The following is a 65,414-nucleotide window of genomic DNA, read 5'->3' on the forward strand; positions in this document are numbered from 1 at the left end:
TAACACTCCTGGAATAACAGCATGTATATTATGGGAAACTGCAAAGACTCATGAGAGGAAAAATAATATCATACTGCACATACAAAAAGAAAGTAGAAATTGTAAAAGAACATAACCTACAAAAAGAGGTGAAGAGATTGGACCTTCTGGCCTTTCATGCGCCTACCAATTCAGTAATGAAGGACCTTGTGAAAACCAAACATGAACTAAACAACATACTGAACAAGAAAAACGAAAGTATTCTCCTCAAACTCCGACAGCAACATTTTGAATTTGGAAATAAAACAGGTAAACTTATCAAATCAGCTAAAGCAACAAACAGAGAAATCTATCATTACCTCAATCATAGACTCATCTGGAAATATAACTCAAAACCCCTCAAAATCTTTACACTCCAGGCCAGTACACCTCTCCTAAAGAAGCTGAAATATTTCTGAGGAATGTCTCCCTAACTAAACTAACTCAAACCCAATCAGAAAATCCTCTCACCCTAGAAGAAATCACCAGAGCACTCCATCTCATACCCAACAATAAATCACCTGGACCAGATGGTTACCCAGCAAAATTTTATAAACAATTTTGGCCTCTATTTTCACCTCTGTTTTTTAAAGTGATGTCTGAAATTCACCTAAATACCCCATCATATGAACACTGCCTATATTACACTCATCCCAAAACCAAATAAGGACCCCACTCAATGCTCAAACTATCACCCCATATCATTAATTAACACAGACACAAAAATTAGTCAGACTGGAATCTGTAATTTCGTCATTAATACACATAGATCAACCCGGCTTCATTAAGGGGAAGCGTTCCTCAGAAAACACACGAAGATAATTTATCCTGATCAATTTCTATAAAAATAGCACCTCCCCAAACAATCCTCCATTCATCATAGCAACCCTTGATGCCGAAAAGGCGTTTGACAGGGTAGATTGGTCCTTTCTCTTCACCTCCCTTAATCGCTTTCGATTCCGGCCATATTTCACCAATTGGATTAAAACACTATACAATTCACCCACTGCACGTTATAACCAATGGACTTATATCAAAATCATTTCAATTATAAAGAGCTACCCGACAAGGATGCCCATTATCCCCACTACTGTTTGCACTTTTCATTGACCCCCTGGCTGCTTCCATTAGGCAATGTGACCATATCTCAGGCATTCAAAGTCACACCACCATAAAATCAGTCTGTATGCCGATGACATCCTGTTATACATTACAAACCCCTCATCTTCACTTCCATCAGTCCATAATTTGATCAGTAATTATAGTAGGGTGTCTGGCTACTCCATCAACTGGACAAAATCCGAGATTCTGCCTAAGTAAACTCAACTGGGATCCTGAGGCTAGGGACCCCCTCCTCAAACGAACAGCAAAATCTATTACATATCTTGGAATCCACATCTCTCCAAATTTAAATGAATTATTCAAACTCAACTCTACCCCCTACTACAAGAAATAAAAGACAATCTGGAAAGATGGAATAAATTACCTCCTTGCAATGACCCCTGTCACCCCACCCTCAGGCTGGTTCTCCTCTCGTAATAGTGCAGTCACTGGATTCTACTGGAAAAACCAAAAACCACAAATTAAACTCTCGACCCCCCAAAAGCTTAAACAAAATGGAGGACTCGGGGCCCCAAATTTCTTCCACTATTTCCCCTCGCACCAATTACTGTACATCTGCCACTGGACAAATAGCACCAATCCACCTTGGCTAGAAATCGAAAATAGTTTAGTTCAAGAATTGGGCATCAAAAATCTCCCATTTCTAGATAAATCCATAAAAACTCATACCTATTACAAAAACAACAACGCTATCAACACCAGTCTAACCGCTTGGTGGAAGTCAAATGAAATTCTCCATCACAGCCTCACACCATCTATCCATACTCCATTATGGCATAACCCCAGGTTTTTAATCAATAACAAACCCTTTCTTTTCCCAACCTGGATTGGGAGAGGAGTAACCAGCCTGGGACAGTTACTTAATGGTGGCTTGCTCATGACCTTCGACTACATCCAAAAAAAAATATAACATACTGTTTATTTATTTTTTCTTTTTTTCTTTCTACTCTAACAAACCTACAAGAGAACACAATGTGTCGTTTGCCCCATCAGCCTGGTTTGTCTGGCCTTGTCTGTCTGTCTGTCCCATCACGTCTTGTCTGTCTTGTTATGTCTTGTTCCTCATCCTTTATATGTAAATATGTATATATAAAGAATGATGTATTTTTTTTGTTACTGTGATGCATTGTTGTACTGTACTTATTGTGTAATTCTGTATTCATACAAAAATTTTCAAAAAATTAAAAATACTGTATGTGTAGACACAAAGGCATTCCATTCCATATTCCATGCTCCATTTTTGCTACACTGCCTGTCTTAAGGCATACCACACTGGAGTAAGAGCCTCATTATTGCACCCTATGATCGCTATATAGGCCTTACCTATCTTAAACTACTCAAGTAAAGTCATGGAAATGGGGTAAAACATTATGGAAAAGTTTTGAAAATTCATTGGTAAAAATGTGTGGGAAGCCTGGAAAATAAAGTAGATATCCTAATTGACTTAACATAGGAAATGTATCGTAATATGAAATTTGTGGAGTGAAAATGTGTGAAAAATTGAGTTTGGATGTCTGACCAATTTGGTGCCCTAGGCAAGATTTCAGCTGGTGCCCCTTGCATCGCAGCCAATTCACATATACATATAAGACTAAGCAATAATGAAAATGCAAAGGCTTACAACTATTAATTACAAAAGGGTATGGAAAAGGAAAAGCATTTTAATTGACTATTACAAGCAGGGCTAACGTTGGCTAACTAGACTTATGCAATGGCTTGGCTGAATACTCGATTCTGATTGGTCCAATGGTGGGCATTATTTCTCAGTAAATTTCGCAATAGATGGCAACGTTGAATCACGGTTCTAGTTACTGGCTTCATTTAGGAATGCCAACCATACTAAAAAATACGGAATCGTCCCTTATTTAGACAGTAGAATAGGCGTTCCGTATTTAACTCATGGCTACGGGACGCATTTTCATCCATATCTTTGAACGATTCCGTTTGTAGTAACCGCTGTTTGAATACAATTCAATAGTTAGCTAGCTAGCTAGCCAGGATAACAAGCATGCTGTGAGACCATTCTGACCTAAAACCCAGAATTTTAATATTGGCTAGGTGACAAGTGATGGCGAACTGGTATTCAAACCTGGTTTCAGAGTGTCTTGGAAAAACGCAATGTCTACACTGGGAGATCGCAACATTTTAAAAAGCAAGACAGAGCTCGGGAGATTAATTTGAGTTAGTTTCATGTAGTTTTCTTAAATTATGTAATGACAAAAATGACCAAAATTGGTGCTAATTGTATGGTATAAAACAAGAAGGAACTATTTTTTCTTGATAGAATCGTTGGTTTCATAGAATTGACAACCAGAGGTTTTTGCTTAACAATGATGCAAATAGAACTACCAACCACAGTTTTGGTTTGTGCAGCACACTTAAAAGAAAAAGTGTATTTCTCAAAATTATGTTGTAGGTTATTCCCCAAACACCTGAATAGTCTTTCCAACTTTCCCTAATGCATTTAAGGTGGGAGTAACCAGAGGTGGGTAGTAACGCGTTACATTTACTTAAGTAACTTTTTGAATAAATTGTACTTGTAAGAGTAGTTTTAATGCAACATACTTTTCACTTTTACTCGAGTATATTTGTGAAGAAAAAATGTTACTTTTACTCCGTTATATTTGGCTACATTCCACTCGTTACTTTTATTTTTTATTCAATGCACGTTCTGTTCGTTTCATTCTCTCAGAGAGACTTCAGCCAAAGAGGCTGACTGGTATTTGCTTTGGCTCTGTCATAGCCCCACATGACTCCGTTTCACCAATCAAACGTAGCCAGTCACAGCACACAGAAGGATGAGTGGGCGACAACAATAGCTGAAACAACGGCGGGTGATTCGTAGGAGGCAGAACACCCCTGGCCTCACGTTCAAACTACGTTTTACTTACAGACTACCAAAAACAGTAGTTACATTATGCGCTGCCTTCTTTGTCTGCCTAGAAATGTGGACATTTCAGCCTACAAGAACTCAACTTCGAACTTGAGAAAATATGTGGTGATGTGAAACCTGGTGTGAAAAATGCACTGCCTGTATTTAAGATGCGTCTTAAGTTAAAAAAATAAATAAATAAATAAAATGGTGTCAGGTGTGAGACTTTTATTTGCAATGAATAAAATCACATTCATAAATGTTACCTGTCTTTTAAAAGGTAGTATGGTTTTCATAGTATTTTCTACTGGGAATTGGATGCTACCTTAAATACCTGCCCAGCAGAAATACTGCAATCTCAGCATCACTTTTGAAGCCCTACAAGTCACTTAGCTGTCACTTAGCTTTTTTTTATCAGTATATCACAGAAGACTGTGGGAAAAAAAAAAACAGTCCGCTTCACATACTTTGTATTGTTTCCAGATGGCTGACATTATGGGAAATACATAGCAGCAGTATTCCAATGCAGCTTGTGCATGGACTCTGCTCACATTTCTTACATCATAAAACCAGGATACAGATCAGCCAAAATAAAAATAAACCTGCTGGTCACTGATAGCATGTTGTGGAGCGAAAACCTGCCGGTTCCGATCCACAGCCAATTGATCGGTGCACCTCTATTTCGCACCATTGGTGGTTGGCCCCTAAATATAGCTGCAAGCAGCTATGAAGGTGGCAAGTACTACAGCGCCTCATACGACTAATTCTATTGATTGTTCAGTTTGGGTCCATTACTTGGGTCCAGTACTTTTCCAAAGTCCCCGAATTTGTGGCTAGTTTCTGGAATTCCCCGAATTCCCCAGCTGGTCGTTAATCCTACTATTAGTTTATCTTCGAAACTATTTAGCAAAACTCGTCAGTTACCTAAACCTTATCGCTTAGGGGACTCCAACTCTAAGGTTTGCACCCTAAACTTAGGGGACTCCAACCCTCTAAGGTCCATAACCTAAGTTTAGGGGACTCCAACCCCAAGGTCCGCAACCTAAGTTTAGGGGACTCCAACCCCAAGGTCCGCAACCTAAGTCTAGGGGACTCCAACCCCAAGGTCCGCAACCTAAGAATGAATATTATGTTCTCACCCTTTTCTTTTGTTCAGATCGCGTATTGATCACCTCCACCAGACAGCCCTTGGTCTTGGGTGTTCGTTTCTGTTCCAGTCCTTTTACTTACAGGTCGCAGAGAGTCGAACTTCCAAGATTTCCAAAATCCCGGCTGTGCACAGTTTCCCTTTTCCAAGCATCTGAAAAAGGAAATAGAGTTAGCGATCCTGTCGACTACGCCAAATAACTGTGGTGGAAATACTCTAGATCTCCAAGTTCGGTGAGAAGAGTCAAATAGACTTTCACACAATATTCAGTTCAAACGTTTATTTGCCCAAATAGGAGGGTTCACACAGAGAAAAAAAAAGTTTCTGCATGAAGGCTCTCTGAACACTAGAGAGCCTTCTCATTTATAAGCTTTTAACACTTCATAGGCGTGTTTTGCATAAAGTGTAATCTTCTCCCCCTCCCTTACATCCTTCGGTTCAGCACAACACATCTTTTAAGGGAGGGGTGAGAGGTACATTTGTAATTTTCCATTTACTGTTTCTTATTGCTGAGGCTAAGCATAATTTTTCTATCACACTGTTTGCCGAATCTGGTGTCAAACTGATGCTGTAGCTGACAGCAGGCTGAGAGTCTAATCCCTCCACAAATGACCGATTGTCCAATCCTAGTTTAGCTGAACTCAGTTGGGCTTAGAGACCCAACTGAGGCCCACATTTTGACAGGACCAACGGGACAGTTTCAAACGATTTTTTACGAACACTAAATGAAAACTCCAGTGAAAACGAAACGTGTATCAGTTTAATGTTATGGGCATTTCTCAAAGGTACAACACCACTTCTCACGAAACTCCCCAATTCTGTTTGGATTTTTAACGTTCGAAAGCCGACTTGACTTTGCAACTGTAAATCAATGCGGGCGGGGCATCCTCTGATAGGATAGCTACTGTTCTGTCATGCTACACAGTGCACGCGGGCATTGGAAACGTGTTTGATGGATGCAAACAAAAGTGTGACCATGCTTTGACCCATTTCATTAAAAAAAAAATTCTTTAACCGCGGTTCAACAAAAACCGCGATCACATCAAAAAAATGCGGTTAGACAATTATGAAAATAGGCCTAGGCCCACCTTTGTGAAAACGTGTCAAATTTGTCCCACTACAAACATTTATCTTGGTTTTGTATATATCCTGTGTTATGATGGGGAAAAATAAATTTGGTTTTTTCCAGTATCAGAAGTGCATGTTATCACTACATAATAAAGAACATACAAAACTATTTTTGGATTTCTTTGTTGTTTTTCAGAATATGCCCTGTATGCTTACTGTTGAGACTCCTGTATGATCAGGATATTTGGTCATTTTGGTAAAAATGTGCTCTTTATTTCAAGCTTTGAACCATGTCTGTACTGTATATAGTTTTGGAGATAATGGCTGTTTATTTAAGCCCTGGGTTTTAACTGGGTTTCAAGGGGTTAACCATTTAATTTTGGTCTTCCTAGAGATGTAAATCCAGGGATCAGAAATTAAAAGTCTTGCCACGTGCTTCGTCCACCCATGAACTCAACCAGCTGATGTAACTATAGGCTACCTCCTGGGTAATGTCGGAATCAGCATACTTGCCTTTTATTGAGTATACAGGCTGTATACAACTGATATTCACTCAGTCATTGCCCATCTTCTGCCCTGGTGATAAAACTCATCTCTTCAGACTATACTTGGACTAATTAACTAGCACTCCCAATCTGGGATCATTTTTATGACTTCAATCCCTCTACTTTGTTCCTATAGCACGTTTAATGTTACACATGTACCTCCAAACTCCCTTTTTCATTTCATAATGACACTTTTCAAAATGGCAAGACCTCCTTTCAATCAACATGAGCAGGGCGTGATCACTCACGGCCATTGGTTGCTCACGCATTCAGGCAAAAGCAGCAGCACTGCAAATATCGGTCTGCATGTTAAAATTATGCACAGTAAGCCGTAGTGCTACAGCTATTGTAATGTACTAGTTGTTTCACGAACATCCATTCCCAACATAGGGTGCAAATCAATAAACAATGCATCCACACATTTATTGAATGAGTGCAAATCCTTTATTGGAATGAAAGCAAGTCGCAAAAACACAAAACTAAAATTATGAAATTGTGTGAAACAACTATTTTCTTTATATGCATCATTCAAATTATATTAGACTTCTAAAATATATAATTTATTTTAAAAATACATTTGTCCCAAAGATTTTGGTCACCGGTGTTTTCGGGACTCTTATATTACATTTTAACACATTAGTTCCTGCACAATTAAACTGCTTCCTGTGTGAAAGGTCATTGGAGGAGGACCATCTCAGGGTCTGACAAGGTGAGTCTACACATGCTCTCTGTATTTCATAAATGCATTGATGATTTTGTATATCAGGCTGCACATAACTTCTCTACGTCAATGGTGTTGTGTGCTTTAAAGGCTGAATTGATATTTTGTTAAACAAATGCCATAGAGTTCTAGTATCATTTAAATATTTGAACAAGGTCATCTTTCCCCGCAAGTGTCAGCAATTTTAGAAAAAAAACCTCTAGGCTTCTCATACAGACGATGGAAGTGTGGAGATGTGGAAAGTGAAGAATTATCCAGGGCAATAAATGAAGCTTCTCAGATGAAGAAGAAAGCTGTGAAGATGTTTTTTCTACATGATGATGTCAGCAGGATCACCACTGTCAGAACACAATTACCCTAAGGAAGACACCCTTCTAAATCTGCACAAGAGGTTTTTGGCAGAAAACCATGAAGCAGTGTGCTATCCCTTCTTTTGCAGACAAAGACCCTTTTGGGTCATAGCTCCAACCGAAGCTGACAGGGACACGTGTCAGTGCAAAACCCATGAAAACCTACAGTACTTGGTGAAAAGTCTTCACAATCGAGGCCTGCTACAATCAACACGTCTGGACAAGATGGCAGATGCTAAAGTTTGTGACACAAAGAGTATAATGTGTGCATATTGTAAGGCCCATGGGAACAGGCATAGAGTGGAATTTCCTCTCTGACTGTCATAAAGCAATTCGCCAGGTGCAGAGTCTGATGCTGTCGGGACAGAGTGGCCCGTAAAACCTTGGCATCTGGTTTTGCGACAGTTAACAGTTGACACCTCTTTTCTATGGGAAAGCAATTCTGAAATTACCCCAACGTCCTGGAGGTTTCAGATTGCGGGTAGTAGAATAATATGACAGAAATGGGGCAAATTGCTCAGGACAGTTTAGGGACAGCCACAGTGCCCTCACCTGGTGTCACTGGGTAACTTGTCTCTCTACCTTCAAAAGGAGAGAAATTTACTCAAGCACACTTTTTGCTAGGAAATAATTACAGATTTGGGTTGAACACATTGCTACACTACACTATGCAATCTTGATACACTGTGGAAAGACATTGAGCTTTGGCAGTTGGTTCATGTAAGAGATTGTGCAGTTATTTCATGTTTTTCAGAGTTTTCATGACAAACACAAAAACAGATATTCATATTTGGTATGGTTTTTATGGTCTCTGGTTTAGGTTTGAAAACCAGCAAACCTATAGAAAATCTATTTTTAATAACTTTGGAGTAAACTGTATTTTTGTGACACTCCTCCTAGTAAATCCATCTGTCTGACCCTCAGGAAGGAACCAAATTCCAATCTTGCCCCTCCAAGTAAATTTATGATTTTATGAGCCTTTTGTGGCGACATCACCGCCTGCGCTGGGTTCTTATAGGAGAGGAACAGGGCCCTCTGGGAAGCTGCAATCAGACTTCCCACACAAGACTCTTTCTGTGTGTAGACTGCTGTCAGGTATGCTCATCTTTATCTTTGATACTTTGTACTTTTATTGTTTAAGTACTTTCTAAATTCTGTAACTATAATTGACTATTTTAAGTGTATAACCTACCTGACATTAAATTGTTAATGACTTAATTTGTCTGGTCTTGGTCAATGTTTCGTTCTTGTAACAGCCCTCTAAGTCGGTTTCCCCCAATTATGACTAGGGAACTGCCCGTTGGACTTGTTTTATCACCAAGTTTTCAGTTAAGGCGGGACTGTCAGCAGAACCAAGTTGATCCTGGGATGACCAATATTGGCCCTTTCAGAGTCCCTGAACCCTAATTAGGTTATACTCCCCATGAGGGAAATCTCACAACCGCTGCGTCGTCTGCAAACAGCTAGTTAAATTGTCGTTACGGGCGCATCCGCGGTGCGTACCGGGTGAAACTGCGTTGACCCTCAGTGTAGAACTTCAGACGAACTGAGTTACATTCTAAATCAAGCCTAAATTCTAATTTGGAACATAACTTTTAATTTGGAGTCAGATAAAACGTGTAAGATCAGAGGGGATAGTAGAACATAGATACAGTATTCACAGGCTGCTTAAAAAATAACCTTTTTCCAACAGCAACAGAGGAAGACATTCTGCATAAACCTTCGCTCCGAACTATTTCCCTCCTTGGTGTAGTTCCGAGAGCCTACAATATTCTGAGTGTCCAGAATGCCGTGTGACCACTTACCAGATGATGAAGCCTCCATCAAATGGCAATATCTCTTTATCACAGTGGATACTGGAAAAAAGTGGGGATGCTGGCCATGAGGACCAAGAAAAGAGGAGACCCACAATTACAGTAAAAAGGGGGGTGGTCACAACAGAGGAGGCATGTTAACTAGACAATGCTAGCTAGGAACATCGCTGATTAAGATCCAAGATGTTTGGTAGCTAGCCACCCCAATCACAGTTCCTGGCCAGAAGGGCTTTCTCCTTTATTACTGTCTCTTTAAATGCTAACAGAAGCAAGAAAGCTAGTTTTAACTAGCTACTTAGCACATGTCAGTGCAGTTATTTTGATCCAGTGTTTACTTAACTACTCTTTATTTATTATTCAGCTGGCATTAGCCAGTTAAGAACAACTCCGATGATGAACTAATTGCTTACTACCTAACTAGCAAGCCAGCAGAGCAAATGCCACTGTAGCCACCCCACTCGCAGGTCCTGCCAGCAGGACTATCTCAGCACTAACTGAAGCTAGAAAGCTAGTTTTGTGTCATGTACAGAAAACGTCTGCATCATACAGTTAGTAGATGCATTACCTTGCTCCTCCTGTCCAAACATAGCATTACAGCATTGAAACTAGCATAGTCAGCAAACTAACTACCAGCCCATAGATTTCACCATAGAGCCAACATAGGAACCTGCGCTACTCAGAACAAGACGTGGGCTGCGTCCGAATAGTCAAAAGAATTACGTCCTATGTCTTTTCCTAACCACTCTTCCTTGACCTCGATGGAAAATGTCATGAGGTTAAGGAAAGATGTGAAGGAGAATTCATAAGGACTTAGGAAAAGACAACCACTGTGCTAAGAGAATCCGACTGCACTTACACTAGGCTACGTAATTATGCGATGGCGGATGTTATTGACGTGGGTCTGCCGTGGTGAAACTACAATGTTCCGAAGGTGGACTACTAAAAGCGCATCTAAGATACTTCGCCCTGTGCGTTCTTACCGTGTTGTTTCATGCAGGCTATATAAATGTGGACAACCTGGTGAAAAATATTACTTCATTACCAAGGTTGGACTTGAAATAAAAAAAGGAATATAGGCTACCAGTCACAAAAGTGAAAAGAAATAGTTATCACATTGAGAATGGTTGCTTGCGCTCACCCTCCTGTCCACTTGTATGTATCGACATGAATCCCAATTAGTATGATTGTATGAAAATAATTGTAAAATTTATGCAAGATAGGAATAACACGTTAGGCCTACAAACTACTACTGTACGTATCATTGAATTAAAAACATCTGGCTAAAAACATCTCATATCCCTTTTTCTTGAAAGACAGACTTCTGTGTTATGGTTAATATGCTGATTTTGATCTGATTATAAGCCTATGCATATAATAGAACCCCCACACAACTCAGTAAACACCTTGAAATCTTGACTTGATTGTGCTTTGAAGTTGTTATGGCTGATACAGGCTATGGATGTGTAATGTGACAAAATAGTTGATTCCCCAAAGATATTACTATCAGATAATCAAGGGCCCAACACTACTGCACTCAATGAATGGCTAATAACCCATCTACCCAGCTGAGTAGTATATATCCTGATGAGCCTATATCTTCATTAGTGGCCTATAAAAGGGCAGCTGGGGAGTATCACAGTTATAGAGCAAAATGGGAGATATGGAGCTTGCTGCTGCTGTGTGGCTCACCTTACAGTGAAACCAAAGAGACATTCATAGGAGGAGGGTACGACTGCAGAGGCTCATGGCACAGATCACAGAGCATGCTTAAATTGAACATACCATCAAAGCATAACTGAAATTGTTCCTGCATATCTAATGTGTTCCTATGTAGAATATAGCTGTTATGTTTTGCCTTACACGAGGATAATGCATGGCTGGGTGCAATAAATGGAGGTCCTCTTGGTGGTCTACTGGCCGGCACATGGGTTGTCTTACACCGTTGTCTTCCGGGTCTTCGATGTGCCAAAGTCAACAGTGTTTGACATTGTACATCGGATGTGTTGTACATCCTGTCTCTCCTGGACAAAGTGGTCCACTTCCCCACACTGGCGCAGTGTGCTGAAGTTGCCCATGGCTTCCAACACCTTGCCAACAGCCCAGCCTTCAGCCACTGTGTGGGAGCCATTGATGGATGCCACATCCGCATCAAGGCTCCCCATGGTCCACATGCACAAGATTACCTGAACAGGAAACTCTTCCACTCTGTCCAGCTTCAGGCAATCTGTGACAGCACTGGTAAATGTGTGTACATATTTTTTGGTTACCCTGGTTCAGTCCACGACACCAGGGTGCTCAGAAATAGTCCAGTGTTTGTCAGGGGCCGTTACCCACCAGCTGGTTACTTCATCGTGGGGGATGGGGGATACCATGTCTGACTGCATCTCATTATCCCATATCGGGAACCAGTGAGGGGAAGAGTGGAGGCGCGCTTCAACGCTCACCATGCCAGAGCCCGATCCATTATAGAGAGGGCCTTTGGCATGATGAAGGCACGGTGGCGAGGGATCTTCTTCAAAGCCCTGGAAGTGGATCACACCTTTGCTCCTAATGTCATCGCAGTGTGTGCAGTGCTCCATAACATCTGCATCACTGCTGGGGACATCCTGGAGTCGGCTGAGGAAGAGGATCCAGTGCCACCACCACCACCTGTGCAAGCGGATGAACATGGAGGTCGGCATTACAAGGACACACTGGCAGCACAAGTGTCAGCCCCAAACCAGTGTCCCTCACCTCTGCAAGATGATGACTATTTCATTTTGTAAAGTGAATAAATGGCTTTTCTGTTACATTTTGGTTTCAGTCAATAATTCAACTTTTCTTCTACATTTTTGTTTGCACCTTAATAAATCAAGAACTTGCCTTTTCTTTCACACAGTGTGTGTCATATTTATTACAGTGGATCATTCTGTGAGAGATGCAAAGACCATGGGCTGCCTAAAAACAGTAAAATCATTAACTCTCTGTAAAACCAGTAGAAAGGGGCTTCCAACTAGTCAAACTATTCTAAATAATAAATGTAGAGTGTCTGAATGTAAATGGAAGTATTTAGTAAATAGGACAAATAGGACAGAATTAGTGGCGTCACTAGGGTTACTGTCGGTCGACAGGGGGGGGGGGGGAGGAGGAGTGGTGTTGGGTCTTGTTGGGGGGGGGGGGTGCTGTTGGATGTTGTCGATCGGGGGGGGAAGCATTTATACACAGAGCATTTTCCTACAGAATATTTAATAGCCAAAGAACCAAACACTTTCTTTCCCTATTTTTCATAAAATGTTTTAGTTTAGATTTTATTCCACACAATTTAGTTTGAAAGAATGTGTTTCATGTGGGCATTTCATTTCACTACATTTCCCTAAAACAATTGGGTTGTTTTAGCCCTAGATGCGGATTTCTTTACCGTGACTTCTTCTAATGGCTGCTTGAAATAGAAAGTGCTGATATACGTTGGCTAAGTAGATCACGTTTTCTCATAAAATGTAGTCGATAAAAAAGTAGCCTTGGCTAGCCTACTTTGAAACATGTTAAAAAAAGTCTTGTTAGTTCATTGAAAATAAACAGCACACTTGACAGTGATGTTCGATTATTATCCATTATTCCATACCGTTCCCACTCTTCCCCAGAGACTCCTCACTCCTTTCATTCGCTACAGCAAGAGGAACGAACGAACTAGTGTAGTTTGCGACCGATTCGGGCAAGTGTACTGTTGTGTCATTCGCGAACGATTCGGGCAAGTGTACTGTTGTGTAGTTCGCGAACGATTCGGGCAAGTGTACTGTTGTGTCGTTCGCGAACGATTCGGGCAAGTGTACTGTTGTGTCGTTCGCGAACGATTCGGGCAAGTGTACTGTTGTGTTGTTTGCGAACGATTCGGGTGTAGTATGTTCAGTGAGTCTGCGTTCGTTCATCCAAAAGATTTGTTCTTTTGAACGAATCCGTCTCAAAAGATAACACTATTAGGCAGTGGTGAGAGCAGTGGTCGGGGACAGCTCTGACAGGTGGGCTAGGTTTTTGTTTGTGGCTTGAAGCAATGTGTTGCTCAATACTATTCCATTCATTCAGCAAATGAAGAGCTTTGTATTTGACTTCTTTCAATTAACACAACAGGACTCCATATAAGTTTCTTATTTATTTTTTAACTAGTTTAGCAAAAAGAGCAAGGAATCGCTCATTTTGGTTGTATAGAGCAGCATCCCTTGCTTCCTCCTTTTCGGCCTGATTTTTGAGGAAGGCCAACATGCCCCCACCCCTCTTTGGCCTTTTAGTGGGTGGCTCGGAGCAGGTGGAAGGCATGGACTCCTCCTCACTGTCTGTGCCAGGCAGGAGGGACATTTGTGAAGATTCTTCACATCCAGAGGATGAGGCTTCAGCAGCAGTCTGGCCATGGTTTGGCACCGAGCATGAGCCAATGAGTAGGAGGCTGACGGACGGCCTTTCCCCAAGTGCTTCATGCATGGCATCAAACCACGGCCAAGTAGCTGCTGTTGCCTCACCACTGTCCATGCCTGTGCTGGTCGGGGGGTTCTTCAACTCCAATTGGTAAATGGTAAATGGACTGCATTTATATAGCGCTTTTATCCAAAGCGCTTTACAATTGATGCCTCTCATTCGCCAGAGCAGTTAGGGGTTAGGTGTCTTGCTCAAGGACACTTCGACATGCCCAGGGCGGGGTTTGAACCGGAAACCCTCCGACTGCCAGACAATCGGTCTTACCTCCTGAGCTATGTCACCCCGTTTTAACACCATGGATAACAGAATGTTACTGAAAGGGCAGTTGGGGCAGAATGCACAGTGACTAATAATGTAGGAGTCTAACTGTTACAAGCCATTCAACTTTGTAGCTACTCATAATTGCTTTAGCCTCAAATGTTGAAAAATGTGTAGATAACTAATTAATAGGCACATTACATTTCCATATAGAAGGTTGGGGTAGCCAATGTAAGCCTGTTTTAATTGTACAACATAATATCCACAAACACTAGCCCACCACAGTGCCCAGCCATATGATTTGCTTTACCTTGTATTTGTATTTTTTTAAGTTGTCCCTCTTTTTGGAGGCCTGTGTGGCAGTCACCTGCCCCTCTAGCCCCATTTCCTTCACCACCTGCCTGTAGGTCCGAATTAGCTTAATTCTCCATACCCATTTATAATAACAACTTTTAAATCCACAAATATACTTACTCCCAGCCGGATTTGGCTGCATTTCTCTTCCCGCTGAAGAGATGATCCAGTTTTGGCAAGGGTTTCAGCATCTGTGACTGAAGTAAAATTACTTAATGATCTTCCTAAAGGCTGGCAATACAACAACGCTCAAAATTAAGAAATAACTAATGCAAACTGAGCATGGTTACGCTACAACGTTAACTTCACTTTGATCATTTTACAACAGTAGCGTAACGTTTATAGTTCGCCTAAGGGTTTAACATATTGTTGAAAGTTCAAAACATATAGGGAGCATATTAGGAAGTTATGGCATAAGATGGAAAATGCTTAATAAGCAACGGTAACTTACATGATGATATACGTCCCTTGTCGGTCATGTTGATCGTTTCTTTTCATGAACGGCCGAATGGTGTGTCGCTTTAAATGTTGCTGACGCAAGGAATTGTGGGACGCCATTATCTCCTGTCTTTTCGTAAAGGATGGTCCAGTGTCGCCTATGCTAAAGGAGATAAGAAAGGAAGCATTGAAGCACCTTTCCTTGGCATTTAGATAATTCAAACAGCTCTCACCATGGCTGCCACTTAGATACTTTCGGGTCATTTCACTCAGTTAGGAATCTTCCTTAGCAAAAAAGACTATTCGGACAAAGCCCTGGGCCCTTCACTGGGTTGTCCACATTTATATAGCCTGCATGAAATAACACGGTAAGAATGCATGGGGCGAAGTATCTAAGATGTGCTTTTAGTAGTCCATCTTCGGAACATTGTAGTTTCACCACGGCAGACCCACGTCAATAACATCCGCCGTCGCATAATTACGTAGCCTAGTGTAAGTGCAGTCGGATTCACATCGGGAACTGGGAATTTCCCAGCTCCAACTAGGAAGAATGCACTGGAACGCCCTTCCAACTCGGAAATTCCAAGTCGGGAACTGGGGAAAATTTTAAGCCCCGAGATTCTGATATACCATCATTTGACGTCACATCCAACATGGCTGCCTACACAGTAAATGTAAATAAAATAACTGTAACATGTTTTGAAGCTTTTGAGAACTGTTTTAAGTTGCTTTTCTGCAGGGAATGTATTTAAAATAATTAGGCATCTGGTGTTGGATTAAACTCATAAAATTACTAGTTAGCAACTTGCTTTTTTAAAGCACATAACAGCTTCGAAAATCACCCATGGTGGAAGAAACTGTCGGGTTGGCTTACAAAAATACGTCATCTACGAAGTAACCACTGGAACGCTCCGAGCTCGTAAATCCGACCTCCCAAGTCGGAGCTATGAGTTTCCGAGTTCGTCTGGAACGCAGCATAAGTCCTTATGAATTCTCCTTCACATCTTTCCTTGACCTCATGACGTTTTCCACTGAGGTCAAGGAAAAGTGGTTAGGAAAAGACATAGGATGTAATTCTTTTGACTATTCGGACGCAGCCCAAGTAATCAATTACAAAAGATTACATTACATTACATTACAGGCATTTAGCAGACGCTCTTATCCAGAGCGACGTACAACAAGTGCAACAGTTCAAGGTGCAGAGGTGCAAAAGAAACACACTAGAGTGAAGTAAAGATCGTAGTGCCAGAAGTGACCACACAGATCAGGAATCCAACCGTGTAGGGTAACCTGTTCAGCAAACAAACAAACAATCCTGCCAAGTACAAACTAGCACTGAAATCACATTTGCCTAATCAGTGGGTAGGTCCAGCCCCGCTCGTGTTGAGAGGGCTCACCATTTTGAAAAGTGTCATTATAAAATGAAAAAAGCCATTCGGAAATACAACATGAAATAATGAAATAGCCATGAGGTGGGAATTATTTAATTATACTGACATAAATGAATCATTAAATAAATAAATACTTAATTTTATTTCCACATTTATTTATTTCATTATTTATTTAATTTTGGCACATTTAGTCCTCCATATCCTCCTGTGCCACTTGCATGTCATGCGTGCCTACATCCATCACTTATATTGTACTTTGTATCATTATCTTGATGTTGTAGCTTGTCATGCCTCTAGTTTCACTTAGCATAGGTTAGGTCAGAGAGTATTGTTCGTTGTGTGAACTGGACTTAATGTTTTCATGGGTAGGGTATGAATAACTGTTACAAAATTAGTATTGTACCTTATCGGACCTGTTTTGTAGTTGTTCCAATGACCTTCAATATGCACTTATTGTACGTCACATTGGATAAAAGTGTCTGACTAATAAATATAAGGTAATGTTGTATACTAAATGATAGGCAAGTGCAGTGATTTCAGACACATCCCTGGCTGGAGAATTGTGTTCATTAGAAAATAGGATTGGAAAAAATTCCTGCGGATGACTTTTGCTTTCTGATCTTTATTTTTCAATCTCTGAGTCTTGCCCTGTTAAATAATGAAAACATGTTATATTTAAAATTCGTGTGCTTTTATTTTGAAATTACATCTCGTGGGTTACACAGGAAGTTAAATTCATTGATTAGCCACCGATTGACCTTCTTGCTTCAGGTAGCCGCAAAGAATGCCGCCCTATGTTCCATTTTTTCTCGCATTCGTACAGTCTGATTGGATAAAAACCGTGAAGGACAAGTTAATTCGTTCATCACTCTCATCTCCCGGAAAAAAATCCACCTTTCACGAAAAATTTGGAACAGGCGCGGCCCGATGTAGACCGGTGATTGTGGAGGGCTTTCATTGCTCTTTTCCCTGTGTGTTTTGAACATGGAACGAGACGCTAAGGGGATGTGTCCCTTTGTGGAAGATAGTTTCAGCCGCTTCTCGTCACAGAGTAACATATACGGGTTGTGCCAGGCCGATGACCAGGACCTGCTCGCGGCAACACTTAAAGGCAAAGTTGTATGTTTCAAGTATCAAGATTTCCGACAAAAAATACGTCCAGTTGCCAAAGAAGTACAGTTCACCTATATCCCAGGTTTGATCAAACACCTTTTAAACTTAACAAAAAAACCCTAAACGTAATCCTAGTAAGAATTCTGCGTGGCCACTAACGTTGTGTGAATGTGATGTTCAGTTTGCCGCAATACAGTTGTAGGCATTAATAAAAATAAACTAAATTGACCACTGATTTTATTAACTTAGCATGTCGTTTGATTCTCAACTAAAACGGTAGATAGGTTACGCTGACGGGTTTGATTGCTGTGGCAAAAATACATTCAGGTCCAAGGTATGTGGTTCTGTGGTTCATTTGCGTTCGCGTACGTACCGGTTACGTAGTCATAAAATTTTTCCCGACAGTGAAAACTGCCTGACTTGTTTACGTTTTTGGACAGATGTGCCTCCTGAGTAAATATATCGTTGTCTCCGTCGCAGCACTTTCGACACAAGCAATATCGGAAAAATCCTGAAATTTCTTCTTAGCGTGAAGAGTGCCTGCCCCGCAACCGCAGAAATGTGTTAACACGGCGGAACAGTTATATCGAGAAATGCCACCGAAGAAATAGCAAAGCGAAGTTTGCAAAGAAACAGATGTTGTAACTTTACATTTTATTCATATTCATGATGGTATAGTTTATGTGAATATAATGTTAGTAAACTTGGTTCGTGTGTGTGTAGTTGGCAAGCCCACAGCCAGCTTTGAACTAGTAATAGTGGTGTGAGTACAATACATTTTGAAATGGGGACAACAGAACAAAAAGTGTCCCAATTGTTTTAAAAATCCCTGTGCACTTGGGTGCTGGCACATGATATTGCAAATTCATGTTGTAATATGTCTGGGAAGTGTTTAAAGGCTTCAATATCTCATGCCCTTTTAACATTTAATGACCGGCCCGGGTTCACCGTACAGATATCTGTAATTCATTTATGACTAATCAAAACGCTAATTTAAGATATCTCTAATTCCATTTGCATTAGTAAGACTGAAGTCACTTTCACCATTCTCAGTTGTATGGAACCTCCAATTAAAGTTATCTATAATTCAGTTTTGATTATCTAAAACATGGTTTTAGTACGCTACTAAAATTCTTTGTGAAATAGCCTACTTTTAGACCAAATACTACAGCATCTGAGTCCCTAAAGGACTGACACGCACAATATTTTTTAAGAGTTTCTCCTAAATTGGCAGGTTAGTAGCCACTTTTAGCCTTAAGATATTTCATGGCCCCAGGACCTTTGCCACTAGGCTATTTCTATATATTTGTGATATTATATACGTATGGTATATTTCTTTTGTGTTGTGGCGAAAAGATGATTACTGATGGAGAGATAACCATGGACCAAATGTACACAGCTCATTTACTGCATAGTTGAAAACTATATTGTGCAGTTTTAGAATAGAGTACAGACATTCTACTAGCCTAAATAATTACAAATGCCGAAGTAACCTCTGTCAAATTATCAATATGGAACAACAGGGGTATACCAAAACAATTGTATTGATAATAACTACCAAAGGTTTTAGGCAATTTTTCCCCAATTCTTACAGAAATGTTATCTCATGAAATAACATGAGAAATGTATACAATATGTAGTCTTAATTCATTTAGCAAGTGTCACACTATTAACCTCTTAAACCAATGCTTCCAGCAGCTGTCACATACTTTTGTGTGTATGTGTTAGAGGCATTATTCTGATGACATGATCACCATTGCATTGCCATTATGTGCATTAAGTTGCTGGACCTAGTTTTAGTTACACAAATTTGGTAGCCTACACATTTAGCAGTTTTTTATCACTCCAGAATTGGCGTGCATCGCCAATGTGAAGTCATTAATGCCATCTTTGTAGTCAGCCCAGTTGGCAGCATACAGGCACAGAAACATTGTAATTGTGTTTATCAAACTCTCAACAAATGTGTGGTCTTCCATGTAATTTATTGTAAGGTTAGATTGATTTGTTGATGATTTTACACTTTGCCAAAAGTAATTACAGGTTATGAGAATGTAATAGACCTAATATTGTTATGACCACTGAGCCAGCACTGGAGTCAAAGTTAACTACAATTTAAGTCTCAGTGATGTGCAGAACAATGGTAGCGACAAACAACTAGCGCGTAACCGTCCAGACCCACGGCGCAACTCACTTCCGCAGACACATTCTAGCTGGCACCATCTGCACATACGTCCCACAAAACGTCCCTCAAAGGTCGTCCGTGAGTGAGTGAGTGAATGAGTGACCACAATTTGCCATGCATAGCCCACGGCGGTAGTACCTGCGCGCTGTGGGAAAAATCATCCGTCACTCAGTATTAACTTTAAGTCGTAGGGGCCAACCATTAGCCTAAATGTGATAATCGCTGGTGGCAACCAGAGACTGTAAAAAATATGGACAAAGCTACTGTGACGTCACCCATTGACTCTGTGGGTCTCTAAAACACGTTTTGAAGCTCAATGGCGGGCGTGGCCATGTTGTCAATTTGGAGCCAAAACCATAGAGTTAAGTGGTTCTGTGATTTTTACAATGTGATTGACAGTCCGGTGCGGAAAAGCCAAGCGGCCAAAACCAGACTTCATTTTGAAGCTCATTTCCTGGTCTTTTTGTTCCTGGTTGCTCACTAGCACCACTACGGTTGGCTCCAGTATAGGTGTTTTCATATCCAGTTTCCATGTCTACGGTACAAATGCGGTCAAAATACAAAGTCAATAATTTTTTCTCATGAGAACAAATAGTCACAATATGTGTATTTTATTCGTCTTATGACTGTCCATGGGTCGATTTCATGATTTGTGTCATTTGGGCACTGTTGTAATATTTGTTGTGGACCAATGAGGTCCTGATTACTGATCACTGATCCTGATCACTTCCTGATTACTGCGGAGGACTAAGCTACAGTAAGGGCTACAGTCTATGGTCACTGGGGTGGGAGGTGGCGCCTCTTGGCCTTGACATTGCGGCTCCGACCACGGTCCACCTGTGCGAAGTCAGAAAATGCAGGCATCCCATTTTGTAGTGATTTCATTATGGCGTGTACTATTTACAGCTGCACTAGACGACCATAAAAGAATCCTCCTCTTAGGTTTTTCGGTAGCAAAGTCATTTTTACTATTTCCTTTAGCCTACTTAACCAAATGATTAGTTGGCAGAAAGAGTAATCGGCTTGCTATATTTGGTAGTCCAGTAGCCTATGCTAAAACAGTTCGCAACTTCGGCTACCAAGCCATGTGACTAGCTAGCTAACCCTAAGCTGCAAATATTCAATCTGTCAAACGCGTTTGACGGCTTGTCAGTCGTGTACATTCCGTAAATGTCTACCTGGGCCATGCTTCACGCATGTGACAAAGCTACTATAATCCCGATTTTGGGATAAACACTGCAAAATTTTCAGTTTCACGAAGCGAATCAAGAGTATTAAGGTTTATTTGCTGAATAGCATACAACACACGATGAAATCACACACACAGAATTTAACGAAATTAACCATCTTTGTAAGACTGGCATTTAGAAAGGAACATGTTTTTAGCATTTAAGAGACCGACAAGAGCATAGATCAGAATCGGTCCTGGGGGCTCCTTGCGTATATTGGCTTTTCTCCATTGGTTTTGATTTACAAGAAAAAAAATTATAGTCTAATAATAATTAGAAATTCAATGTACATTATTTTTGTCTTCATGCACCAGGTGGAAAACTTGCTGTACAAATTGCGTTGTCATATTTACACGCCTGCAGATCAGTTATTAAAATACTTGGTAGATTTGTTAATCACCGCTGACAGTGTTAATTTTTATTCGGTAGAAAGTGACTTGCGAATGATCGGTCAGCTAGCGTCACCCAGCAAGTGAACACCACAAACAGCGATGGCGTAGCTAGTAGCAGTTACTGGCTCATTAACTGACTGTGGCGAAAACCTACGACGATAACTTGCTCGGTTAACAGCAGGTCTACCAGACTACAATACGAAAATGAGCCTAGTCAAATCACCAGTAGCCTACACATCTCTGATTGACCGACCATCAGTGTAGTCGATGTTCTTCCCCTGTGGTTCATATTGCTAATGTGTGAGCTAACCACGGATAGCCTACCTAGCTCACTTATAAGCTGATATGCTAGCTAAGCATATTCGTTTTGCTGAGAAACAGAAAGTGAAGATAACTGAACATAATTGTATTATTACTGTCATACATATAACATACCATAATGAAATCACTACAAAATGGGATGCCTGCATTTTCTGACTTCGCACAGGTGGACCGTGGTCGGAGCCGCAATATCAAGGCCAAGAGGCGCCACCTCCCACCCCAGTGACTATAGACTGTAGCCCCTACTGTAGCTTAGTCCTCCGCAGTAATCAGGAAGTGACGCAAACTGTACCTCATTGGTCCACAACAAATATTATAACAGTGCCCAAATGACACAATAAATCATGAAATCAACCCATGGACAGTCATAAGACGAATAAAATACACATATTGTGACTATTTGTTCTCATGAGAAAAAATTATTGACTTTGTATTTTGACCGCATTTGTACCGTAGACATGGAAACTGGATATGAAGACACCTATACTGGAGCCAACCGTAGTGGCGCTAGTGAGCAACCAGGAACAACAAGACCAGGAAATGAGCTTCAAAACGAAGTCTGGTTTTGGCCGCTTGGTGGCAACGATCATACATCACCAAACTGTAAACCGGCCTTTCTTCACCTTCTTCTGATGTTTGAAAAGTTGCAAGCATTTTGCAGACCATATAAGAAGTTGTGTAGCAAGTCTTTATGGGTGGCCATGTTGACCATAAGTCACAGCGTTTTTCAGCACAATCCTGAATTGTATATGTACTGTGATTAGTTGAAGTAATGTGGGTGTCAGCGAAAGGATGTCTTAAATTCTGATTGGCTGGACTTAAAAACCTATTTGTGGATTTTTTAAAATCATGCCGCTTTTGTCTCAAAAATCCAGGAATAAATGCAAGTGACAGGCAATGCACAATTTTGAACCAGCTGCATTTCATGGATCTGTTGCATTTATTTGTGGATCCGCTGAATTAATTTGTGGATAAGCTGCACTTATTTGTGGATCCACTGCATTTATTTGTTGATCAGCTTCATGTATTTGTGGGTCAGCTACATTTATTTGTGGATCAGCTCTATTTCTTTGTGGATGAGCTGCACTTATTTGTGGATCCGCTGCATTTATTTGTGGACAAGCTATATTTCTTTGTGGATGAGCTGCACTTATTTGTGGATCCGCTGCATTTATTTATGGATAAGCTGCACTTATTTGTGGATATGCTGCATTTATTTGTGGATCAGCTGCATTTATTTGTAAATCGGCTGCATATCTTTGTGGATCAGTTACATTTATTAATTTTTTGAGACGATAATACCCCTCATAGTATTGGCACTGGGGCTGTCTGCTTGTAAGGTGCACCAGTTACAAGGTCATTTTAAGTAGCTAATGTGAGCTTTGGTAATGTTAGGGCTTTATTATTATAAAATGTTAGCATGTACTCAGTCCAGACAAGTAGCACCTTAGTTACAACATTTTCATTAATTATATTTCATTATTGGTGCTTGTCTTATTGAAAATACTAATTTCACATCAGATATAGTACTACTCTGCATGAAATGGGAGCCAATATGAAAAAAAAAAGATTGAAAAGGATTTTGTCTGCAGTATTGTTTACTCTGTATGTGTCTACAGCTGCATAGCAGCATTTATAATGGCTGTATTTCTCCCACTGCATTGCACAGTTGATGCAGAGATCGTGTCTATTGACTCATTCAACAAGTCCCCGCCCAACAGAGGCCTGGTTGTTGGGATCACATTTATCAAGGTTTGCCTCTTGCTCCTCCTATTTCTGCTGTTTTGTCATATCTGCCACTTACTGCTCCTTTTGTTTTGTAAGTCCGTTTCAGTCACCTTCAGAGCTCTATTTTTGTCCCTTTATGGTTGTCATTTTTGATGCTCCCATTTGGTGTTATTAACATTAATATTGTGTCTTTGCATGGCTATGCTAATATTACATAGCATTATGCCAGAGTTAATCCTGGGGAAAGCTTTTCAGCTGGTGTTCTTACCAAACACGTGTCTGATTAAAAAAGGACAAAATGTTCTTCAGCTGATCAAAAACAAAATGTGTATTTCTAAATATTCAGTTGGGTTTTAGATAAGCAAAATACTGTGAGACCATTTTTATCACGGATGGCTGGCTAACTATTTAATTATATTCAAAACATTTTATTTATATTCAACTGTAATTGGGTGGGGAGAACTACGCATCGGCCTCCATCGTTGTAGTATTATGTCCACCACAAGGTGTAGACAAATCCATTATAGCCTAGAACTGTCCATCACACAAGTTAACTCAGTCTCGGTTAGACACACATCTAATAGGTGCTGTTTTCAGTTCCAGTGGTAGGTTAGACGTAGCAGGTACTGTAAGTCATTTAAAAAAAAAAAAAACAATCGTACTTATAGACGCTTTCAACGGTAACAACATAAACAGACGTTACTGCGCATGTGCGTTGTTCTGGCCCTAACTTAACTTCCGGCAGACATCCGCAAACAATCAATAACAACAAGTCCCTCTAGACTATTTCTGATAACAAGCAAAATAAATAACAAGTAAATTACATTAGCTAGCTAGTTAAAACCATGTCTAGCCAGTATTATTTGGGTTTACATTCCTGTGTAAAAAGTGCACTATTTCTATGACATTGCTTAAAAATGATAGCTAACGTTAGCTAGCTAGGTAGTTTGCTTTCATAAGGCAATGTTATCGATAACGTTAGCTAGCTAGTCTGCTTTTATGAGGACGTTATAGTTGTGCTTTTATCTTAACTTGGCTAGCTAGATTTTATATTATAATTGGATATAAGTCAACGTCCTTACCTTAGCTATCTGTCGATACTTGATATACTACTAAGCTAGCTAGCTTAAAATTCAGTCTCCCAAAAAGAGCGCGTATCATGGGGGTAGCTATGGTAACGGGGCACGGTCTGTCAATCATAACTAACTGACAGTTCTCATTACCACGCCCAGACGGTTCGGGTGAACTTTTATAGTGGGAAATTTAGGCTTAGAAAAATACGTTTTAAAGTACATTGAAATTACTGAATAATAAAAAAAATTATGCACATTTGTTTTGTTGTTGCCTAAAGACAACTGGGAAGTGTCACGTTCAACCACCATTTTACTCCTTTAACAGTAATATCCCTGGCTTTTTGGAATATTCAGCTGTCTTTTTGTTTTTTCATACTTTGATCTTAGTTTTGTATGGGACTATTTTAGGAGAAAGCTGTGGTTTGATATTTTCTTTCATTCATTTCTTGTGTGACTGACTGTCCATGTCAGTAGCATTTGTTTTTTTTTTTGTTTTTTTTAAGGTAGTTGAACCTTGTTTTTAGATTAGACGTGAATATTTGTTGTGACTTAATACATTTCTTAATTTTAATCTGTTAGTAAATTGTACATTTGATAAAAGTTGATCCAATATGTTGCTCTGCATTTGGTGATTGAATTAATTAGTATCAAAGATATATATTATTAACAAATTAAATAGACTAAATGTATTTTACATGTTGGATAAGTAAGGGGTTTTAACTGTTGATGTACTTGTGTTCCGTATTCAGAGTGCTGGACATCAAAAAAGGATGTTAACCAGTTAAAACTGCTGGATTCAGAAATTAAGCATATTTCACATAATCCTCACTTCCCCAACAAAGCACACTCCAAGGTGAACGGAGGGAGAAATATGCTGAACTTGAGAACTTAAGAAATTACTCTTAAAAAATATTCTGATATGTCTTTTACTAGTTTCTCCATTTTGTGTTTTGTCATGCACAGCTTATCAGTGTTTCTGTAATATTCCTCAATACATTTTCTCTTAGCCTATATTTAAAAAAATCACTAGACAGTAATTTATAAATTCAAACACTGAAATTGATTCAGTTGTGCCCTTCATTTCAAGAAAATAGTTTTGAATATATGGTTTTGTAATTTTTATGAAATTCAGTCGTTGCTGGTGCAGAAATCAGTGCTTTTGCCTAATGCTGGATATGTCTGATGGTTGTCAGCATGGTGGTAGTAGGTAGTAAAAAGTGCTGCCTTAAAACATCACAGACACAGGCTGTTGGCTAATGACACACCCAGCACTGGCTCATGTGGCTTTAAAATATCTGACCTGCTCCCCAATGAGAGTTTCCTCCAAGCCACTTTTCACTATAGCAGGGGATGTTGTGTCTCCCCATCGCTCTAGACTGCTCCCAGCTCATGTGCATATTGTCTTCACAAAATACAACTTGGGAAGTTTGAGTAAAAGCATAATAGCCGAAGATGTATTCCTTGATGAAGTTGAAATTATGAAAAATTATAATCATGTTATGCAGTTACACAGCATGTTATACAGCTTCCAGGTTAAACTCCACTCACTTCCGTGTTACGCCACACCCACTTTCGGTTTTTATTCAAATACAAATACAGATAATTTTGTTGAACAAATATATAGTGGCATCTCCCTCCGTCCCTAGTTACTTCGCCACTCAGATTCTTCCACTGTTTGGTGTTTTGGAAGGGTTTTTTTTTTTACAGTTGGTGACTTTGACACTGTTTGGTGTATCTGAGGGCTTTCTTACACTTTCCAGCTGTGTTTACACCCTTCTGATCTTTACGACTCCACTGGTGTGCAAGCATTAAAATAAGTCTATAGACTGATAAAATTGCACCACACACTGAATAAAACTAAAGTACAATATAATCAGAAGGCTATGACCAAAACTAAATCAAAATCTGTTGTCAAAATGAACACTATCACAGTCCGTCTTAGTTTGTATTTTTACCAGTTCTTGCCTGATTGGACATTGATATTAAAGATCAGTGCAATGGAAGTGAACCCACACTGTCTTTTGTCATTTTCAGGACTCTGGTGATAAGGCTAGCCCATTCCTCAACATCTACTGTGACTATGAACCGGGGTCAGAATTCAACCTGGAGTCCATTGCACGTGAGCTAGGAGCCACACACACACACAAAAATGGACATTACATTCATTTATAAGACACATTATCTAGAATTCTCCTGCTTAATTTGAGAAATAGTGACAGACCTGGCCAACAGTGTTACCAGACCAGCAAGTTACACCTGTAACACAGAAAGATCTAGCAAGGTGTATGGCTTGTTCGGTTATGCCAATGGCACGACCACCCTGCAGACAGTTTTCGGTGAAATGGGGCTCCTTGAAAACTCTGATTGTTCCTCCCTCACAAAGACTGCGCCTGCATTGTACAGTAAACTTTAAAATAAGTCATTCTTTCTCCCTCCTGAAAGCTTTTTTTTGTTTCCTGCAGAAAGCTGTTTGAACCTGGAGCTACAGTTTACCCCCTTCCAACTCTATCACACTGAGTGAGTGCATGTAGAGGCCTGTTCTTGAGTAGGAGAAGGTGGTAAATACACCGGGTACCCTGAAATGTGAGTGTGTTTGTTTTCTCTGCACAGGATACAGTGTGCTGATGGCTGCTTTGAAACTGTATTTCTGCTGAGTGGGCATGACCAGCGCATACACCTATACAAAGAGGTGAGATCAGTTTCACAGAACCCCACGAAGTGGTGAGTGTGTTTATTGTGCATTTTTAATGGGTGTCTCTCTCACTCTCTGGCTCGCTCTCTCTCTCTGTCACTCTTACTCTTTTTCTGTAGAATGCCTCACTGCACCAATTTGAGGAACACCCAGTGGAGAGACTCTTCCCAGAGCTGCAGGAACTGCCCAGCAAGTCAGTGCATGTATGCGTGTCTGTGTGCTAGTGTAAGCATGTGTGTGATTTGTATAATTTTGCATGTACGTCTGTGTATGTGTATGTGTGAAGGAATGTGTTTATCAGCCCCTGTCTCTCTACAGTGTGCTGTGGCTGGATGTGTTGGGTATACCTGGTGGTCGGCGGCTCTCTGCATTTGGCTGTCAGAACGGCTGTGTGGGGCTTGCCCTGGTGGAGCAGACTGGACTTGGTGAGACACATGTACACACACGGCTGGCTTACAGTTACTGCACATTTTACAAATGTGTCCTTATTACGGTTTTTTATAAATATTAGCACCCAAAGTGGGGTGTCACCTGGCATGCAAGGCTAAAGAGGGAGCCCACACACAGATTATGGGGAAAATATCAATTTTTTAAAAGTGTACAAAAATAATAAAAACAATGTCTGTATGTGCAGGGATGAGTGACCATTATCATGGGATATGTACTAAAATGTGACTGCTCAAATAAACCAATATACCAGGAGAAATCGCAAGCAAAAAAAAACAAGCCACCTTTGAACAGGAGAAAAAATTAATCAGGGACATCACACAATTAAAGACGTCTCGTCCCAGCTCCACCCACCATCCTTCAGGAACCCAAGAGCATCTTACAAAACCAGGCAAGCAGAGCATGAAAGCTGTCATCGGGGTTGAACATGCCTAATTCCCGCCCTAATTTGGAATGTTGAATTAGCTATTTGCAACGGCAGCCATATCCATGCACGATACCCACTGCCAGGTTTTGGGAGTCCACAATATTCCTCCAAAACACTTGGTGTCGTTGTAGCCCACAGCCAAGCTCATATAGCTTCATATGCGGCTGATCAACCAGCGGGGGTTGCTAGAGGGCAATGAAACACTGACCCCTAACCGACTGAATGCTCAAATGCCCTGGGAAACGGGATCTCCAATTGCGTGCCACCCTATGGAGCTACCGCCACAGTTGGGCCATGGTGGGTTATCCGTGACTCACAGCGTACTGTCTGGACCAAATTAACTATCAAAAGTTAAAAAATACAAAACACTTCACAAATTTGCATGTCTCCAATAGGGATGTTACATTACTGCCAAGTTAATTCTGAATTGCTGAAAATGTAACATACTAGTTTTTCTACAGTATCAGTGGTACAGAGTCCAAATTGGTACCACAGTCCTGTGTGACTGACAACTAACAGAGAAAGACGTCTAGAAATCTTTAGGACGCCTACCAACACAAGAATAGTGAAAATGGCCAACAACAGTACGCCTGCAGCAATAGCTCTGCCAAACATTTTCTTATTGGCTAAAAAATGTTCTCTTCCTCTCCACCTTAGCTACTGTGTGGTGCTACACATTGGTGGTGGGTGAGGTGAGTTCCCACTCATCACTGTAAAAGCAGTAAGCCTTTTGGAAAGTGCTATATATATATATGCAATGATTCATTAATTCATTAATTCATTCAAACATAACACAAGACAACCAAAAAATAAAATTCTGGAAATCAACATAAATATTGTGATTAAATAAACCATAAGTAAATGTATTATGGACCAAAATTGTCCTTACATGGAATTTTTGTGTAATCATATTTTCCCAAACATTCCTTCAATAATAAGAGTAGGACCCTAACGACAGTAAAAACCAACAGATTTCACTGAGCATTCCATTGTTCACATTTATCGGGTTCCGGAATACTGGTCCGAATACTTCTGACTTAATTTACAAAGCAATTGTATGCTCTGATTGCTTGGCCTCATTGACAGCAGCCAAGCCAATTCATAAAATATATAGCAGGCCTATTCAACTAGCGGCCCGCGGGCCAGATACGGCCCTTTTGAATTTTTCTATGGCTCGCAAGAGGCTGCCTGCAAATTAGGCAGGCATGTGTGTGATATGATAAATAAAACTAAGGTACATATCTCTGAGCTACTTTGAGACATCTGAACCATAGACTGTATGATCTGAACCAATATGGTATTGGTTACATCTTTTTAAAGCACCTATGTGCTGTGATTGGCTGCAACAGGATTACACCCACTGCGCACCTGTCATTCGCTCAGTCAAGCCTCACGTTGCATTCTGGGCTGGCGGGCTACAGAGAAACTCACGTTAGCTAAGCTATAGGGCTGTCAAAAAATATTCGAAGTTCGAAAACTATTAGAAAATCTTTTTTTATTATTTTTTAAGTTCGAACCTAAATATGAGCATTCGAATATTAGTTTGGATCCCGCGTTTTGTAATTAAAATAAATATACAGGCTTTAATTTCATGCGGCGAATCATGTTCATGCACGCAAAGTTAATTTCCTGTGCTAACGTTACTGGTCAGCTAACAATTTAGGCTAAATAATGTTCTCATGGCAGGCTATGTTTCCTTTCTGTTCTGAAGATTTTGATAAAATTGGATGATGAAAAAAGTTAAACAAACTAAACAGAGTAAGTAATTTATGTTGTTTTAGGCTACAGGTATTAGCCGTTTGAATAGTTTTTGTGTTAAGAAATAAACAGGATTTCCTATAAACAATCATTTCCCTATTATTGTGATTAATAAATGCCGAGTTGTGGCAAATTACATCCACGAGAAAGTGCTTTATTCATTTGCGCATTAGGCTATAGAAACTGCAGGGGGATTATTTATAAAATGTAATTTACGTAAAGTGAAGACCTGACGTAGAGCCACAACCGTTTCCACGGTCAAATCGATTCATGTTGAAATTTTATAAATCACTACTTTGACGTGATTTTCTACGTACACGCCACACAGTTGATCTAAAATACGTTTTATAAATGAGGCCCCAGATGTAGTAACCTCGTATGAAAGTTCACTGATGTCCTCTATTCTACTGCCCGCTTGTGGAAAATAACGCGCAGGCCAGTTTAGATGGAGCGTCAGGTGCATATTGCGCCCGACAATAAACAGCTTATTTTTTGTGAATTATAGGCAAATGATATTCGAATATATTTGAACGCTAACTAATTACAAAAGCTAATATTCAAACTCAATTTCATGGCACTTTTGACAGCCTTATTAAGCTAACAACGAGCTTCAAAATGTCTCTCTCGAAGCCAAAGAGACCAGAGCAAATGGACTGACAAGTATTTATTTACTTTGCCAGCCGTAACCATAGCTTTGCTACTTTTTTATATGGCCTGGCGGCTGTCTGGAATTGATTATAATGATATCATTAAAGTGAAAGAAAAGGGATGCAAGTGACTAGTTTATTCCATGTAGTAATATATCTATTAACATTATACTGTTAGAGTTATTTGTAGCCATTAATTGACAAAGTATTCTGTGTGGCCCACGAACCCCCAGTGATTTTCCTATTTGGCCCACTTGCTGTTGAAGTTGAATAGCCCTGATATATAGCTTTAAAGATTTAATTCCTTCTTCTTTTAGGACTTTATTGATAAAATGATAGATATTTTAAGGTTCGCTTGAACAAGTAACGTTAAAAATCAATTTTTATGGTTAAGTGCCGTTGGCTTGTGCTAGCTACATCATGCTAGCCTTATAAGATGATTAACAAAGGCTAACTACTAGTTAGGCTAAACACATTAGTACTTATTGTACGTTTTATCACCACTGCAGTGAAGTAAAAAAGTAAACAAACTATGTTTTCTGCTCACGTGCACGCACTACCATTAATATCGTGAATGCAAGCACAATATTGTTTACATGAAGAATGGTTAACCCCTTTGCAGAGTCACATTTGGCCAATCCTTGCCCAGTTAGGTGGTGTTTTGTTTAAGGTTTTATAACTCCATATGTAAGCATCACAGAGAGTTGGAAAAGGGCTTACATGAAGCAAGACACTTGTACCATTTACAATACTAACTTAGAGTAGTTTATATTTATAATTTAGAAATAAATTGCCATAAATGCAATTATCTAGGCAAAAATGCAAAGATGAAATTGTTCTCCTTCAGTTTGAAATGATATGCTAAGAGATTGCATATGTGCTTTTTGTTCATTATAAAGCATATAGATTAGGCGGCATGGTGGTGCAGTGGGTAGCACTGTCACCTCACAGTAAGAAGGCTGTGGGTTCGAATCTCGGCTTGGCGCCTTTCTGTATGGAGTTTGCATGTTCTCCCTGTGTCCATGTGGGTTTCCTCTGGGTACTTTGGTTTCCTCCCACACTCCAAAGACATGCAGGTAGGCTAATTGGAGACTCTAAATTGCCCATAGGTATGAGTGTGTGAGTGAATGGTGTGTAGATTGGTCGTCTGTCCAGGGTGTATTCCTGCCTCTCGCCAAATGCACTCTGGGATAGGCACCCTCCGCGACCCTGCTCAGGATAAAAGGGGGTATAGATAATGGATGGATGGACCTTGAAAAATAATGCAAAAACATTAACACACTGTGGTACATATCTAAATATGTACTGTAATCATTCACTCTTCTGTTTTTTATTGGCAAAGGCTAACAGTTGTCTCTTACAACCAATGCAAATGTAACTATAAAAAATGTGACTGAGTGATGAAGTTACACCATTGGTCGGCCGAGTTATGAAGTTACATCATTGGTCGCCGGATCATGTGTGTTAGGTCCAGCGATATACTAGGTTTTAACCTGGTCTTGTTCCTGTAAAATCAGTTGTAAGATTGTATATTTATTCTATTTCAGTCACTGATATTTATAGTAGAATGACATGGTATAATTACACAAGAATTCCTCTCCTTTATTTTCTTATTCAGTGAGCAGCATTTTCCACCACTGTATTGGCATACTAGCAGGCAATTGTTGGCTTTATTTTGTTGCTATGATGGAATACATTTGGAATTTTTGGTTGTAAATGAGTATTTTCACAAACTCCCAAATAGATACTGTTGTCCAGTGTGTCATACTTGGGGGGGGTACATTTGTGGATGAGACTAAGTGGAATACTGTCCACTAGGGGGCTTATGCGAAGGTATTAAGTACTTTGAAGGAGATACTCTAAGGCCTCATACACACTAGTGGTTTTAATTTAGAAACATTTCGTAAATGTTTTAGACCTTGAATATACTAGTATTAAAACTCATTTCAAAAACCACTTCAGCTCTTTAAAACTGTTAAATGGAAAATGATTCTACTGGTAGGTTTCGGCAACTGATCTTATAGGTTGCTGAAAGCTACCTGTACAATCATTTTTATTGCATCATAAATAAATTGTGGTGTTTCATTGGTGGTACTTGCAAATTCCACAATTTCAACATCTTCACAGTATTTTTATTTTATTATGGCTGTCAATCGCAGTTCAAGTTAAACGGAGGAAAATCATTGCGAACACTTCAAATCGATCCATGTTCGTTGTTTTTTCAACTTAATTTTGCTATCGTTACCAGGAAACGCAAAAGTTACTCAAATGTCTAGGAAATGTACTGTGTGGAGGGCATTCTAGGTTTTGATAATCACCAAATGCATTTGAGTCATAATGAACTTCAATGAAACACACAGGCAAAAAGTGGGGACAAAATGAGGCAAAAAGTCACAGAAAAACCACCACACAAAAACCACCACAGTCCTTTAAACCTGCTAACACCCAAAACCATCCTTTCTCCCTGGTGGACAGCACTACAATTTTCCTAAAAATCTCTAGTCTCTGTTACTGTGTTTGTGGTCCAGGAAAAAAAAAATTTTCTGTGAAAACAATTGTACTGTTTGCCGGGTTTGATTTGCATTGAGAATGACCTTGGTTGGTTTGTGTCTTTCTGTCTGTTTATGTGTGTGGTTTGCGTGCACATGTATGTATGTGTGTGACTGGGTGGATCAGAGGTTCTGCAGAGCTGGCGACTGCAGCAGGATAGTCCAATCTCCACTGTGCTGCTCTTTCCACTCCGCTCTCGACCGGAACCAGAACCAAACCCCGACACGGATAGAAAAAGCAGTGAGTCTGACCCTGCACCCCCATATGCCTTTACCTTATCTCCATGTACTCCTATTCCTCTGTCCCCAATATCCCCATGCCCCAATCATAAAATCTTCCAATACCCCTATACCCTCGCACTCCTACACACCCATACCCCTGTTCCAGGACAAAGCAGTGTTTAACACTGGGATCCGCAGAATGAGCTAGCAGCATGTTGAAATGAGTCAGTCAGAATCATGACTGTGGAACCGGCTGTATAAACAGCCGCAGCTGTTCTCTGAGTACAGTGCATGTATATTAATTATTTGGCCACCTAATCATGGGTTTTAGTTGTAACTATTCGGGAGCTTTAAACATTCACACATGGAACCCTAAAATGTTTTTGTGTAACATAATAGGTCATATTATTTGTTGATGTAGATTTCGTATTACATTTGATGACAATGTAACGTTACTAAATTACATAGCGTAGCTATTTGCACAGCTAACGCTAGCTACCGGACCATGTCAAGAAAGGCAACATTAGTTTAGACAACGTTGCGCACAGTAGCCATCTCTCATGTCAGGTAAAGTTGCGTTAGCTGGCTAGCTAATGTAATTAACACAATCTAATGTCAGTTAACAATTTTAAAAAACACTCGCAAACCGACCTCGCAAAACGTCTCTCGAATGCAATGCTACCTTGTTGCAACGTTGCAATGGAGCAAACTAAAGGTCAGTTCAGATCAATGATTCGCAACGAGACTGGATGCAACTTGCAAAATTCCAAGATGTCTGATTGTAAATGTTCTAAAACTGCACTTGGCGATTTGACAAGGTGGGTCTTTTGAGACCCCAGGCAACGGCTTCAGACGCTGTGCAACTACCAGTTCACACCGCTGCAATTTTCTCTGCAACATTCTAAAACTGTTTCGTCTCGTTGCGAATCATTGATCTGAACTGGCTTTAACGTTACCGTTATTTACATTGCCATCAAGTTCATCAATATATTCTAATGATCAGAATAAAGCCGTCTTTACACAGAGCATTAACCCGGGGTATAGGTGGAGCAGAGCTGGTTCTGATTTCTGTGTAAAAATATCAAGCCGGAGAAAACTAAATAAAAGAATAGGGCAGTATGAATTAGCATTGTTATTATTTTATTACGCTTCCTCATGTTCCTTCAGCCTTGATGCCCTTTTTTTTGATGAAATCTTCTTTGTTTTTGTTTTATTATTCTTGTTCTGATTGCTAATTTAACACCCAGGTCAGCTTTATTCTCGAACAGTTTAGCTAGCAGAACCAGAAACACCAGGGGTAACATTTTGCAAGGCAGTTGTTTCAGAAATATCATACAACAATCATTCACGAGAAAGACTGTTTATTGTGCACAAGATACATAATTGCACGAGCCACAGTGAATCCCACGGATTCTTCTCTGCAGAGTAAAGATGTTCATACCGGGCAAAAGGTGGATAAAGAACGTCTGTGGAAATTGATCATCACTAATTCTACCCCAGGTCTGCTACAGCATTTTAACCCAGCTCGGCCAGGGTTAAAGTGTATTGCAAGCCTGGCGGCCCGCCGGGCCTACATTGACCCCCCGCCGGGCCTAAGGATTGGGGATTTTTAAAAAAATTAAAAATTAAAATGTATTTTTAAGATGTTTTTTAAACTACAGTTACAGTGGGGCGGCTCAGTTGGAAAGCTCATCAGCGACATCTGCTGGTTAAAACGTGAACGCACTATAGGAAAACAGCAGGTCTGTTCTTTACCCTCATTGTGCATAGAGTGACGTTCAACACTTGATGCTTCCAACTATCACAAGCTAACAGTACCTAGCAAGGCACAATTTCTTTAGTAGGCTAACTAACCTTGTTACAAACTATGTTATCACTTCATCTTGTCGGTAAGTACATTCTTTTTATATTATTATAACTTAAGCAGTGTGGAGGTAACGTTAAACTAGTAGCATGGATGTAATATTCGATACATTGTAACATTACATGACTTATTAATCGCCATCGAAATAACAACTTCACTTGTTCATTAATAACGTTAGCTTGATGACATTGATGTGCACGACAACGTGGTCATTTAGCTAACTTAGCTAGCTAGCCAAACAGTCAGTAACACAGATACATAGATATTTTGTTGTTGTTGAAATGTGCCCAGCAAAGAGAGCAAACTTTTTTTTTGTCAGTGACATTCTGACATCTACGACGGCAATCGCAAACACGACATTTATTTTGCCTTTTTGTAGGCTATAGCTATTTCCATGGATAAAATTGCATATTATTATTATTATTATTATTATTTATTGGTAAAAACATTTACTTCATATCCAGGGAGATAGCCAACTACTTGCACGTTACATGACGTGTAGCCATTTAGTAATACGATCGAATTACAGGCTAAAAAATAACCCGTTAATCCAGAGAAATTGTCTCGAGTTGTCTTAGAATCTTTATCGCAACAGAATGTATCAAGGCTGGCAGCCCGGATCAAATTTGTTTTGCAATGCACAGCTGTCCTAAAAACATGCTGGCTTCGATAAGTGGAATCGATAAGCTTGGAGCCATACGATTCCAATGAATAGGACAACTTGGAACCGGTTCGCGATTGCGATCCCTATTTAAATGCGCCCAGCATTCCAAGGCTTGTTGTAAGATTCAGTAGCCAATCAGAACTTTTTTCAAGTTTCATGTAGAGTGCAAAAACTTTGATATTATTTATTTTAATTTAATTTAATTTCTTTTGTTGTTATTGAAAACACAGCATTCCCGGTCTGTACATTGTTGTCAGATTCTTTGTAAGACTCTGCTATGCTGTAAATAGTTGTTGATTTTTTAAAATGTGTGTTGAATAAATGACATAACATTCACATTACGTAGTGATATTTTCAAATCTCCAGTCAGCTTTTAGCGCTGACTTAATGTAGGGCCCTATGGAATCTGTGTTATGGCTTTTTTAAATTCTCAATTCCGCGATTCCGTCCATGATTCTGTTATCACAGAAACTATAGGGCCCTACCTTAATGCTGCCATCAGTCTGTCGCTGGCCCGTGCCGGGCCCCCATCAAAAAAGACACTTGGCCACCAGGCCTAACAACTGTTCTGGGGGAAACCCTGTCGGCAGTGTAAAGACAGCTTAAGTCAGCCTAATGTTAGACAATGAATGAGTATGTACATAACGTTACTTTTATAACAACCATTTTTTATTCAGTAAATAGTAAGTGTTATAGTTAGCGTGGCCCAGGTGCCAACGAAACGGAAATCTTCGAGATTGTAACTTTAAGCTTTTATGTACTATATCAGATTTTCAGTGGGTCAAAACTTTACATAGACTTTGTTAGTATTTGGTGACATTGCCTTTTAATTGCTTAACTTGAATCAAACGCTTGGGGTAGCCTTCCACAAGCTTTTCACAATACTTTGCTGGAATTTTTGCCCATTCTTCCTGACAGAACTGGTGTAACTCAGTCAGGTTTGTGGGCCTCCTTGCTTGGACACGCTTTTGCAGTTCAGTCCACAAATTTTCTATGGGATTTGAGTCAGGGCTTTGTGATGGTCACTCAAATACTTTCACTTTGTTGTCTTTAAGCTATTTTATTACAACTTTGGAAGTATGTTTAGGATCATTGTCTTGCTGGAAGACCCAGTTGTGACCAAGTTTTAACATTCTAGCTGATGTCTTGAGGTGTTGCTTCGGTATTTCTAGATAATCCTCCTTCCTCATGATGCCATCCATTTTCTGAAGTGTACCAGTCCATTTTCCAGCAAAACACCCCCACAACATGATGCTGCTTCACAGTTGGAATTGTGTTCTTTGTATTAAAAGCCTTACCCTTTTTCCTCCATACGTAGCGCTGATTATTTTCTCCAAACAGTTACATTTTTGTTTCATCTGACCAGAGAACACTCCTCCAAAAGGCTAGGTCTTCATCCTGGTGATCACCTGCAAACTTCATTCTGGCTTTTTTATGCCAGTCTTGGAGTAGGAACAGCCTTTCAGATCATGGTGATGTAGGACTATCTTAATGGTGGGTGTAGATACTTTGGTACCTGATGCCTCCAACTCCTTCACCAGTTCCTTTGTTGTTGTCTTGGGATTCAGTTGAACTTTTCGGACCAAAGTTTGTTCAGCCCTGGGAGTTAATTTGTGCCTCCTTCCTGAACGATGCAGTGTCTGTGAGCTCCCAAGATTTTTATATTTACATACAATGGTTTGTACAGATGCTGATGGCGCCTTCAGTTGTTTGGAAATTGCTCCTAAAAAGGAATCAGACATCAATTTGTAGGTCCACAATGTGTAGGTCCACAACTTTTTTTTCTGAGGTCTTGACTGAGTTTCTTCGATTTTCCCATGGTATGAAGGGCAAAAAGGCAGTGACTCTAAAGGTAGGCGCTTAAATACAGCCACAGGTGGCAATTCATTCCCAGTTAACTCCTAATTGTGACAATTGGCCAATCAGAAGCCTCTAAAAAGTCATTACATCAATTTCTGGAATCTTCCAGACTGTTTAACCTCTTAGCGCAAAGCCCCTAGTGGTCGACACGCCAGTGTGCCGAGATTACTGAACTCAGACATTCAGTGCTACTGCAACCAAAGTATGAGTTAAAAACAGAAATGCTTTGTTTTAGTTTCATTAGTAGACTATACGCGACAACTATGCCAAATAGGGAGTTTCACAGTGCTACTATTGTCGCTCTGGTCGTTCATTTAACAAGCATCCCCTCCCTGCAGTCTCAGCTGCAATTACACCCCCCACCCTTGACATAATGGACAATATCGTCTATCTGGGCATTCATAAAAATATTCTTTCACCACTCAAAAATCGTATTTCATCATAGCAACAAGGTAAACCCAACAATAGCCCTACGATATGCCAATACAGCAGTGAAAACGCTGCTCACTGAATAACAAAATAAACGAGACAAGGTTTTAAAAAATGATTACATGTCATTCTACAGTCCAGTCAATATCTGGGACTAAATATTGAACAAATATACAACCTTACCATTGATTTTATGCGTAGAGATGTTGCTTTTGAGGCTGAGTGGTCATATATTGTCTTGGACATTCCGTTTGTGAAATATACATGCATTTGTGACCATTATCTTCAAAAGCTGTGCTAATCCACACGTGATTGTTAAGGCGTTGTACTTTTAGTACAGTCTGGCTTGATTGACATTCATATTCAGTATGGGTAAGTTTTGAATCGTGATACACTGTCTATTTTGCTTTTGGAATAGCGTTTTATAGGTCAGTGTAACCGGAAGTTTTCTTAGACGCTGCACTTAACGAAACGTTGTCAACGATTTTTCGTAATTTCTTGGAAAATACTATTATTATTTTGGACTTCTGGGCTTAGCTAAGCCATATGTTTGCTGATGGACCTAGCTGACTTTGTTTTCTGGAGGAAGACAGAAGCGGATAGAACTGTATCATTGATTTTACTGTCTCTGTCTATATATTCGAAATATTCTCAAAATATTTTGTTATTAAATATAAGTTATTTTTGAAATTGAGTGTCTTTAAATAGGTTAGTGGTATTTTATTATGAGGATATTTCACACTGTAATGTAGGCGTTTGTTGTTGTATAGTAGTTTTTGTGATTCATGCAACAGTGATGAGGTGTGAGTTGGAGCATTGCCAAAATGTGGTTGACGGTTGAAAATTGTTTTCATGTCATCCCATCCCAATACAAGAAAACATACGAGAGAACAGAGTATAGAAATACATACAAGAGTTAATTATTATACATTTAGGTACTGTACAGCATTGTGTGACAATATTTTGCATTATTTTAAAATCTGATATCAATGTTTCATCTTAAACCTTCATAAGGGGCTCATTTATATGCTTTACAATGGACAAAAAGCATTATATTCCTTTTTGGAGAGATTGTGGATATGTTTCTGGACCCCTAGCTATTTTAGACCACTGTACTGACAGAAAGCTTGTAATTCCCACTTGAAAATGATGCAACAGTGAGTTGATTTGTAGTGAAATACATAAAAATGTTGTGATTTACAGCCATGCATAATTTAGACATTTTGGGTACATTTGGAGATGCTGGGTACACTGCTTATTTTTTGCTTCATAAATCTTTAGTAGTTGTACATATCCACCCTTAGATTTTATGAACTTGTGGTAAAGAAGTTTTTGATCCAGGACATGTATACTTTAACCTGCTGTATATATGCATTTTAGATTTGTGCATAGACAATTGCATTTGTGGCACTTATTTCTTCAAAATGTATGAAAATAAACTAATCTAAGTTAGTATTGTAAATGGTACAAATATATTGCTTCATTAAATCCATTTTTCAAGTCTCTGTGGTGTTCACATCTGGAGTTATAAAGCTTTAAATAGGGTACCCCCTAAATGGGCAAGGATCGGCCAGTTTTGGCATGTGCACTAAGGGGTTAAAGAGACTCAACTTGCTGTATGTAAACTTTTGACCCACTGGAATTCTAATATAGTGAATTAAAGCTAAATCTGTCTCTCTATTGAATTGTTTTAAAATGACCTCTAATGTGAACAAAGTAGATGCCCTGATTGACTTGCCAAAATAAATGTATGTTAACATGAAATGTGCGGAGTTGTGAAAAACTCTTTAGCCAAGGTGTATGTAAACTTTTGGCCTCAACTGTAAATAGGGCTACAAAATACACTACTTCAACCACACCCATTGCTAACAGGTGCATAATATCAAGCATACAGCCATGCAATCTCCATAGGTAAACATTGGTAGTAGAGTGAGGTGTGCTGAAGAGCTCAACGTGGCAGTGTTATAGGATGCCACCTTTCCGATAAGTCAGTTCATCAAATGTTTGCCCTGCTAGAGCTGCCTTGGTCACCTGCAAGTGCTGTTATTATGAAGTGGAAACGTCTAGGAGCAACAGCAGTTCAGCTGCAAAACAGGAGACCACACAAGCTCACAGAATGGGACTGCTGTGTGATGAAGCTTGTAGCATGTAAAAATCATCCGTCCTCAGTTGCAACACCCACTACAGAGTTCCAGACTGCCTCTGGCAGCAAGGTCAGCACAATGAAAGGTCAATTTGTCAAGAGCTTCATGATATCGATTTCCATGGCCAAGCAGCCGCATAGAAGCCTCAGATCACCATGTGCAATGCCAGGCATTGGCTGGAATAGTGTAAAGCACACCATCTTTGTTACTACCCCAGTCGTAAGTTTGTTTTTACATTTGTTACCTGTGCATGTATTTCTTTGTTGCGGTTGTCATTGGTTCTAATTGGTCATTTCCGTATCCAGTTACTTGGCTTGAAAAAGCAGTCGTTTGCCGCCTATCAGCTAACTGTCCAAAGTTCAGCGTTCAAAGCCTGCCCCATGCCCAGTAACCTTTGAAGACTTGCCAACAACCACTTAGATTTAAACAGGCAGATGGGGGCCGGAGTTACTGATTAGTTGGCAGTACCTTTCCCTACCCGTTTCCCTTATCATTTACCCTGTTACGGTCTGACCCTAGACCAGGTCGTAACACATCCTCTGGAATGATGAATCACGGTCCACTATCTGACGAACGAATCTGGTTTGGAAAATGCGTGGAGAACACTACCTGCCTGAATGCCAACTGTAACTTTTGGTGGAGGAGGAATAATATCCCGGGGCTGTTTTTCATGGTGTGGGCTGTTGGTGTGGAAGACTGGTCTGCACATAGCTCTGACCTCAACCCCATCGAACCTTTGGGATGAATTGGAATGCTGACTGCGAGACAGGCCTTATCACCCAACATCAGTGCCAGACCTCACTAATGCTCTTGGGGCTGAATGGAAGCTAATCCCCACAGCCATGTTACAAAATCTAGTGGAAAGCCTTCACAGAAGAGTGGAGGCTGCTGTAACAGCAAAGGCAGCTTCATATAAATATCTATGGTTTTAGAATGCGATGTTCAACAAGCACATATGGGTGTGCTGTTTGGGTGTCCGCATACTTTTGGTCATGTAGTGTAAGACAACAATTACCTTGTGTATTTGAAAAAAAGAAAACAAAGTAAAGCAAATAGACAGTGCGATGTATTACCCAGGGTTTCCCCCAGAAAAGTTGTTAGGCCCGGTGGCAAGTATCTTTTGACAGGGCCCAGCGGCCCGGCGGCCAAGTGTCTTTTTTGATCGGGCCAGCGACAGACTGATGGCAGCATTAAGGTAGGGCCCTATAGTTTCTGTGATAACAGAATCACGGACGGCCCTACATTAAGTCAGTGCTAAAAGCTGACTGGACATTTGAAAATATGACTACGTAATGTGAATGTTGTTATAAATAAGTCATTTATTCAACACACATTTAAAAAAATCAACAACTACAGCAGTCTTACAAAGAATCTGACAACAATGTACAGTCTTGGAATGCTGTGGTTTCAGCAACAACAAAATAAATTAAATTAAATTTAAATAAATAATATCAAAGTTTTTGCACTCTACAAAAAACTGTATTCAAGTCCTGATTGGCTGCTGAATCTTACAACAAGCCTTGGAATGCTGGGCACATTTAAACATTTAAAAAAACTGTCTAAGGTTTTTTGGCTTTCACAGTAAGCTACCTTTCCTCCTTGACATTATCCCTAAATGGCACAAAGTAAGTATCTGTCTTACTGACTGTTTGGCTAGCTTGCTAAGTTAGCTACATGACCACGTTGTCATAAATTTTTTCCCAATCGTGAAAACTGCCTGACTTCTTTACATTTTGGACAGATGTGGCTCCTGAGTAAATATTTTGTTGTTTCCATCACAGCACTTTAGACACAAGCAATATAGAAAAAATCCTGAAATTACGGTTGGGTATAAAGACATTTATACGCAACCGTATAAATGTGTTAACACAGTGGCAAAATTAGGCTATATCTAGAAATACCATCTTTGGGGAAAAACGCTACGGTTAAGGGTCAGGCACTCTTCACCATAAGAAGAAATTTAAAGATTTTTCCGATATTACTTGTGTCGAAAGTGCTGCGATGGAAACAATGGATTTTCTCTTTAGCCACATCTGTCCAAAATGTAAACAAGTCAGGCAGTTTTCACGGTCATCAATGTCATCAAGCTAACGTTATTAATAAACAAGTGAAGTTGTTATTTCGATGGCGATTAATAAGTCATGTAATGTTACAATATATCGAACTTTACATTTATGCTACTATTTTAATGTTACCTACACACTGCTTAAGTTAATATAAAAAGAATGTACTTACCGATGAGGTGAAGTGATAACGCAGTTTGTATCACTTCACCTCATTTTTTCAAATCACAGTTTGAGGTTAGTTAGCCTACTAAATAAGAAATGGTGGCTTGCTATGTAACGTTAGCTTGTGATAGTTGGAAGCGTCTGGTGTTTAATGTCACTCTACTCACAATGAGGGTGAAGAACACTGATTTCAGACCTGCTTTTCTACAGTGCATTCACGTTTTAACCAACAGATGTCGCTGGTGAGCTTTTCAACCGAGCCGCCCCACTGTAACTGTAGTTTAAAAAACATCTTAAAAATACATTAATTCTTTAAAAAAAAATTTTTGTTTAATTCTCCGATGCTTAGGCCCGGCGGGGGGTCAACTTAGGCCCGGCGGGCCGCCGGGCTTGCAATACACTGGTGGAAACCCTGATTACCTTCATCAGTAATCAATGGCAGCTGGCGAGCTGAATTTAGACGGTGCGATGATTACTATCTATATCGTCAATGATTACTACGCAATATGCTTGCAGTCTAATTTGCAGTTTTGCTATGCAACTGTTAGCGTGACCTGAAATGAAGGCCTGCCCGCAACATTAATGCTCTGTACAGGTTTTTTTTTGTGTGTTTGTGTGTGTGTTCCCAGCACCAACTTTTTAAATGCTGTAATTAATCAGTGATACGGATACATACATTGCTGTGCAAAAGCATTTCCTGATTTTCTCTATTATTGCATATTTATCACACTGAATGGTTTCAGATCTTTAGACAAGATGTAATATTAGTCAAAGGAAAACTGAACAAACACAAAATGTTTTTTAAATAACCTTTTTATATAACCTTTTTAAATAAATGAAATAATTATCAAACACCCATATTACCCATGTGAAAAAGGAATTGCCCCCTTAGTTACTCAGTCAACCAGTTAACCTAATTTAATTGATAATTAGATTCAGCAGATTGAATACACCTGTTGAATCTAATCCTCACTCATATTGAACCTTACCATCAGACTGAATTAGTGACTACAGAGTTTCTACAAGCGCACAATGCCAAATTCAAAGGAAATTCCAGAAGAGTGAGAGTTGTTGAAATATATCTGTAAGGGGTTACAAAGTAATTTCTAAGGCCCCGGGACACTGTACCACAGTGAGAGCCATTATTTACAAATGGAGAACACTTGGAACAGTGGTGAATCTTCCCAGGAGTAGCCAGCCTGCCAGAATTTCTCTGTGAGTGCAGTGAAAACTCATTCAGAAGTCACAAAAGATTCCAGAAGAACATCCAATGAAATGCAGACCTCTCTAGCCTTGGCTAACATCACTTTTCATGATTCCACAAGAAGAATGAGACTGGACAAAAATGGTATTCATGAGAGAGTAGCAAGGTGGAACCACTGCTGCTCACATTTGCAAAAAAAGCACCTGGATGATCCTCAAGCCTTTTGGGATAGTTTTCTATAGACAGATGACATGAGTCCCATTATTAAAGCAACCATGAATCCTGCTCTCTATCTGGAAATTCTTAAGGCGAGTGTCCGGCCATCTGTCCATGAGATAAAGCTGAAGAATAATTTGGTTATGCAGCAGGATGATGATCCCAAATGCAAAAGAAAGTCTACATATGAACGGCTGAAAAGAAACAAAATTAAAATTTTGGAGTTTCCAAGTCAAAGTCCTGACTTGAACCCAATAGAGATTCTGTTGAAGGACCTGAAGAAAACAGTTCATGCTCAAAAACCAAACAATTTGTCTGAATTAAAGCAGTTGATATATTAATATCAAAATTACCCCAAGTTACAAGAAATCTGGTGCATAAGGATGACATGAAGTATAATATGTAATAAGGGTGATATGAGTAGGGTCGCAAAACCCACTGGGAATTAAACTTGCTTTACAATCAATATTCTTGTGGGATCTGCAAAGGCACTGGATTAGCAGAATCGCCCGACTAATCATTCCATTAATGGTTAATAAATGCAATTTGTTTCCCAAACACATCAAGAGGAGGGGAAGTAAACATGGACGGAATGTAAAACAGTGCACCAGTGTCCACCTGGTATATTCTACAGTTTGAAATGTATCCATACATGCACACAATAGATAAATTAAAAGAAAAAAAAACTGATCTTGTTTGGAGACTAACAATCTGACAGCAGAGCTCAAGAGATCTTTGACTGGAGGATATCTAATTTGACTGATGAATTTTTGAGTGTAAAATTTCCTCTAGAAAAACTGGATAATCTCTGAGTACCTGCATTTCTCAATAAGCATGTAATCAATGGCGGGGCCATCCTCTCTGAAAAATAGCTTAGAAGTCTGGCTGCCGATGCACATGAAGAAAATATAAAGGAGCTAGTCAAGTCCGCTAACTGCATGTCTGGTCACAGATGAGCCAACAGACTGTTTTTTTTCTTCACATTTTATTATAATAATAGTAGTAGTAGTAGTAATAATATTTTTATAATTATAATACCAATAATATTTCTGTCCAACTCTCAATGTATATCCTATGAACAATTATTGTCCATCTTGCGAACACAGATATACCGGAAATCATAGAAGTCCATTGTTGTCCAAGACAGTATTAAAACTGTCAAAGAAACATAGCCCACTATGTACTTTTTTCTGAAACAACCTTATAAAGTGACAACAATAGCTTTTTTGGCACCAAAATACCTAAAATAGTCCTCATCAAAATGAACAGTTTGATAATAGGTTGCATTTTCTGAAAATGAAAATGTCTTTCTGCGTTGTAGGAATGACTTCAATGTACAACTGAAATGAATGACTTGCCTGGTTGAAGTGGGGTCAGAAAATGTCAAAAAGTACTGACAGTTGGACAAGAAAAATTTTCAGTTTTGATATTGATACTGAAAAAATGAAAATTACCGGCGTTATAATTTAACCAACATTTAGAATGGTATCACTTTGAAGTTGAGACACTCAACAAAAGACACCATCCTTAAGGAAAGTGAAGAAAGCACATTTAGAATTACCTCTGAACATAACTCTCCCACTTCAGATAATTTTCGCCCCATCTTGAATGAACAAACAAGTGAATAAATCAGCTAGCTGCATGCAGCTCGGCTAGTTGTGTGAAATGTTGCCAGGTGTCTGGATGATTTCCCCCATACAAAATGTATCACAATTTGTGCCCCATGCCTGCTTTTAAAATCTAAAACCAGTCATGGACTCCCATTAATTCTTTTGGTAATTTTTTTTGGTAAAACCCCTATTAAGAAATAATAATAATAATTCCTTTACTATTTAGGTAAAATCCGCTAGTCTGGCAACATGGCTGTGTGCTATCTGAAGCAAACAATATTTTTGGGAAATCTTATGAGAAAAGGCTGATTAACCATAGTTTCCCTGTGGGTCGTACCAAGTACATAATAATAATTATGATAATAATAATAATAATATAATAATAATAATGATAACCAATTTTCATAATGTGTGGGATAGGCTAATAAGTGGACGTTAGATGACGTAGGTTACTGTAACCACAGGATGGAATCTTTGCTCATATAATAGAATTTTTTAGATCTCATCACACAATGTGACAGCAATGAAAGACATGATATTATCGGGGCTACATCTAACGTAACAAATGCAAAAGACAGCTGGTGTCGCACAGTGTATACCCAGCCTTAGCCATGTGATGTGAGGGAAATACATTTTCCAGCCAAAGCTTCCAGCCACACTTTCTCCAAAGCTGAGGTATTTACAGAATGCATCTTATGTCTGTATGGCGAGTAAAAACGAAAAACAATGATATTGTCATTGTTTTAGACATTGTTTCTTAAAAAGAACTTGTCCTCTGCCCTAACCAAGACTGCAAAGTTATCAACCTTATTTGGATGAATGTTAGCACTATGACGAGTAAAAATAAAAAATTAGATCTTGTTTTAGAGGCTTCTATATTCAGAACCTTAACTTAATTGACAATCAGCTACCTGGGCACAAAACGGATGGATAAATGGTTTTTTGATAGTTACGAATGTCTCACGCTGACGGATGAATTACCAGAGAGAAAGGTGCTTTGGAAGAAATTGTGACCCTACATGTGGAGCATAAGGGCAATATGAAGGTTATGAAGTCTCGGATTGAATCCAGACTGTGTTAGTGCTGACTATGGCTAGTAGCTTTGAAGTGCAACGTGATATTAGCGATTTTGTTGCCCAGGGAACGGTAGAGCTCAGTCGGTTAGGGGTCCAGGTTTCTGTGCTGTCAAACAACCCCCACTGGTCGATCAGGCGCCGTGGACTGCATTCCAAAGCCACATATGGTAGGACTTACAACTCCATTTTATGCAAACATCAGTGGTCTGTGGTGTGAAAACAAGCAGGCTGATGACACCATGCATCTCGATTGGGCAGTAGAGACCACTGAACGCGCCTGCTGTTGCTGCAAGTTGGACATTCCAAATTCAGGTGGAATTGGGCATGTATGGCCCCATGAGTGCCAATATTTAAAATGAATACATTTGTGCACAAGTTATATCTCTGATATTATCTTCTCTGACTCATTTACAGACAGTGAGAGCTACAATCTGCTGGTGACCAGCACTCTGGAGGTAGCTGTGGTATACAGGTGAGTAGTGTGGAGGTGGTTGTGTGTGTTTAATTCTGATAGAGTGCATGCATACAGTGCCTTCGGAAAGTATTCAGACCCCTTCACTTTTTCCACATTTTGTGACATTACAGCCTTATTATAAAATTTATTAAATTCAATTCAAAATGTGAAATATCACATTTACATAAGTATTCAGACCCTATACTCAGTACTTTGTTGCGGCACCTTTGGCAGCGATTACAGCTTGAGTCTTCTTGGGTATGACGCTACAAGCTTGACACATCTGTATTTGAGGTGTTTCTCCCATTCTCTGCAGATCCTCTCAAGCTCTGTCAGGTTGGATGGGGAGCATTGCTGCACAGCGATTTTCAGGTCTCTCCAGAGATGTTCGATCAAGTTCAAGTCCGGGCTCAGGCTGGGCCACTCTCAGACTTGTCCCGATGCCACTCCTGCGTTGTCTTGGCTGTGTGCTTAGGGTCGTTGTCCTGAAAAACATCTCCACAGCATGATGCTTCCACCACCATGCTTCACTGTAGGGATGGTATTGTCCAGGTGATGAGCGGTGCCTGGTTACCTCCAGACACAACGGTTGGGATTGTGGTCAAAGAAGTTTAATCTTGGTTTCATCAGACCAGAGAATCTTGTTTCTCAAGGTCTGAGAGTCCTTTTGGCGCCTTTTGGAAAACTCCAAGTGGGCTGTCATGTGCCTTCTACTGAGGAGTGGCTTCCGTCTGGCCACTCTACCATAATGGCCTGATTGGTGGAGTGCTGCAGAGATGGTTGTCCTTCTCCTATCTTTACAGAGGAACTCTGGAGCTCTGTCAGAGTGGCCATCGGGTTCTTAGTTACCTCCCTGACCAAGGCCCTTCTCCCCCGATTGCTCAGTTTGGCTGGGCGGCCAGCTCTAGGAAGAGTCCTGGTGGTTCGAATCTTATTCCATTTTAGAATGATGGAGGCCATATGTGATATTTCAGTTTTTTATTTTTAATAAATTTGTAAAAATTTCTAAAAACCTGTTTTAACTTTGTCATTATGGGTTATTGTGTTTCGATTGATGAGAATAAAAATGAATTTTAGAATCAATTTTAGAATAAGGCTGTAATGTAACAAAATAGAAAAAGTGAAGGGGTCTGAATACATTCTGAGGCACTGTATATAAGGATTGCGTGTGTTTTATATGACTGGGTTATAGCTAACATTAGCTACTGAACATAACATTAGCTGAATTTATTACACACCTGTGTTGAATGCTCAATTCTGACTGGTCACTTCAGGCATTCTGCAGTCAAATATTTCTGTATAATGGCCGCTGCTATGGGTAATGGACCTGTGAAAGAGTGGCCCTTCACAAGCTTGTTAATTGTTTAACTGATTGTATTTGGTAAATGGTAAATGGACTGCATTTATATAGCGCTTTTATCCAAAGCGCTTTACAATTGATGCCTCTCATTCGCCAGAGCAGTTAGAGGTTAGGGGTTAGGTGTCTTGCTCAAGGACACTTCGACATGCCCAGGGCGGGGTTTGAACCGGCAACCCTCCGACTGCCAGACAATCGGTCTTACCTCCTGAGCTATATCGCCCCGTATTTATTGTTTAATTATTTAATTGTTTAAATGATTTGATTTGTTAATTGGAGGCAATTGAAACCCAGCTGCAACTGATTGGCTCAGCCTATTTAAATGGCTGTCAGTAGGGACAGAGGGAGAGAAGGTGAGCCATGACTATCATTTGATTATCATTTGTTTTTAAAATAAATTATTCGTCTTTTTAAGTCTTGTTTTACTCAGTTGTTTTTAAGCTTTTTTACATTTTGTGTCAGAAGTGGGATTTAGCCCCTATCCCTGTGGGGTGACTCACTTTTAAAAGGCTTTTAAAAGATTTTTACACTGAGTTCTATTGGACTTGGAAGATGTTTTTGGGACAAACCAAGGAAGCTGTGTGAGCTGAAGCTGTGTGAGAGCTGCATTTCTGGTCAGAGGTCCAAAGGAAGATCCAGGTGGGGCTGAAGATGGACCATGAGAGAACCCCGACAGAGTAGCGGTGCCCAGGAATGGGAGCAGCGGGTGTGCCCTTTGGTTGGCTGGGGAGCTGTAGCTGGCTCTGGAAGGGGTAATGGTCCGGAGCCCTTGGGTTTGCAACTCTGATAACCAGTAGGAGGAGCCTATAGCCCATTGGGAGGTGGTGTCCTGGCCCTGCTGAGCAGTTGATGCCAGAGGGAGGAGGTACCTGATGTCCCTAATTGGGGGGCTGGCCTCTAATCTGGGAGAGGAGATACCCGGTGTGATTTTCCTTATGGACTCTACCTGGTGGAATGCAATGTTCCAAATTGACTGCTTCGGAAGCACCTGCCCCTTGTCTTGCATATGTGGTATGCAAGACTGGAGAGGGGAGAGGAAATGTGAAGGAGTGGCCCTTCACAAGCTTGTTAATTGTTTAACTGATTGCATTTATTGTTTAATTATTTAATTGTTTAATTGATTTGATTTGTTAATTGGAGGCAATTGAAACCCAGCTGCAACTGATTGGCTCAGCCTATTTAAATGGCTGTCAGTAGGGACAGAGGGAGAGAAGGTGAGCCATGACATTTGTACTGCTGGTGTTTTTAAAATGAATAATTTGTCTTTTTAAGTCTTGTTTTACTTATAATTACTAATTATGTGCTAAAACGTTTTGGCTATGGGCTTAAAATTGCATTATTACATATTTATTAATTATAATAAGCATCAAAGACTATATGGAATCTGGATCGGTGACGTCAGGCTGATATCCTATAGGTGAATTACGTCAGTATCGGAACCGTTACCGATATTGGATCGGATCGGTCCCAACCCTAGTTGTAATACTGTTTAGCCAAAAATTGTGATTTGATGGTTCAGTTTTACACTCTTTATCTTCATAGTCAGTACCTGTCATACTTTTATGACTAGTAATTCCATGCAGAATCTACTGAATGCCGTGCCATGCATAATTGCAGTGGGACTATCGGATATGATTTTACATTCCATCTAGGCTATATTTGTATTTACGCTGACTAACAGCGTTGTGTCAGTTTCCTGCATCATGCATTGCTTATCAAGCTAGCTGCAACAATGTTAAAACAATGCTGATTTCTAAAATTATCAACAAAGTGGCAATAAGTTCATATAGCCTAGCTGGCAATATTATGTTTGAATAAAGGAATATAATGACTGTGGTTTCATTGCTCGAATTGAGACTACACCTACTTCACAACTCTCCCTGAATTTTGAATTTGATTTTGAATTCATTAGAGAGCTGCAGCAACTACAAGTCTTAAACTTGCTCCGGATCCGGAACCAGACCCAGGGAATGAGAATGTCCAGTTCATTCATGGATTCGGTCCCCACTACTTTCAGTTGCGGAACTGGACTGTTGTTGCTCCAGTCACACTAATGGGAGAAGCTCAGAGAGCAGAGTGTGTCCTGCTTAAGTGGATCAATGCTGTTGTTGGCTAATGGTTACTACAGACAACAGTCCAATAGTGAAAATAGTTAAATAGGAGGAGTATCTTCAGCTTCAGTGTAGTCCCCAGTTTAACTTACTGAGAGCTGAATGAAAAGAACAAATTCTTACTTGGAGGTGAGTCGGTTCCTTTTGTTTACCAAAAATATTTGTTCAAAAGGAACAAATTGTTCACAAATGACACACTACTAGTAACGTTACTTCCAAGACAGCTAGATAGTGCTAAAGAAAGCTAGACCTCCAAATGATGCATACCAACACGGACAAAATATGAAGTTAATATTAAGTTAAAGACAATGTACTCACAATATGTATTTTTTTCATTATTGTGTTATTTGGACAAGACTGTAATATTTTGTGGACGAATCAGGGACAGTTTGCGTCACTACCGAGTCACTATAACCCATGCTTAGTTGAAGACCGGACTGTGTCCCTACTGCACAATCTCTGGCTCTGATTTGTACAACATAGTGGCGCCCATAAACTGCACTTCCCAGGCTTCAAAATGCTTTTCACCAAGCCCATGGAGAGTGTATATCCCCTGGCAAAGAAGAAGGAGTTAAGCTTTGATGTGTGGGCCCAAGTAAACATCGTAGCAAGGTTATTTCCTGTGAGAAATTGCAGAGAAGCTTAAGATTTCCTGGTGCTGTGTGTGCACACTCAGAAGGTTCCAGCTGATGGGCAGTAATGTTAACAGAATAGGCAGAGGACAATTATCTTGTGTAGTCTACCAAAAGAAGCCATCATAAAACTGCACCAGAACTACAGGAAGAACTCAATGCAACTAGAGAAAAACCAGTTCCCTTGACCACAGTGAAACGGCATCTATGAGCTGCTGGTCAAAAGGATGTATATCTGCAAAAAAGCCCTTGCTATGTGATGTTAATGAGGAAAGACTCCAGCAGACTAAGCGCCATCAACACTGAACTAAAAAGATTTGGAAAAGGCAGATGAACATCATTTTATACCAGCAGATCATAGTTTCACTGCCGTTTCACTGTTGTCAGGGGAACTGGTTTCTCTCTAGCTGCATTGAGTCTTCTGTTGTTGTAGTGCAATTTTTCAATGGTTTCCTTTGCTGGACACTGTAAGATATTTTTCACTGCCACCTCATCTTCCTTGTCTTCTCCTGTTAACATTTCTTCTCCTGTTAATGGCTGGACCCTTCTAAGTGTGTACTGAGCAGTGCGCTTGGAAATCTTAAGCATCTTTGCAAATGTGTTTACTTGGCCCTACACATCTAAGCCTAACACCTGCTTTTTTGCCATATTTCTTGCAGCTTTGGTTGTGGCTGTGGCTTTAAAAAAACTTAAAGCAGGTCAGATTTCATTCAATTTAATAACCCCTCCACCTCCCATCCACTCCCATTAGCAAAATGATTGGATAGACTTCCAAAAATGTGTTTAATTGTAATTGTCACAGGGATGTACAAGTGTGTGGGATGAGCCAGCCAGTCTGCCTCCAGGAAAGTGATCAGTATGACTCTGTACTCTGTGCACTTGTCACTGACCTGAACTTCGACGGACACAGAGAGATTCTACTGGGCACCTATGGACAGGTAAGCAGGAGAGAGCATGGCAGACTGTACTCAGTGCTATATTAATACCTTTTGTTAGCACTAGTTTGTTGTAGTTATTTAGTAAAAGAAAGCAAAACATGTACCGAAATGAGTAAATGTCTAAATGGATCATTTTCATCTGTTTTGCAAGGAAGTTGCAAGTAAAATTCCCTGTTAAATGCACTGGCCGCTTGGCTAATACCACTCAGAAAGTGTGACTATTTTGCTACTTTTGGAATTTTGAAATTTGTTGTTCACTGACACCAATTCACCACAGTCCAACACCTCTCTCGGGTAGGAAGCTGGAGTGGATAGCTAAACAAACATGAACATGCAAAATTGCATGCAAAACAACACAGCACTTCACCAACATACTTGCATGAGCAATAGTGAATAGTTAGTGTGCCATTCACATGCAGGTATGCATACCATGCAGTGCTTAATACAAACACCTATGAGTGTCGTAGATAGAAAACACGATAAGTTTACAATGGAAACAATTTGACATTTCAGTCATAGGGAAAATAACAGTATGAATTATAAAGCTTTGTGTTATTAGTATTAGTTTAATGGGTATGAAGTTCCATGTTGTAATGACCATTAAGCACGGTATTATGTTGTAATAAGTAATAAAACTTTGTATTACAACGTTATAATGAGTATGAAGCCTGGTTTTGTATTGTAGTGATTATGACGCTCTGTGTTGTAATGACTATGAAGCTCTCAATTATGTTGTATTGTGCTTTTTAGGAGCTGCTGTGCTATAAATTCAACCATTCAGACAGGCGGCAGGGCTTAGGGGCAAAGGAACACTTTGAGCTTCTGTGGAGGCGGAGCTTCAAGAGTCCTCTGCTGTCAATCACCTACCTGGACCTCACTGGAGATGGGCTTAGGGAGCTGGCCATTCTCACTCTCAAGGGGCTGCATATACTGCAGGTACAGCATGCTCTGTAACTACAGACAGATCACTGATTTGTTGTGAGCCAATGTAGGTTGTCGTGTGTGGTTGTAGATCAGACCAGCATCCTAAGTGGTGGCAGAGGGACCAGCAAGGAGGGAGTTGGAGTAGTCCAGGCAGGAGATGATCAGTGCCTCGACTAAGATCTGGGTTGAATAGGTGGTGATGAAAGGGCGGATTCTCTAGTTGCACCGGAAGAATCTGCACATCTGACTAACTGCCATGATATTCTCTGAGATGGACAGTTTGTTGTCCAGTATCACTCCCAAGATTCTTGGCAGATGAAGAGGATGACACTTTAGTACCATCCAGGAGGAAATACTTAGCTGGGAAGTTAAGTTACTTGAATTTTAGCCAAATCGAAGCTACACATTACTGACCATTTTCACTATTGATACATTACTGACAATTCCTACTTTGATTACCAGTCACATTACCATTCTCTCTGTGATTGGCGCTGATACATTACTGACCATTCTTACCAGCATACAACTCATTGGCCAACAACATTGGTCTCAATTCAATGCATCCAAATAACATGTACATTGCACAGAAAAAATATGACCATATGTAAGGGGCACTGTGTGATTGAGTGTGCATGGTCTTGTATGTGGGGATACAAGTTTATCTGGGGTATGTGACCCCAAATGATTTTAATTTGCATAACCATCTAAATCCATGTGGGATTACTGTGAGCATTGGATTGTGCCAGTAACCTCACAATTTTACAGTTAGTAATCAGTTAGCGACCTCATAAACCCAATTAATTAGATGACATAATGCACTGGGTAAGAGGAAAGAATATGACGGATGGAATATCACCCACAACTCACAAGTTATTCGTGCTAACACTGCGTACCATGATGCTGTAAATTTCAGCTCAGTCACAAATAGCCCAATAAAGCAAGATTCCAACTTGACCATAAAACTCATGCAAGTCATGCAACATGAGATGGGGTAATTGGTATTCTGATGTACTGTACCATTCATAGTACTTCAATTTCTCCTCCAAATTTGTGGACTTGAAAATGAACAGCAGACTGTTGATGGTAGGGATGGTGTTACCTGGGTGATGGGTTGTGTTTTTTTGTGGCAAACATTTTACTTTACTCACACTTTCCTTTTTGGCCAAAGTGCTCAGCTCTGTCAGGGTCTGTCGCATTGATTCTGGAAAACTCCAGGCATGACTTATTTTTTGCCTGTCTCAGATGTGGCTTCCATCTAGCCACTCTCCCAGTGAGGCAAAATCTGTGAAGTGCAGAGGAGATTTTTTATCTCTGGACAGTTTCTCCCGTTTTCACCCAGTGGGTCCTTCTTTTTCTTTCTTTTTTTTTTGATACAGTGCTCTTTTTAACAGTGTTCTTTGGAAGGTAAAAAATAATACATTTTATAACCTTCTCCAGCTTTTTGCCTCCTAACAACTTCATCTTGAAGCTCCACAGGCAGTTCCTTGGTCTTCATGCCAGGGTGATGGATCTGATCTGTGGTTTCGTTCATGATTAAGTCATTAAAAAAAAAAAAAAAAACAGTATGAAAAATCCCATTTAAGTATATTTAAATTGAATCACAGCAAAAAAAAACATGATCAATGGGTGTGAACTTTCTGAGGGCTCTGCATCTGTCTCATGGCCCGACATTTCAAGGTTAGCTTAGCTTAGGATCAGACACAACTATGTTCTAACATGGTAATGCATTTAATTAGCATGAGCTTATCTTAAAGTCAGACATATCTGTGGTGTTGTTAGATTCAGACAGTATAATGTGGCCTTCCTCCTCTCCACAGCACAGTCTGAGTTGGACTGCTGATCTGGTCCTTGAGTGCCTGACCAAGAGGCTGACACTGTTGCACAATGAGCCAGAGACCCAGGCTGCCACTTCTCAGAACAGTGAAGAGTGCACAGATAAGGCCAGAGACTGCTGGGATCCAGAGACGAAGGAACAGGACATCACTGGACTTTAATTTGTGCCACTTATTTATCAGTTTTCTCTTAATTTCATTGTTCGCTGTCTGTAGTGTTTCAAGGCAATCCCCATGCCATTTACAACTATATTGAAGGATTTCTTAGTTTTGCTAATAATGTGTAACTTAGGCTTGTGTTTAAACAAAACAAAATATTATCTGTACAATTGTGCAAAGTTAAATGTTAAACTATTTTTGTTCTCCTGCTGCAGTTCCTTGGCTGACCACAGGGAAGCAATGTTGGATCTGTTTTGTTAAAGCCACTGGCTAAGTAATGGTGAAGTCTTTTTTCTGAACCTACAGATTCTGTACAAGTGATATGAAACAGGATAGGAACCGTTTTTAATGAGAACAATGTGTGAAATCTGGGAGAGCATAAATAAGAAGCCCATGTAACAAAATGAGAATAAAAACCACAATTTTAACCAGCACATGTGATGATAGTTTTCCATACAAGATATAACCACTTTTAAGAAGTATAATGAAATATGGTATAATGATGTATTTATTTTCATGAATAATGTCATAAATGCTGCAGTGTAATCAAATAACATATAAATCCATAACCAGAAAATAATGGTCGTTTCCTGTCATTTACTCATATAGTTAAAAGCACGCAGTTGAACATCAGTTATTACCTAACTTGCCCTAGTCTGATTGCTGTTTAGGAAGTATATGCAAATCGTGATACAATTCCCAATTACATGATTGTTAATAAAGACTTACATTAAGCATATTAAATAGATCTGTTAAAATTAATCTGTTAAAATTAAATTAGAAATTTTTAGGCTGGTACTCCCCTTAGACATATACAATCAGCACCATAATTCATTGGACAGTGACACATTTTTTGTTATTTTGGTTCTGTACTCTAGCACTTTGAGTTTGAAAGTATACAATGAGGACAATGAGGTTGAAGTGCAGACTGTCAGCTTTAATTTGAGGGTATTTTCATACATATTGGATGAACCGTTTAGAAATTATAGAACCTTTTGTACATAGTCCCCCCCATTTTCGGGCATCGAAAAATATTAGACAGTTTAACACAATGTAGAATAAAGTAATCATTTTTAGCTGTGTTCCTGATTGATTGATTTTCATTTCTGAGCCTTATGACGGCCAGCTTAATTCTGAGAGAAGAAAGCAGAGAGTTGGTTAGATGCAGCTCGTTCAAGAGTTTTGGATAGAAAAGGAAGGAGAGATACCGGGTGGTAGTTCTGGATGACTGAGGGATCTAGTGTGGGCTTCTTCAGCAGCGGGGTGATGTGGGCCCTCTTGAAGGATGAGGGGAAACATCCAGAGGCCAGGGAGGAGTTCACGAGGGAGGTGACAAATGGGAGGATGTCTGGTGTGATTGCCTGGAGGAGAGATGAGGGGATAGGGTCGAGGGCGCAGGTGGTATGGCGGTGGGAGAGCAGGAGCTGGGAAACTTCAGAGTCTGTGAGGAGAGAAAATGTGGAGAAACACGGGGCAGAGGGGGTGGAGGGCGCAGAGGGGGCAAAGGAGCTGCGGATGTCTGCGATCTTCTCGTCAAAGAATGCTGCAAAGTCATCTGCAGTGAAGGAAGACTGGGGTGGGGGAGGTGGCACGCTGAGGAGAGAGGAGAAAATAGAGAACAGTTGATGAGGGTTAGAAATGGAGTTATGAATTTTAGTTTGATAGAAATTTGCCTTAGCGGCAGTGACAGCAGAAGAAAACTCTGTCAGGAGAGACTGATAGGCTGAAAGGTCAGATGGGTCCCTGGATTTTCCCCACTTCCTCTCAGCAGCGCGGAGGCTGGCCCTGGAGGTGCGTAGGATGTCAGACATCCATGGACTGGGAGGGGATGAATGTGCTGGCCTAGGGACAAGAGGACAGAGGGAGTTAAGTGCTGAGGAGACAGATGAAGTTAGGGTGGAGGATTCAGAGATAGTGGGGAGCTTGGAGAATGATTGAAGGGAGGGAGGGAAGCAGTAACTCTGGGAGCGAGAGAAGAGGGTGAGAGGGAACGGAGGTTACGGCAGACAGTGACAGTGGGGGTGGGAGGAGGAGAGGGAGGATGGGGAGCGAGAGGGAGGGAGAAGGAGATGAAGTGATGGTCAGATGTATGCAGGGGGGTAACCGTGAGATTGGAGCTGGAGCAGTTCTTCAGGAAGATCTGTTCTAGGAGGTTGCCTGCCTTGTGGGTTGGGGGAGAGTGTTGTAGGGAGAGGTCGAAGGAGTGGAATAGTGCTAGGAAGGCAGCAGACTGGGGGGCCTCTAGGTGGATGTTAAAATCTCCCAGGAGGATCAGCGGGGTGCCATCCTCAGGGAAGGAGCTCAGCAGGGTGTCTAGCTCATCCAGGAAACTTCCCAGGGGCCCCGAGGGACGATAAACAACAACAATATAGAGGTTAGTAGGGTAGGTGATAGAGACAGGATGGAATTCAAAAGTGGATATAGACAGGTCAGGGAGGGGGAGAACCAGAGAAGTTCCAAGTGGGGGAGATCAGTAAACCAGTGCCGCCACCACGGCCAGATCGCCGGGAGTTGTGGGAGAAGGAGTAGGAGGACGAGAGGGCAGCAGGAGTGGCAGAGTTGTCTGGTGTGATCCAGGTCTCTGTGAGGGCAAGGAACTGCAGGGATAGGAGGGAGGCATAGGCGGAAATGAAGTCTGCCTTGCGCGTAGCAGACTGGCAGTTCGATAGCCCCCCTGTGACCGTGAAGTTCTCACAGGGGGTCAGCGGGGGTAGCAGTGGTTGGAGAGGTTCCGTTGTCGAGAGGGGCCACATCTCTGGAAGTGCCTTCTGAGGGGGAGAGAGCACACTGGGATAGGGAGCTGACACATGAACTAGGAGGCAGCGTCGCTCCGAGTGTACCTCATTAGCAATTGAAAATCTGAACCGAATAATGCCCTGATTACACAGGTTCACAGTCAGTAATAATAGCTACAATAATCGCAATCACTAAGCCCAAGTAGCCAATCTATCAATTCTAATAATCAAAAAGCGGCAGATAGAAACCTAATACAACCTAACACAAAGAAAAGTTTAAATCTAACGCGGTATGTAATTAGCAAATGAAAGCAGATACTTAGCTAACTCTAGCGGGACGGATTTCGGCAGTTCTACGCACCTGGACGAATTATACAATTACACTTTAAAAAGCAAGAGTTTCATTAAATAATGTAATGACAAAAATGACCAAAATTGGTGCTAATTGTATGGTATAAAACGAGAAGGAACTATTTTTTCTTGATAGAATCATTGTTTTCATAGAATTAACAACCAGAGGTTTTTGCTTAACAATGGTGCAAATAGAACTACCAACCAGAGTTTTGCTTGACAACCGTAAAATAATATGCCCAAACACCCACGGAAGAATATTTCACTTTCAGCTGACTAAATCGATAAAAATCAATAAATATAACAGTAACCATATACTGTATAGTCATTGTTGGTAACCCGTTGTAGAAGTGGGATAAACCCCTCCGGGCTGTCCCGTTATTGGAAAATAATGTACTTCGGGGCTGTTTAAGCGACCCTCGGCTTCGCCTCGGCCGCATCACCACCCCCGTCATGCATTATTTTCCAATAATGGGACAGCCCGTCTTGGTTTATTTCGTACGTATCTAACAGTAATGTTAGCGAATATAGCCCCAATCTGTAGCTAACGTCAACTAACATAACGTTAACATTACGGAACTTGGCTAACATTAGCTAGCTATGAGAGAACAGATTGTCATATCAGGCTAACGTTAGCAAGCTACGGAGTTGTGAGAGAGCAGATTCAATCTGGCTAACGTTAGGTAACATCAGCCCTCACAGACACTTACCGATCCGAATGAGTCTTCAAATGACAAACAAAGTTTGATGTTGTAGTCTGGCTGTCAGAAAGTTTTGATGATCAAGTCTTGCATTTAGCAGTTCGCCTTTTTCTTTCACGTGAAATTTTTGAATCCAAAAGTTATTGCTTTTGGCACAGTCGCGGCCGCCATGATGATCATACTGTCTGTAATCAGAAATAGTCTTGAGCGGGAGGGTGTAACAAGTGCTTCTCATTGAAAAAAAAATGTCAGGTAGCGAGAAGCTTGACTGACAGGGTAGTCATCCAGTAATGACAATGCCATTCCCAGTGTGTGCTCGTACACTTGTAATGTGAACATTGACAACGTTCAACATTAATATTTTATATTTAATATATATAAACTGAAAACATAAAATGAACACAAAGAAGTCATTCGGGTCATCATGTCTCAAGTCAAGTCACAAGTCTTTAACTTCCAAGGCGAGTCTCAAGTCATTTATTTTCTGTCAAGTCAAGTTGCAAGTCATCAAAACAGTGACTCGAGTCGACTCGATTCCAAGTCACAATGACTTGAGTCCACTGCTAGGTAGCTTAGCATCAAGTGTCAAGCTGATCTTAACCTTATCTTCTCTGTTTCTCTTTCCATGGGGGTCCCACCCCTTACCTTGCCCTGAGTCCAAAGACTGCTCCAGTCTGTTTCCTCAACCTGAATCCATGGGATCGCTCCAGTCCTGTCCTTCGCTCAATGGTCATGGACTGCTTCAGCCCTGTCCCCCTTCCCTACCCTCCCCATGCCTGGGTGCTTTCTGGAACTCCAGATCCATCATCCGGCTGATCTAAACTGCACTATTCTGAACTATACCATTTGGTCTTCTATTATTCCTGTTAGCTTTCACCTCAGTTGTAACCTGCTCAACCCATTTTATTTGCCGTCTACCACTTTACACCAGCCGGCCGGTGGAGGATGGGCTCCCCCTCTACAGCCAGGTTCTTCTCGAGATTTCTTCCCATTTGGGGAGTTTATTCTCGCTGCCGTTTGAGGGTTTTCTCGCCATTGGGAGTTTTTTTTACCTTATGTACTTGCTATTTTGGGATTCAGGACAGGTGTTTGCTGTTTGCTCTTTTTTCTCTGTCTCTTGCCGTGCTACCCTGTAAAGTGTCTTTGTGACAGTTCTCTATAAAAAGCGCTAAACAAATTGAATTGAATTGTCTATGTGTGATTTAAAATTGAGGTCAGGTTATCTAAAATAACTCCCAGGTTTCTGACTTCAGATTTTGTTTATTGAGCCAGACTGCACGTCTTTGTCTGAAGCCTGTTTTTTTTTCTTTTCTTTTTTTGACTTAGGACCGACTACAAGTACCTCCGTCTTATCTTCATTTATTTTTTAAAAGTTTTTGTTCATCCATTAATTTATGTCAAATAAATAGGCTGTGCACACTCATGGCATTTGGATAATCTGGCTGAACAGAGACATAAAGTGAGCTCCATAATGTTTGGGACAAAGACATCTTTTTCCTGGATTTGGGTCTGTACTCCCCAATTTTAGATTTGTAATCAAACAATTTACATGTGGTTAAAGTGCACACTTTGGTGAAAAGTACACATTAAAGTACATTACCATTATAGTACATGCACGTTCGACCACGAGTGCTGCAAGCCCCACCAAACTTCTCTTCAATGCATTACCATTCATCATGTATAAGTTTACATTAATAAAGATAAAATATTCATTTTAATACATTGATTCTGCATCCTACTTGTATGTAGGTAGGCTATGTAAGCTCAATACGATGTTATAGAAATGTGACAGACCAACGATTTGTCGTTCTTTTTGAAGGGCAAGTAGCAGACGTCCTAGTTCAAGAGAATGGTTCATTCAATCTCGTTCAGTATAACCCCAGGCTGTCTCGATTCAAGTAGTCCGATTCAGTCGGTCCTCACTCATTCAGTGCACTCCCCATCAACACACAAAGCTGGCAACCTCCTAGACCTGGTCATCCTGAGGAATTGCTCCTCCTCCGATCCCACAGTGACCCCTCTGCACCAGTCCAACCACCACTTCATTTCCTTCTCCCTCCCTCTTGCTCCCCTCCCTCCCTCCCCTCCATCCACTCCTACTGTCATGGTCCGCCATAACCTCTGCTCCCTCTCTCCCTCCTCTCTCGCTTCCAGTGTCACTGCTTCACTCCCCACTTGAATCCTTCTCCAACCTTCCCACTGACTCTGCATCCTCCGCTCTGTCTTCCTCGCTCTCCTCAGCACTTGACTCTCTCTGTCCTCTAGTCTCCAGGCCGGCACGCTTGTCCCCTCCCAGTCCGTGGATGTCTGACCCCCTCCGAACCAACCGGGCCAGCCTACGTGCAGCGGAGAGGAAGTGGAGGAAATCCATGGCTCAATCCGACCTGTCTGCCTACCAGTCTATACTAGCAACGTTTTCTACTGCTGTAACCTCTGCCAAAATTAATTATTATCAAACAAAAATTCATAAATCTGCCTCTAACCCTCATCAACTGTTCTCCATTTTCTCCTCTCTCCTCAGCACTCCTTCCCCACCTCAGTCCTCCCTCGCTGCAGATGACTTTGCAGTTTTCTTCGATCAGAAAATTGCAGACATCCGCAGCTCCTTCACATCCACCACCACCCTTCCCCACTCCCCCATCTCTGTTCCCTCCCCTTGTTTCTCCACTTTCTCTCCCCTCACTGACTCTGATGTTTCCCAGCTCCTACTCTCCCACCGCCCTACCACCTGTGCTCTTGACTCCATCCCTTCCTCTCTCCTCCAGACTATCACACCTGACATCCTCCCGTTTGTCACCTCCCTTGTGAACTCCTCCTTGTCTTCTGGATGTTTCCCCTCTTCTTTCAAGCTGGCCCACATCACCCCACTGCTGAAAAAGCCCACTCTGGATCCCTCTGTCATCCAGAACTACCGTCCTGTCTCCCTTCTCCCTTTCCTATCCAAAACAATTGAACGAGCTGCTTCTAACCAACTCTCCTCTTTTCTCTTACTAAACAACCTCCTGGACCCCCACCAGTCCGGCTTCAGACCTGGCCACTCGACAGAGACCGCACTCCTCTCGGTCAGTGAGTCGCTTCACACCGCACAAGTAGCCTCCCATTCATCTGTCCTGATCCTCCTAGACCTTTCTGCTGCCTTTGACACAGTCAACCACCCCATCCTCCTGTCCTCCCTGGCAGCTATGGGGATCTGTGGCACAGCACTAGACTGGATTGAGTCCTACCTCTCCGGTCGCTCCTTCCAAGTCGCCTGGGCTGGTGCAGTATCAGCACCTCTCCCCCTTGCCACAGGAGTTCCCCAGGGCTCAGTCCTTGGTCCCCTCCTATTCTCCCTGTACACCCAATCTCTTGGTCCTGTAATCTCTGCCCATGGGTTGTCCTATCATTGTTATGCCGATGACACCCACCTCTTTCTCTCCTTCCCCCCCCTCTGACACTTAGGTCTCTGCTCGCATCTCTGCTTGCCTGAGGGACATCCAGAGCTGGATGGATAACCACCATCTTAAGCTGAACCCAGGTAAGACAGAGATGATCTTCATCCCTGCTCCATCCTCTAACCTTCTTGACTTTTCTATTTCCCTTGGGGACACTGTGGTGTCATCATCACCCACCGCAAAAAACCTTGGAGTGGTGATGGACAACAGACTGTCCCTCTCCCAGAACATCACGGCGGTGAGTCGAACGTGCAAGGTTCTTCCTGTACAACATCCGGAGAATCCGCCCCTTCCTCACCACCTACGCAACCCAGCTCCTGGTTCAAGCGATGGTCCTGTCCCGCCTGGACTACTGCAACTCGCTGCTGGCTGGTCTGCCAGCATCCGCCATCAGACCCCTGCAGCTCATCCAGAATGCTGCAGCGCGTCTGGTCTACAACCTCCCCAGACATTCCCATGTCACCCCCCTGCTCACTGACCTCCACTGGCTGCCTGTTATGGCTCGCATCAAATTTAAGACCTTGGTGCTTGTATACCAGGCAGCTAAGGGGTCAGCACCAGGGTACATCCAGAGGATCATCCGACCCTACACACCAGCCAGACCTCTCCGTTCTGCCACCTCTGGACACTTGGCACCTCCCCATCTTCGCGTCTGTACTTCCCGCTCCCGTCTGCTGTCTGTCCTGGCCCCTCGCTGGTGGAATGACCTCCCCGTGGCGGTCAGAACAGCAGAGAATCTTACCACCTTCAAACGCAGACTAAAGACTCATCTCTTCAGGCTGCACCTCTCCCCACCCCTCCCTAGCCTATAGTTTAGCTCAATGTACCTAGTTAGGATAATACGATTATGTTAGTTTATTTGGCAGGATTGTTGTTGTTGTTGTTTTTGTCTGATTAGGCAAATGTAATTCCAGTACTAGTTTGTACTTGGTAGGATTGTTGTTTGCTGAACAGGTTACTCTACAGGGTTGGAGTCCTGATCGATGTGGTCACTTCTGGCACTACGATCCTTACTTCACTCTAGTGTGTTTCTTTTGCACCTCTACACCGTGAACCAATGCACTTGTTGTACGTCGCTCTGGATAAGAGCGTCTGCTAAATGCCTGTAATGTAATGTAATGTAATGTTTACTGCATTACGTAACATTAGTGCATACAAGAGTGAGTCCACTAGATGCTATTTCTACTGGTGCTGCCCCAAAATATCTCAATGCATTGCATGTACCAGTTTTTGTTGCATTGGTATTTCAGTGATAGAGCTCCCGCCTGCCACGCCGGCGGCGGTTCGTATCCCAGCCAATGCCCGAAAACCCAGTCACTGCGGACGCGCAAGCCAGTGCATTCCTAGTGCCGGTCCCAAGCCCGGATAAATGGGAGGGTTGTGTCAGGAAGGGCATCCGGCGTAAAAACATATGCCAAATCAAATATGCTGATCTGATCCGATGTGGCGACCCCTAACGGGAACAGCCGAAAGAAGAAGAAGATTCTGTATCCTTCTTTTATGTATGCATGTCTGTGTCTAGGCTAAAGCTCAATGCAAGACTATTGTGTCACAGAGTGACTGACTACAGTAAGGGAAACCACAGGATCAAAGGGGAATAGAATCAGCAATTCAATGGGGCTGCAGGTCCTAGACTTGATAGGTAGTGGGGGTTGGGGGGAGAGGAGCATCTAAAAAAGAAAACTAGACTACTTAAATTGACATAATCATATTTAGGAATGACATAGTTTACTTTTAGCTTTTTGTTGTATGAGACCAAGATTAAAACATCAGGCATCTCTCATTGTGAATGCATGATCATAATAAAGTATGTTTTTTTTTACAAGAAGAATACCTAGATTAATATGGTGCAGTATAGTGACAGTAGATACCTATATTGTTAGACCCCAATCCCTCCTCCCTCTCTGCCCTTCAGTCACCCCTACTCCTCGGTCACATAGAACAAACAGATGAAGACAGACAAACACAGGAGCAGTTCACAGGAGATTAACTACAAGATTATTCAACAAAAATAACAACACAAGATGAGCAGCAGGAAGAGGAGTGCGATTTGGAACCATTTTGAGTCTATTTCATCCTCAAAAGCAAAATGCAAAATTTGCAAGAACAAATTTTTTGTTGCAGGCGGATCTACCTCAAACATGAGAAGGCACCTCACAAACAAACATCCTACTGTGCAGTTGTCAGAGGAAAGAGAAGACGACACTCCTGTCACCTCACAAACCAGTACAACAACCAGTACAACTCCATCAACCATTGTTGTAGCTGGCTCCTCAGGAACACAACCATCAATCTCTACATCTGTGCCTTCTAGCGCCACTACCTCTACAACAGACCCAGTAGTGAGACCAAAAAGACCACAACAAACCACTCTGTGAGGAGACCTATGGGCCCAACAAGGCAACGACAGCTGGATGAGGAGTGAAAATGATGGCTCAGGATTTCCAGCCATTTTCAATTGTAGAGGACAAGGGCATTAGAAGCTACACAAAAGCACTGGACCCATCATATGTCCTTCCCACCAGGAAGACTATAACAAGAAACCATCTACCTGATATTTATGGCAAACTGCGGGATGAAGTGCTCCAGAAAGTGAAGAAGGCGACAGCAGTTTGTCTCACCACTGACTGTTGGACGTCACAGTGAACTTCATGTCAGTAACATGCCATTATGTGGATGGGTTTCAACTAACCTCACATCTACTAGACTGAGATGAACATTCACAGAGAGGCATACAGCACCAAATCTTGTTGAGGAGCTCCTCAGAATTGCCTCTGAGTGGGGCATTTCAAACAAAGTGGTGGCTTGTGTGAGTGACAATGCCAGTAACATGAAGGCTGCCATTAGATACACTGGGTGGGCACACTTGCCATGCTTTGCCCACACACTGAACCCTGTAGTAGCAGAGAGTCTCAAGGCAATTAATGCAACTGTGACCAAAGTGAAGGCTGTGGTGGAGTATTACAGGAGCATTACAGCCTCTAAGAAACTAAAAGCCACTCAGAGGCAAATGGGCCTGCAGGAGCTCCGGCTTAAACAAGATGTGGTAACAAGGTGGAACTCCACATATCACATGCTTGAAAGGTTTGTGGAGATGAAAGACGCCATAATCACCACACTAGCACTTGTCAACCCCACGCTCAACACCTTTTCTGCCGAAGAGTGGA

At 40.9% G+C, this 65,414-nt stretch overlaps 2 protein-coding genes across 5 annotated transcripts; both read left to right on the forward strand.

Annotated features, from left to right (window-relative positions):
* Window positions 1-17,313: 17,313 nt before the first annotated feature.
* On the forward strand, window positions 17,314-55,460 carry kptn (kaptin (actin binding protein)). Of its 4 annotated transcripts, none has more exons than XM_064352066.1 (12): window positions 17,314-17,739; window positions 23,451-23,533; window positions 26,617-26,701; window positions 27,045-27,099; window positions 27,193-27,271; window positions 27,394-27,467; window positions 27,593-27,699; window positions 27,975-28,112; window positions 47,034-47,091; window positions 51,976-52,111; window positions 52,862-53,047; window positions 54,853-55,460. In XM_064352066.1, the coding sequence occupies exons 1-12, from the start codon at window positions 17,529-17,531 to the stop codon at window positions 55,027-55,029; spliced, it is 1,389 nt and encodes a 462-aa protein (XP_064208136.1). In that variant the 5' UTR covers window positions 17,314-17,528; the 3' UTR covers window positions 55,030-55,460. The 4 variants fall into 4 exon arrangements, with proteins under 4 accessions (XP_064208136.1, XP_064208139.1, XP_064208138.1 ...); XM_064352067.1 differs by lacking the exon at window positions 27,975-28,112 and adding an exon at window positions 33,230-33,343 and having other exon boundaries at window positions 17,316-17,739; XM_064352069.1 differs by lacking the exon at window positions 23,451-23,533.
* Window positions 55,461-60,453: 4,993 nt separating this feature from the next.
* LOC135263731 (uncharacterized) lies at window positions 60,454-63,398 on the forward strand. Its single transcript, XM_064352070.1, has 2 exons — window positions 60,454-61,875; window positions 62,255-63,398. Exons 1-2 carry the CDS (start codon window positions 61,117-61,119, stop codon window positions 62,723-62,725), a joined length of 1,230 nt encoding a protein of 409 aa, XP_064208140.1. The 5' UTR covers window positions 60,454-61,116; the 3' UTR covers window positions 62,726-63,398.
* The last annotated feature ends 2,016 nt before the right edge of the window (window positions 63,399-65,414 follow it).

Source organism: Anguilla rostrata, chromosome 9 (genome assembly GCF_018555375.3).
Source record: "Anguilla rostrata isolate EN2019 chromosome 9, ASM1855537v3, whole genome shotgun sequence".
In the NCBI taxonomy this organism is placed as follows: Eukaryota; Metazoa; Chordata; class Actinopteri; order Anguilliformes; family Anguillidae; genus Anguilla; species Anguilla rostrata.

Coding starts and splice junctions, on each gene's coding strand:
- kptn (XM_064352066.1), top strand. CDS start 17,529: ATGGAACGAGACGCTAAGGGGATGTGTCCCTTTGTGGAAGATAGTTTC. Junction 23,534..26,616: donor TTGGGATCACATTTATCAAG/GTTTGCCTCTTG, acceptor TGTCATTTTCAG/GACTCTGGTGATAAGGCTAG. Junction 27,700..27,974: donor GGTGGAGCAGACTGGACTTG/GTGAGACACATG, acceptor CCAATATACCAG/GAGAAATCGCAAGCAAAAAA.
- LOC135263731 (XM_064352070.1), top strand. CDS start 61,117: ATGTCTGACCCCCTCCGAACCAACCGGGCCAGCCTACGTGCAGCGGAG. Junction 61,876..62,254: donor CAGAGACCGCACTCCTCTCG/GTCAGTGAGTCG, acceptor TCTGACACTTAG/GTCTCTGCTCGCATCTCTGC.